General features: G+C 32.8%; 1 long non-coding RNA gene across 1 annotated transcript; it reads right to left on the bottom strand.

The window, feature by feature from the left end:
- Positions 1-18657: 18657 nt before the first annotated feature.
- LOC119613905 lies at positions 18658-40211 on the bottom strand. Its single transcript, XR_005232283.1, has 3 exons — positions 40052-40211; positions 39806-39979; positions 18658-18806 (listed from the first exon to the last, which is right to left on the bottom strand). It is a non-coding gene; the product is annotated as an uncharacterized LOC119613905 (long non-coding RNA).
- Between the last annotated feature and the right edge of the window lie 14331 nt (positions 40212-54542).

Raw genomic sequence — 54542 nt, 5'->3', positions numbered from 1 at the left:
ACTAACTAACTAACTAACTAACTAACTAACTAACTAACTAACTAACTAACTAACTACTAACTACTAACTAACTAACTAACTAACTAACTAACTAACTAACTAACTAACTAACTAACTAACTAACTAACTAACTAACTAACTAACTAACTAACTAACTAACTAACTAACTAACTAACTAACTAACTAACTAACTAACTAACTAACTAACTAACTAACTAACTAACTAACTAACTAACTAACTAACTAACTAACTAACTAACTAACTAACTAACTAACTAACTAACTAACTAACTAACTAACTAACTAACTAACTAACTAACTAACTACTAACTAACTAACTAACTAACTAACTAACTAACTAACTAACTAACTAACTAACTAACTAACTAACTAACTAACTAACTACTAACTAACTAACTACTAACTAACTAACTAACTAACTAACTAACTAACTAACTAACTAACTAACTAACTAACTAACTAACTAACTAACTAACTAACTAACTAACTAACTAACTAACTAACTAACTAACTACTAACTAACTAACTAACTACTAACTAACTAACTAACTAACTAACTAACTAACTAACTAACTAACTAACTAACTAACTAACTAACTAACTAACTAACTAACTAACTAACTAACTAACTAACTAACTAACTAACTAACTAACTAACTAACTAACTAACTAACTAACTAACTAACTAACTAACTAACTAACTAACTAACTAACTAACTAACTAACTAACTAACTAACTAACTTCAGTGTTGTATTCTTATCAATAATTACTCTTGTCATAATTTAAAATATCATTACAATTTGGAAAATAACTGATCCCCAAGTGGGACTCGAACTCGAGCCTGAAGAATATTCAATTATTAATATAAATCAAATAAAAATTTCCAATAAACTTAATCACACAAGATGAAAAACATGCAAACCCATACCTTGATATGTATATAAAAATACTTTAATTTCTTGAGAAAACTCAAGTTTTATAAGTATAAATTTACCAGAAAGAACATTTTATACAAAAATACCACCAATACCTATGATATACAAAATTTAATTTGTAAAACACAAACATAAAATATTGATATTTTTTAAATTAACTGTCATTTCATAAGCTTTAGGTTATTTTTGCAAGTAATACTTTATTTATAAAATAATTTTTGACATTTAAATTTTTCTATAGAAAAACAAAACAAAATGTTTTATACTAAATAAAATTTTTTAGATAATTTAAAATCAAAATGGCAAATAAATAAATATCTTTAAGAACAATGCATAAAGTTAAGTAAACATATTTTTACATACAATGATTACACAATATTACTTGATGTTGAATTTCTTACAAATAAAACTTGTTATATTAACTGTCCATTTCATTTGAGTGATAGGTTATTTTAAACGAAAAACATTCTTCTTAATATAACATCTCGTAGTTTGCCTTTTGTCTAGTCTAGAGCAGCAATGCAAATAATCATTTTTAAGTACAATTATTAAGTAATAAGTAAGTTACTTTTTACATAACAATGCAAAGATGCGATATAAAGGATGCTTAGACAGTTCGTACCAATTTTTTTCTAGGTCTTCCACCTTGAAAACAGAAATTAAACATTAAAAATTTGTGGAAATTTAAACATTTCTGAACCACGATTCTATGACCAGACGATATTAGTGATCGACTAGGTTTAATAACGTGATCCTTGATCGGAATCTGTAATAAATAGAAATACTACATAGAGGAAGGATATTGGCTTTATAAAAGCATAATTAGACCTTTTCTATTCATATAAGATACGAACCTGCACTAATAGCCTAGCTAATCGTATTTTTAGGTGCATTGATCAAAACTAGTGACTTATTGGACGGTTATGCACAATCACTAAAAGTGTATATTAGATTTTGAGTAAGAGGGAATCCCCTGTATCTATTGTTACATAGATGGTTCTAAACTGCGACCCAAAACGTATTGGAGATCTTTTTATATTGAAACTTCCGAAACGTATATTTGTCCATTTCACAGTCAGTTTAGTAGAGTTGTAATGTAGTATGCCGAATTTTTATACTCACCATTTTTGTCATTACGTTTGTAACGGATTGAAATATTCATCTACATAAGACCCACAAAAGTATATATGTATGTACATTGTGGGTCTTTATCAGATTCTAATACAATCTAACCATGTCCGTCCATCTGTCTGTCTGTATGTAAAATACACGATAGTGTTTAAACGGAAGTAGCTAGCGATATGAAATCTGTTTAGTTGATGAAATTTATTTGGTATTGGAAATATGCAATATCGGTTCACAATTTCGCCTAGCCCCCATATAAAGTCGGTCCCCTTCATAAAATGACTTTAACGCTCACAATTTGACATGGTTTACATAACACTCTTACCTTTCAACTTCCTTGCGCAAAAGGATATTCACACTCCCCTGATGACCCTATCAGAATTGATAGATGAATGGGCTTTGAGTGAGACGGAACTCAGGTGATCAAATATCACTAGTTGTAGAATATCGAGACTGCTATGGCCCACTCTGACAATAGATAGGATTAGGACTTTCTTGTCTCTTAGTAGGAACTCGATTAGGCTTCTAACTGGTGTAATTTCTGAACACGGTATGATTGGTTATATGTCGGAACGTATGGGTTACCCAAGTTATAGCTACTGTGGAAGCTGCTTGGAAGAAGAAAAAGAATAAGTGGAATCGGTACAATACCTTCTATGTAACTGACCAGCCTTACAAGAACACAGACTACTCTATCTTGGTTTTGCCATGATCTGGACGGTCTCAGAGATGCGTCACTAGTAAACATGATGGGTTTTAGTAGAAGCACCGGCTGGTTTTCACGGAGACCGAACGCAGGAGAGAAATTATCCTCTCAATAGTAGGGAATGGCAACTCTAAGGGCCACAATCAATGGGCCATAAGGCCTCCGAGTGAATTCTCTTATTAGCAAGCAACTCACGTAACCTCACCTAACCTAACCTAGCCTTCACCTTCATGAGAAGGGTATATATAAGTTTGTCATTCCGTTTGAAATTTCCACAATAAAATCTTTCGACCCCATAAAGTATATAAATTCTGGATCCTTATGGATAGCCATATGCACATGTCTGTCTATCTTTCTGTCTGTCTGTCTGTCTGTCTGTCTGTCTGTCTGTCTGTCTATCTGTCTGTCTGTCTGTCCGTCTGTCAATGTTGAAATCAATTTTCTGAAAACCCCAGATATCCTCCTGATGCAAATCTTTAATAATTCTGTTGGACATGCTTTCGAGAAGATTCGGATAACGGAGACAAGCTTTTAAAATTTCATCAAAAAATACATTTTTGTCATGCTTTGATAAAAAAGCAACAACATTGCTTATTGGAAATAAACGTATATTTGGATGTGTGTTGGTTTCATTGCTTTGTGTATTTTGTTTTAGATTTTTTAATGTTCTGTTTCGTTTAGCGTTCTTCTTGTTATGGGAAGGGTATATAAGATACGGCTATGCCGTATCTCTTACATGTTATTATTATTATTATTATTATTATTATTATTATTATTATTATTATTATTATTATTATTATTATTATTATTATTATTATTATTATTATTATTATTATTATTATTATTATTATTATTATTATTATTATTATTATTATTATTATTATTATTATTATTATTATTATTATTATTATTATTATTATTAGTTGTGTTTTGTTGCTATCAATGAGTGTTAACGCTTAAAGTTAGCAACAAAACGAACATTACCTGACTTGGCATCACTCCACAGAAGAAATCTGCTAAATCTTGAAATTATTTTCATTTTCTTAAAAAAGGTTTTTTTATTTGATATTTTTTTTGATTTAAATTTTATTTTAAAATATTTTTTTATTGTTTGACATAAACACATTAATATTTGTATTTTTATTTTTGAATTGGTAGCACTTTTATCGACGTTAAAATTAACTTGTATAATTTTACACGTTAACTCCTAACGTTTATAAATTTTAAATTTATATGAAATTGCCTTTGAACGTTAGCAACAAAACACAACTATTATAGTTTTTATTTCATACTGATTTTACATCACTATAGAAAGTACTCATAGAAATGTCTAATCACCCATTATTATTAAATTTTTTAGTGAATAATTCAAATTTTCCTCAGACATTTTTTGCTTTTTATTTAAGTCGTTGTTCACATTTTTTTTCCAAATACTATTTAGAACTCAGTTTTACTAATGACGTTCATTTTGCCAGTGCCAAATGGCTACAAAACAATTGTTCTATTTTAATTTCTTATTATTGCTATCAAAATCATATTTTTTTTTTTCTTTAGAATCTTTGTTGCTTAAGATTATTTGTACTACGCATTAAAAGCACAATAAAGAGATAGTAGTACAGTGGAGCTGTTAGTTTAATTTTTACATTACATTTACACTACCTATAGTAAAACATATCAGAGCATCTGGAAGGAATCGAACGCGCAATACCAAGTCTGATAGACTAACACTTTACGAACTAGTTCATCAGGACACTCAAGAAAGAAGACAAAAATCACTGCATCTACTCAAGTGAGATACCACTAAATGTCGCTTTATCGATCGAAAACAAATGTGAAATTTTCTTGTAAATTTGTCAAAATCTTGGGTTTTGTTATATAATTTAATGTTATTTTTTAATCACTGTGCAATGACGACATAATATAGTACGACTTGTTATAATAGAGTCTGACTGACTTGTCTATTATCATCCCTGCAATTGTAGAAAGTTAATAACTGAACTGAAAAAATTATTTAACAAATTTAAGGAAAGGGTAACAAGAACAATATAAATTTATGAATACTGAATAGACAGGAAAAGAAATCTTCTTAATGAATTTGTATGTTTAAATTGGCATTGAAAGTGGAAAAATTATTTTTTTTGCAATGAAGATTTTTATTTCTCTTTCTAATTAGAAAAAAAAAATAAAAAAGAATCGAATGTTTAAGTAGCCAATAATGGAAATAGTAACTAATACTTAAGTAAAAGAATCATTTAAACTTTTAAGGAAGTGGAACTTTTAGAAACACTTCAAGTAAAAGCCCAATTCTGAAAACACTTAAATATATGTATATTCTTTGTCTAGTTGAACCACCTGTCTAACTTCGAGGTCAACCTGGCCTCTATATGATGCCCCTAAATCTAGCTTATTGTTAAGCTTTAGCAGGGAGCAAATCAGAACTCTGCTATCGGTAATAGAATGCAATGACTACTGCAGAAGTTGTCACAATGAGGAGGAGGATACTATATCTCATTCCCTCTGTTACTGTCCGTCATTTAATGGGAGCAGGGAATTCTATTTTGGATCTGCTGTTCCCTCCCGTATGGAGGATATATCCAGGATAAATCTAAAGAATATCCAAAATTTCGTGAATCGAACCGGTTGGATTAACTTGGGCATCACAACGGGACCGAAATAAGACGGACCCATGTGAACCACTTAAATTTGTTTAAATCGCTACACTTCTTACCTAAACTTAACCTAAATATATACTTATTCTACAAATTTTATAAAATTTACTATATTTCAAGCTTTATCTAAATGCTTATTAAATCCTACGTCCATATTGTCTTTAAAACCAATTATTTATTAATAATGTTTCTACTACAACGTTTATGAATACATGATAAAGTTGCATTTATGTTTATTTAAATATCCTTTTTACAGTTGGTAACCCAAACAACGGATGTCATAAATCTCAATAAAGGACTTTGAGTTAAAATATTAACAAATATTACAGTTGTGTTTATGAATTTGGATGTGTGTGTGTGTGTGAGTCTATGTTCAGCAAAAAGGAAACGGAAATAAACATACCAATGCACAAATGTTACTTAAGTGATAATGAGCCAGAATTACTTTATCTGTCTGTCTGTCTGTCTCTATCCCACTCTACTCTGGTCACTTTCTTTATATCTGTTCATAAATTTCAATTTGTAAATAATTTTTGAAGCAGTTTCATACTCAAAAGTATTTTTGTTTATTTTTATGTAAAATATTTATTATCGAATTTTAAGTCCTGAAGATATGAGTAATCTTATACTTCATTTTATAGCTTTTGATATTTATTTTACTTTGAAATTACTAGACCTTTAGTTTACAAATCCTTTACTATACGTAATTCTTAGTTATTTTCACAAGAGCTTTATAATTGTCAAAAATCTCGGTACATGCTTTGTAGATTAAAGAGCAAAATTATTTGTTTCTTCCAAATGTTCTACTTTATTTTTAATCCCTTACAATTATAAAGACTTTAAAACTAAAACCAAATTTATTTTAGCAAAATAGTTTGCTAAATTCCTTTGCCATCTTAACACTTTAATGCTGTTTTCTTAAATTCTTTAAAAACAAAATCTTGTCACTATTAGTATGGCAATTTTTGCACAAATTTTCAACTTTAAAAACTTAAGCTTTCTTTTGCCAAGACCAATAACAAACTTGACCAATTATGTTGTTGTTGGGTGGCTTTATTTTATTTTTCCATAAAAAAAATCTAGAAAAAAATGCTCTCTTAAAGTTAAAATATATAAGTTTCTGTCTACCGAGTTTCAAAGAAATGTTTGAAACAAGAAATTGCAAAAACAGCAAAATCTCCACGTAAATTATAAAGGCGGTATAATATTTACTAATAGACTAGACTATAGTGTAGTCTATAGTCTAGTCTATAGTCTAGTCTATAGTCTAGTCTATAGTCTAGTCTATAGTCTAGTCTATAGTCTAGTCTATAGTCTAGTCTATAGTCTAGTCTATAGTCTAGTCTATAGTCTAGTCTATAGTCTAGTCTATAGTCTAGTCTATAGTCTAGTCTATAGTCTAGTCTATAGTCTAGTCTATAGTCTAGTCTATAGTCTAGTCTACAGTCTAGTCTAGTCTAGTCTATAGTCTAGTCTATAGTCTAGTCTGTAGTCTAGTCTATAGTCTAATCTATAGTCTGGTCTATAGTCTAGTCTATAGTCTAGTCTATAGTCTAGTCTATAGTCTAGTCTATAGTCTAGTCTATAGTCTAGTCTATAGTCTAGTCTAAAGTCTAGTCTATAGACTAGTCTATAGTCTAGTCTATAGTCTAGTCTATAGCCTAGTCTATATATAGACCAGATTATAGACTAGACTATAGACTAGACTATAGACTAGACTATAGACTAGACTAAAGACTAGACTATAGACTAGACCATAGACTAGACTATAGACTAGACTATAGACTAGTCTATAGTCTAGTCTATAGTCTAGTCTATAGTCTAGTCTATAGTCTAGTCTATAGTCTAGTCTATAGTCTAGTCTATAGTCTAGTCTATAGTCTAGTCTATAGTCTAGTCTATGGTCTAGTCTATAGTCTAGTCTTTAGTCTAGTCTATAGTCTAGTCTATAGTCTAGTCTATAGTCTAGTCTATAATCTGGTCTATAGCCTAGTCTATAATCTAGTCTATAGTCTAGTCTATAATCTAGTCTATAGTCTAGTCTATAGTCTAGTCTATAATCTAGTCTATAGTCTAGTCTATAATCTGGTCTATAGTCTGGTCTATTGTCTGGTCTATAGTCTAGTCTATAGTCTAATCTATGGTCTAGTGTAGATATAGTCTTTTCACTCTGCTGTGCAACTACAACAAAATATATGTATAGATGTTTGTATGTTCTCTGTATAAAATCAACAACAACAAATAATAACAAGGCAACAACAAAATAAAACCAAACAAACTAAATGAAAAAACAAAACAATGTTGTCAACAGAAAGTTTTTTCTCCCACTTCTATCATTCCTTAATTTTTTCATCCATTCAACAAAAAACTAGCCCTTATTGTGAGGTATGAAATGACTGCAAACAAAAATATACAAAATCTTATGAAACACAACAAAAACAACACAGAAAAAGATATTTATTTTTTAATGAACCCTTATAAAGTTAAAAACTTTTTTCTTAACAAAATAAAATAAAACCTTTGGCTTTAGCATTTTCTTGTTTAGAAAAAAAAAAACTTTTTGACCAAAACAATAACAATTGGAAAGGGAATCTGCAAATTGAGGGCGAAAAATAGAAGTTCATAAAATATTTACTTATAAAAGAAAAATTTCTAAACTAAGATTTTACTTATTTAATAGCAAAACAACACTATGTTAGTCACATGCAATATTGTTGTTTTGGGAAAAACTACAGGTTAAATGTTTTCTAATGCACGACACTTATTGCATCAAATATGCAACACAATTTTCGATAATCACTAGTTTTGATATAAACGCTAGACACGTTTCTCTAGCTGAACTTTAGTAAAGTTCAAGTTCTTTATAGTTTAGTTTTATTTTATAAGAATTAGCTATTTAAGATAATTTCAAAATAATTGCGAAAGTTTATTTACTACTATGTGGTATAGGGAAGGGGAAATATAAACAAATTATATGTGGCGTTGGCGTTTATAATGCTTTTAGTTTGTTAAAAAAAAATAGGCGACTTTGTATGTCAATATTTCAAATATTTCATATTAATTTAATTTTGTTATTCAATTCGTTTATATACTTTTTAGTGGAAAATTCTCCATAGTTAATGTACAGACAATCCATATAATAATCAACAAAATTGTCAAAAGATTTGTTCATAGTATATAACATAGAATGGTCCATAGACTACTTGAAATAATACTCCATAGAATAGTTAACAGACTAGTCTATAACTAGTTTAAAGTATAGTTCACAGACCTACAAATTCATTCAATATTCCAAAGCATAGAACACAAACTGGTCTACATATAAGCTCACCTAATTACTACTTACTAATGTAGTTCAAAACAAATAGTCCAAAAATAAGTCCAGATTAATATTTATAGACTAGAACAGTCCGCAAACTAATTCATAAACATTTTCACAGACTGTTATATAGACTTAAACCAGACCATAGACCAGACCATAGACCAGACTATAGACCAGACCATAGACCAGACCATAGACCAGACCATAGACCAGACCATAGACCAGACCATAGACCAGACCATAGACCAGACTATAGACCATACCATAGACCAGACCATAGACCAGACCATAGACCAGACCATAGACCAGACCATAGACCAGACCATAGACCAGAACATAGACCAGACCATAGACCAGACCATAGACCAGACCATAGACCAGACCATAGACCAGACCATAGACCAGACCATAGACCAGACCATAGACCAGACCATAGACCAGACCATAGACCAGACCATAGACCAGACCATAGACCAGACCATAGACCAGACCATAGAACAAACCATAGACCAGACCATAGACCAGACCATAGACCAGACCATAGACCAGACCATAGACCAGACCATAGACCAGACCATAGACCAGACTATAGACCAGACCATAGACCAGACCATAGACCAGATCATAGACCAGACCATAGACCAGATCATAGAACAAACCATAGACCAGACCATAGAACAAACCATAGACCAGACCATAGACCAGACCATAGACCAGACCATAGACCAGACCATAGACCAGACCATAGACCAGACTATAGACCAGACCATAGACCAGACCATAGACCAGATCATAGACCAGACCATAGACCAGACCATAGACCAGACCATAGACCAGACCATAGAACAAACCATAGACCAGACCATAGACCAGACCATAGACCAGACCATAGACCAGACCATAGACCAGACCATAGACCAGACTATAGACCAGACCATAGACCAGACCATAGACCAGACCATAGACCAGACCATAGACCAGACCATAGAACAAACCATAGACCAGACCATAGACCAGACCATAGACCAGACCATAGACCAGACCATAGACCAGACCATAGACCAGACTATAGACCAGACCATAGACCAGACTATAGACCAGACCATAGACCAGACCATAGACCAGACCATAGACCAGACCATAGACCAGACCAGACCATAGACCAGACTATAGACCAGACCATAGACCAGACCATAGACCAGACCATAGACCAGACCATAGACCAGACCATAGACCAGACCATAGACCAGACCATAGACCAGACCATAGACCAGACTATAGACCAGACCATAGACCAGACCATAGATCAGACCATAGACCAGATCATAGACCAGACCATAGACCATAGACCAGACCATAGACCAGACCATAGACCAGATCATAGACCAGATCATAGACCAGACCATAGACCAGACCATAGACCAGACCATGGACCATACCATAGACCAGACCATAGACCAGGCCACTCTTGAGTGTATTTATTAGACTATTTAAATGCGTTAACCTCGTTCATTTTCTAACTGACAAATACGAAGTTCCTTGATAACCCAAGTAAGGTATTTAAGCAACTTTAAACAATGAACAAAAAGTAATTTTCCCATTTTTAAACCACTTCATGTCTTTAAAGTTTTAAACGTACTTTATTATTTGTAAGTTATCAAAGTACTATTTTGTTGTTGTTGTTGTTTTTATAATTTCTACTTCTTTTTTTAGAGTATTTTAAGTATTTATTATTATTTTTTTCCCTTTCTTATAAAAAGAAAACAATAAACAAAATAATTATTGCATACCTTTAAGTTTAATAACTTATAGAGTTTTATTCCTTTGAAGGTTCTACACTGCCTTTACTATGAAGTTTCCCTTTTTTATCGTTTTTATGTTGGTTGCTTTGTTTTTATAAGGAAATTTCATTATTTATTCATTAGTAGCTAAGAAATTATAGTCTAAAAGTATTTAAGTACCTTTTATAAAGCTAAAATGAAAAACTTTAGCGACACTTTGTTTACGCAACTTTTAAGCGTGTTTTAGTTTTTTGCTTGCTTCGGCTCTAATGGTGACGCTGGCACTGCTACTCAAACATTAATGACCGTAAAAGTTGTTCCTTTTAGTTTTTCATTGGGTGGTAAAAATTGTATGGATATAGCAGCAGAAGTGTTTTACTATATGGTCCTTACAAAGAATGCTATGTGTCCTTTAAAGCTTGCAACCCTCAAAATTCTGCAGTTGTATCTTTTTCATACCCTACAGCTGTATAGTAAGGAAAGTAAAAGGCGTTTGTACTGATGGGGACAAAGGTTCAAGAGTCAGCTTAAGATGTAGCAATAGAATAAGAATTACATTTCTGACTATATCTATCTAATCTAAATTTCTATATACAAATTTTTGAGAATCGATTCCATAGACCTCTTATAAGGTTTAAGGTCCTACCAAGTTCCTTAAAGAATCTACCGATATTCAGAGCAGTCCATCCATTATGTGAACAAAACCCTTTTATATTTTCCAAATCTAGTTAAGTATATTTTATAGTCCATCTTGACCGACTAAACTATCTAACTTGTTTTTTTGTTTTTTATTATTTTTATCCCTTATGTTTTTCCACCCATTTTATTTTAAGCCAGTAAACAATTTATTGTTTAAAAATATATAAATTGTTGTTAACAAAAAAGCAAACAAAAAATAAAACATAAACCTTTAATAGCGGTGTTAATAAAACTTTTACTTTGCCGGTGCACTTAATTTCATTGTAACGATTTCAGCTTATTTTCTTGTTCTTTCACCTTCTCTTACCACCAAATGGTAAATAGCAACAACTGCAAACTATAGTACATATATATAGCGAAAAACGACATTACAAAATTTATACATATTTACAAGGTTTTAATCGCTTTTAAAACAAACCAAAACTCGAAAACTCCTTCTCAACTAAAACGTGTTTATGTGAAATTTCAAGTATAAATGATGTACTAGAGTTGTTGTTTTGTATAATTTCCCAGCAAAAAAAGTTGGATTTAAAAATATTAGGGGTATATTAACATTTCACGGTTATTCTAAATTATAAAATCTGCTTAAATTTTTGCTGGGACATTAGAAATTTTAACAACTTTGCATTATTAGTTGGTTTTATTTTTGGCATCTATTGTTGAGTTAATACCTTGTTTTAGCGATTAGCTGGATTTGTGGAAGACACTTGTGCAATGAGTTCACAAGATAGTTGGGAAACACTCATAAAACTTAATCAGTCACAAATAGTCTAAAGTTAGTTGAACTGGTAAAACAAATAAGATTACTAAATCTACGACCATCCTTAAATCAAGAAATTTTAATTTCTTAAGTGTCTCCTTTGACGGTGGCATATGGTTCCCAAAATTAAAACCAACTCGGACTCAACTCTAGAATCAGATTATTATCAAGGATATGCTATTGGGAAATGTCAAAGAACTAATAGCTGCCTATCATGTCATTTTATCAATTCATTACCACCATGAGTTTAAGTCAGGAATATAATTTAAGAACAAATGTAAATTTCTGACAGACATACGTATACTGAGGATTACGGTCACAGCTATGCAAAATTGTTCGTACGAATTCAGACGAATCTAGAGCACGTAGAGAAGACAGTGAAACTCTGGTGCAATTTCTTTGCCACTATCTTTCCCAAAACATATCAGAATTTTCCTGCTATCAGACTGCTCTATAGTATTGTTTATAGACCAGTCTATAGTTTTGACTATAGACCAGTCTATAGTTTTGCCTATAGACCAGTCTATAGTTTTGCCTATAGACCAGTCTATAGTTTTGTCTATAGACCAGTCTATAGTTTTGTCTATAGACCAGTCTATAGTTTTGTCTATAGACCAGTCTATAGTCTTGCCTATGGACCAGTCTATAGTCTTGTCTATGGACCAGTTTATTGTCTTGTCTCTAGACTGGCCTATATTTTTGTCTATAGATCAGTCTACAGTTTTGTCTATAGACCAGTCCATAGTTTTGTCTATAGACCAGTTTATAGTCTTGTCTATAGACCAGTCTTTAGTCTTGTCTATATTCTTGTCTATAGATCAGTCTACAGTTTTTTCTATAGACCAGTCTATAGTTTTGTCTATAAACCAGTTTATAGTCTTGTCTATAGACCAGTCTTTAGTCTTGTCTATAGACCAGTCTATAGTCTTGTCCATAGACCAGTCTATAGTCTTGTCAATAGACCAGTCTATAGTCTCGTCAATAGACCAGTCTTTAGTCTTGTCTATATTCTTGTCTATAGATCAGTCTACAGTTTTGTCTATAGACCAGTCTTTAGTCTTGTCTATATTCTTGTCTATAGATCAGTCTACAGTTTTGTCTATAGACCAGTCTATTGTTTTGTCTATAGACCAGTTTATAGTCTTGTCTATAGACCAGTCTTTAGTCTTGTCTATAGACCAGTCTTTAGTCTTGTCTATAGACCAGTCTATAGTCTTGTCCATAGACCAGTCTATAGTCTTGTCAATAGACCAGTCTATAGTCTCGTCAATAGACCAGTCTATAGTCTTGTCAATAGACCAGTCTATAGTCTTGTCTATAGACCAGTCTATAGTCATGTCAATAGACCAGTCTATAGTCTTGTCAATAGACCAGTCTGTAGTCTTGTCATTAGACCAGTCTATAGTCTTGTCTATTGACCAGTCTATAGTCTTGTCTATAGACCAGTCTATAGTCTTGTCTATAGTCTTGTCTATAGACCAGTCTATAGTCTTGTCTATAGACCAGTCTATAGTCATGTCAATAGACCAGTCTATAGTCTTGTCAATAGACCAGTCTGTAGTCTTGTCAATAGACCAGTCTATTGTCTTGTCTATTGACCAGTCTATAGTCTTGTCTATAGTCTTGTCTATAGACCAGTCTATAGTCTTGTCTATAGACCAGTCTATAGTCTTGCCTATAGATCAGTCTATAGTCTTGTCTATAGATCAGTCTATAGTCTTGTCTATAGATCAGTCTATAGTTTTGTCTATAGATCTGTATATAGTCTTGTCTATAGATCAGTATATAGTCTTGCCTATAGACCAGTCTATAGTCTTGTCTATAGACCAGTCTATAGTCTTGTCAATAGACCAGTCTATAGTCTTGTCTGTAGACCAGTCTATAGTCTTGTCTATAGACCAGTCAATAGTCTTGTCTATAGACCAGTCTATAGTCTTGTCTATAGACCAGTCTATAGTCTTGTCTATAGGCCAGTCTATAGTCTTGTCTATAGACCAGTCTATAGTCTTGTCTATAGGCCAGTCTATAGTCTTGTCTATAGACCAGTCTATAGTCTTGTCTATAGACCAGTCTATAGTCTTGTCAATTGAGCAGTCTATTGTCTTGTCTATAGACCAGTCTATAGTCTTGTCCATAAACCACTCTTGTCTATAGAGCAGTCTATAGTCTTGTCTATAGACTAGTCTATATTCTTGCCTATAGACTAGTATTGTCTATAGACCAGACTATAGCCTTGCCTGTAGACTATTCTATAGTCTTTTCTATAGACCAGTCTTGTCTTTAGACCAGTCTACGCCATAAAGTTTTAAGGGCCTAAACTAAGATCCTATTTGTTAATTAACATATAATCTGTCATGTTCGACTTTAGTTTAATTTGTTATTAACTATAATAAAAATGTACATTACATAAAAATTTTTTTGAGTGTCGACCTTTGTTAGATTAGAATAAAAAAAAACAAATTGTTGACATGATGCATTTACGTTAATTGTTATTTTATGAGTAATTTTATTTAATATGTGGAGTTGTTGTTTATTTATATTTTTTGTTTTGTTATATTTTGTTAGCGCTTCTCATGCATATGAAAAGAGAGTTTTCCATCAACATTATACATTCACATTTACAATATACATTTTTAAGCTTTTAATCCTTTTTGTGAAATATTTAAAACTTTCCATATAAAAAGAGGGAAAAACTTTATTTTAACGGTTTATTACCATAGAGTAAAGTAAAATTCAATTATGTATGAAGTGATATATTATTTTTTTTTAACGAAATACAAAACTTTTATAGAAAACTTCACGTGTAGTTAGAGTTGGATATGAGTAGGAGAAAGTTGTTATATGTATAGGGAATCTATTTACATTATGTTAGATTAAATATGCAAATGTTAGTGAAATTTATATTAATTTTGTATTATATTTTCTCTTTTTTAGGTAAGCTGCCGTTTTATTGTTTATTTATAAATAAATGTATGAAATTCTAGAGAATTGGTAAGTTTAGTACCTAAGATAAGTTTAACAAATACATTTTTGTAATCTTTGTTATATTTTTATGTTTTCATTCAAAAAGGTTTAGTTTGCATCTAAACTATACTTTTTGTTTAACTTACATACATATTTTTACTAATAATACACTTTTGAAAGTATGTACCTCCAAAAAGTATACCCCATAATTATGCAATTAGTCATACCCTAAAGTATGCTTTACATATTTAAACAAACATTCCACTTTCTTCTTAATACCTAAACACTTAAAGTAAAAAACAAAATTTTAAACAATATGGACTCTAAAAAACACGAAAACTAAGAAGACGCTTGTTAAACGTTTAACTTGCAAACGACAGAGATTAATGTCGTCGTATGTGACACTTAACGCTTGAATATCAACTCGAGACGTCTGCCCATAGACTCACTTTTCATACATGATGCATTTACTGGCACAAAACCAAAATATATTTATGCCTCAAAAAAAGTAACTTATTAGGGAGGTATATAAAACGTTAAACAATTACAACTTGATCATATTTTGACAGCAATCTTACAAGGATCCATTTTTGTTACAAGCCCCCTAAATCTTCCGAAAATCACTTGCTCAGAGTATTCTTCTTGATATTATAGAAAACTAAAACGAAACCAACCTAATGCACATATTCATATGTAAAGTACTTGAACCTCCATATCAGTCTTATTCTAACTTCATATACTTGAACTATTTCCTAGTAGAACTTGTCACAGTTAACTGTCAAAACAGAGTTCCTCACAAACAACAAATGTTATTTCAACAACATTGGTCAAGAACTTTTTATTGTTTGTGCAAACCTCAAACGGCTAGACATAGCTCTATAATACGAGTAAATCCCAGCAAAAGCATTTTCATTAGTCAAGTACGAACTCTTTAAAGACCACTACTTACCGTCTAGATTACTTAAAAGGAGTCTAGTAATGACTTACAAATAACTTTTTGGTCTTGACATTTTGTTTTCGATTTTTATTTTTTCTATGTGACTGTTTTTTAGACTTAACTACTTATTTGACTTCTTATTAGCAGACGATCGCGGTAAGTACTTATTTAACCCCCTATTTATAAGCAATCGTGGTAAGTTCTTGCTTCCAATATCAACGCCGTTTTAAAATAATGACTTAAAATGCTTTAGTGTAAGTCAATTTAAGCATTTTAACCCGTTATTTGTTGAAGAAACTTTTTGTTGGTTTATTGTTCTATGAAAATATTTTACCATAACTTTCCTGCCATAGCCTTTTAATTCCGCAAAGGCCAGTAATAATTATTTTGTTGATTTTTTCTTCCTTCTATTTTTGTTGTGTTTAAAGTTCATACACCTGTTATTTGAACTTAAGGATTTATTTTTTGTGTGACACTAAATGCATAAATGCACTAGACGTTATAAAAATTAACAACTGCATTTGCAGAAAACCAACAGAGTTTTTTGTAAAGCAAACATTTAGTAGATTTGGTTATAGGAAGTTTTAAGAAAATATGAATGGAATCACTAGACAAGAAAGTTGTAAAGTATTGTTTAATAGTTTTTTGTTTGTTTTATTTTTAACAATGTTGCTTGAAGCAGATTAGAACTGAAAATAACAATTGCATATATTCGGTTAACTGAATTTTATAAAACTTACTATCTAATTATGTAGCTACTAGGTAGCTGCAACATCAGATGAATTTTTAGAAAATCACCTTCAGTAGCGGCATACATCAAATTTGGAACAAATTCTTGGGATACTTAAGCCATTTATTGTTGAATGAAATTGTGGACATTTAAGTCAGATTTTGAAGGGGGCTTCGAATAGGGGTTATGGTCAAATGGGACCATATAATTATAAAATTCATGAGGTTTATCAAGGCAGGTATAGAACTTGGTTTTGTAGCTTTTTGTCGAGATGCGAGTATATTAAACATAATTATGAACTCAAAAGCCCTATTCGTCGTGTTCAGTTGTATGGGGGCTAGGTGAGATAATGGACCAATGTTAACCATTTTCAATAGGCTTTGTCTCCGGTAAAATATATGATCATGTGCCAAATTTCATTGAATTATCTTCAAAATTGCGACCTCTAGTTTGATTACAAGGTTTACATGTCCTATTCGGGGGTTCAGTTGTATGGGGGCTAGATGAAATAATGGACCGGTCTTAACCATTCAATAGGCTTCGTCCCTGGAGCAATAGAAGATCATGTGCCAAATTTTATTGAAGTATCTTCAAAATTGCGACCTGTAGTTTGATTAGAAGGTTTACATGGATGGACGGACGCACATACGGACGGACATAGCTAAATCGACTTAGACAATGATTCTAAGCCGATTGGTATACTTTAAGTTGGGTATAGGACCAATATTATTGTGCGTTTCAAACCTAATATACCCTCCCCACTAAAGGGGTGTAGGCTATAAAAAGACTCGTTTCTGCCAGTTTAGCCCAAAGTGATGCACTTCTTTCATGAGCCTCAGTCTCATTTTTGCAAAGTAGTGATCATTTTCTCAACCTCATATCTTGCAAACTGTTCGGAATTTTCATTTGCTCTCTGAGGTAAAGTTCTAGCTCTTATCATAAAGTATATATAAAATCAAAAAAACGTCATCTTCATTTTGTCATTTCAAGTGAAAAGTTTTACATTACGAAATTTCACCTCTTTTATTAAAGACACCTGTACGTATACGTGCTAATTGATTCTTAGATATTACAAATATTAAGTATACGTCTAATTTGGTGAGGCCCTTGATATATTTTTTAATCACGTCTTTTGTGATTTTGATCTTAACGATGAAGTTTTGTTGATTTTGTATGTTCACAACTTCGCCTCAGAGAGTAAATCAAAATTCCGAACGGTTTACAGATATGAGCGTGAAAAAATTTAAATTTTTTTGTAAAGCTGACACCAAGCCACCAAATCTTTGGGAGCCGATACAAAAAGTACATAACTATTGGCGGTAAGATCAAATTAGAGAAGATGGAAGACAGTTTTCTCTTTATCCTTGTCATTGCAGCTGCAACAAAATTCATTAAAGGAGAGGCCGAGCTACTTGCTTATGTGCCTAAAGCTTTTTCCATTCAAAAGAAGGCCAAATTAACTTGTACCTGATTGTGTCCTTTGAAGAAAGAACCTGAGGACACTGAGTAGTATTGATAAGTCCTGAGTAGTGTGGATAAATACCTGATTGTGTAGGTCATTCCATTCACTTTCAGCCTTTTGAAGAAAGAACCTGAGGACACTGAGTAGTGTTGATAAATCCTAAGGGAGTTGCTACTGAATCGCAAGTGGAGATTTTCAAGCAAACCTCGTTCTGAATTTCCATAGCAGTCCCTATAGGCAGACAGGCGACCAAGTTCTGATCCTTCCTAAGCTCTGATCCTTCATGCATTGTCTGACTAATAGGGAAGTGCGTAGTGTAAGAGAGTAATGAAAGTAGTGCAGCATGACTATCAACGATTGTCGATTCCTATATTGCCACAAATATTTAGCTCATATATCGCCAATATTTTAGACTGAAAACACTACACATGCTGGAAAGACTACGATAGATACTTATCACAACATCCTTGCAGAAGACACCAGATCCAACACCACAGTTCATTGTAGAACTATCTATATAAATCTAAGGTTATACCTGTTTGGAATGTTAGCCATAAAAGTTGGCTATAAAAGTCCGTGTGTAGGGGAGTATAGTAGGAAGAAATCCTTGCATGTCCATAGGTTCTTGATCTCCAACATCCGTATGAGTTAAGCTTCGCTAAAATCCAAAAAGATATCGGCTTTATATGAAGACCTGTAAGTAGAATGAGCAATATACTGGTCAAAGTTTTCAGAGGATTAATTCTTAGTTGTTAATTTCATTAGTTCTTAGCAGATTTATTCCATTGGCAGATTCTAACTTCAACTGAAGTATAAAACCCACTTATCAAATTCAATTCGCATTAACTTATAAAATTCCTACTGTGGTGTAATCACCATAATCATAAATAATTTGTAAAATTATTTATGGAAAACAGTTTAATGAAGCAACTTTAAACTGAGTTTTAATTCAATAGTTTTTGTATAAACTAGTAGGTGTATGCTGATTATTATATATGTAGTAAGAACAGAGACAAATACATACATATATTGCCATATTACCTACGGCCAAAGTAAAAAAAAATCTTAAATGTACATACACACATATATCTATACATAGTATGTTAATGAACAAATATTGAACAGACTCAAACAAAAAAGAGGAAAAAACCAAACCGCACCATAAAATTCTCACATACACATGGGTAAACATTGGCGAGAAATGAGACAGAAATGAATGAGCAACCAAACGAAAAAAAAATAGCAAATAATTTCAGCATGAAAGTGGTAAATTAAGTTGTCATTAAAAGCTTAATTAAATTCTTTTGTTGATAGTTGACATGTTTGCCAACAACGATGCATAAAAAATTTCTATATCTTTTTGTTCATCTCTTTAAAAAAAAAAACAAACAAAACAAAAAAGTTGGTTAAGGGATAATATTTTGGTGCTTTTTTTGCTTAAATTTTTAAGTTGAATAATGAAAAATAGTGTTTTCTTGCTTTTATTGTTTTAAATTTAGTATTCAGCAAATATTTAACTAAAATTAAGGTCGAAATGAGAGGGTAAAATAAACATAAACTCAATGTTAATGTCATAGTTGAAGCATACGTGCAGGCGAAAGTTACATTCATCTCGCATACAAAGGCTTAACAGAAAACAACTCGTATTCTGCTATGATTATGGCTGTGTATGTGTGTGTCTGTGTAGTCATTTGTATGAAAAGTAATTTGCATAGCATACATACAGGCTGCTAATGATAAATATTTAACTAATGTGCGTGTTAAGAATTTTGAAAAAAAAAAGGAAAAGTTTTTTATACACAAACTCATGGTAGTTATACGTACATATGAAAGTTGCTATACTTACCCATATGGGTATTGGTACATATGTATGTACAAAAGTATGAAAGTTTTCACCAGTGATATTGTTCATCTCTCCTGAGATACTAGCAAAAAATACACCGACTATATCTATATTAAAAGGGGACAAGAACAGAAATGTCCAACATATGGCCATGAACATGTGGACATGAAAAATTTATTGAAAGCTTATACCAGAAAAATCTTAACGAAGAAAATCTGTGATCACTTAAACTTCCTACCAAAACTTGATTTTTGAGTGAAAACATAAAATTCCATTTTCTGGCTAAACTAGAAGAGCTAGGGCCAAAAGAAAGAAAATCTGTGATCACTTGGATTTCCTACCAATACTCAATTTTTGGGTGAAAACAAAAATTTCCATTTTCTGGCTAAACTAGAAGAGATAGGGCCAAAAGGAAGAAAATCTGTGATCACTTTTATTTCCTACCAAAACTCAATTTTTGGGTGAAAACATAAAAGTTCATTTTCTGGCTAAACTAGAAGAGATAGGGCCAAAAGGAAGAAAATTTGTGATCACTGACATATCCTACCAAAACTCGATTTTTGAGTGAAAACATAAAGGTCCATTTTCTGGCTAAACTATAAGAGCTAGGGCCAAAAGGAAGAAAATCTGTGATCACTTGCATTTCCTACCAAAACTCTATTTTTGAGAGAAAACATAGAAGTCCACTTTCTGGCTAAACTATAAGAGCTAAGGCCAAACGGATAAAAATCTGTGATCACTTGCATTTGCTACCAAAACTCAATTTTTTGTGAAAACATAAAAGTCCATTTTCTGGCTAAACTAGAAGAGCTAGGGCCAAAACGAAGAAAATCTGTGATCACTGACATTTCCTACCAAAACTCGATTTTTGAGTGAAAACATAAAAGTCCATTTTCTGGCTAAACTATAAGAGCTAGGGCCAACAGAAAGAAAATCTCTGATCACTTGCATTTTTTACCAAAACTCGATCTTTGAGTGAAAATATAAAAGTCCATTTTCTGGCTAAACTATAAGAGCTAGGGCCAAAAGGAAGAAAATCTGTGATCACTTGCATTTCCTACCAAAATTCGGTTTTTGAGTGAAAACATAAAAGTCCATTTTCTGGCTAAACCAGAAGAGCTAGGGCCAAAACGAAGAAAATCTGTGATCACTTTTATTTCCTACCAATACTCAATTTTTGGCTGAAAACAAAAAAATCCATTTTCTGGCTAAACTAGAAGAGATAGGGCCAAAAGGAAGAAAATCTGTGATCACTTTTATTTCCTACCAAAACTCAATTTTTGGGTGAAAACATAAAAGTCCATTTTCTGGATAAACTAGAAGAGATAGGGCCAAAAGGAAGAAAATCTGTGATCACATACATTTGCTACTAAAACTCGATTTTTGAGTGAAAACATAAAAGTCCATTTTCTGACTAAACTAGAAGAGGTAGGGCCAAAAGGAAGAAAATCTGTGATCACTTTTATTTCCTACCAAAACTCAATTTTTGGGTGAAAACATAAAAGTCCATTTTCTGGATAAACTAGAAGAGATAGGGCCAAAAGGAAGAAAATCTGTGATCACATACATTTGCCACCAAAACTCGATTTTTGAGTGAAAACATAAAAGTCCATTTTCTGACTAAATTAGAAGAGCTAGGGCCAAAAGGAAGAAAATCTGTGATCACTTTTATTTCCTAACAAAACTCAATTTTTGGGTGAAAACATAAAAGTCCATTCTGGATAAACTAGAAGAGATAGGGCCAAAAGGAAGAAAATCTGTGATCACTTACATTTGCTACCAAAACTAGAAGAGATAGGGCCAAAAGGAAGAAAATCTGTGATCACTTACATTTGCTACCAAAACTCGATTTTTGAGTGAAAACATAAAAGTCCATTTTCTGGCTAAACTATAAGAGCTAGGGCCAAAAGGAAGAAAATCTGTGATCACTTGCATTTCCTACCAAAACTCAATTTTTAGGTGAAAACATAAAAGTCCATTTTATGGCTAAACTATAAGAGCTAGGGCCAAAAGGAAAAAATTTTTGAGTGAAAACATAAAAGTCCATTTTCTGGCTAAACTATAAGAGCTAGGGCCAAAAGGAAGAAAATCTGTGATCACTTGCATTTCCTACCAAAACTCAATTTTTAGGTGAAAACATAAAAGTCCATTTTATGGCTAAACTATAAGAGCTAGGGCCAAAAGGAAAAAAATCTGTGATCACTTGCATTTCCTTCCAAAACTCGATTTTTGAGAGAAAACATAAAAGTTCATTTTCTGACTAAACTAGAAGAGCTAGGGTCAAAAGGAAGAAAATCTGTGATCACTTGCATTTCCTACCAAAACTCAATTTTTTAATGAAAACATAAAAGTCCATTTTCTTGCTAAACTGTAAGAGCTAGGGCAAAAGGATAAAAATCTGTGATCACTTTTATTTCCTACCAAAACACGATTTTTGAGTGAAAACATAAAAGTCCATTTTCTGGCTAACCTATAAGAGCTAGGGCCAAAAGGAAGAAAATCTGTGATCACTTGCATTTCCTACCAAAACTCAATTTTTGAGTGAAAACATAAAAGTCCATTTTCTGACTAAACTAGAAGAGCTAGGGCCAAAACGAAGAAAATCTGTGATCGCTTGCATTTCCTACCAAAACTCAATTTTTGAGTGAAAACATAAAAGTCCATTTTCTGGATAAACTAGAAGAGATAGGGCCAAAAGTAAGAAAATCTGTGATCACTTACATTTGCTACCAAAACTCGATTTTTGAGTGAAAACATAAGAGCTAGGGCCAAAAGGAAGAAAATCTGTGAAATTTCCTACCAAAACTCAATTTTTAGGTGAAAACATAAAAGTCCATTTTCTGGCTAAACTATAAGAGCTAGGGCCAAAAGGAAAAAAATCTGTGATCACTTGCATTTCCTTCCAAAACTCGATTTTTGAGAGAAAACATAAAAGTCCATTTTCTGACTAAACTAGAAGAGCTAGGGTCAAAAGGAAGAAAATCTGTGATCACTTGCATTTCCTACCAAAACTCAATTTTTTAATGAAAACATAAAAGTCCATTTTCTTGCTAAACTGTAAGAGCTAGGGCAAAAGGATAAAAATCTGTGATCACTTTTATTTCCTACCAAAACTCGATTTTTGAGTGAAAACATAAAAGTCCATTTTCTGGCTAAACTATAAGAGCTAGGACCAAAAGGAAGAAAATCTGTGATCACGTGCATTTCCTAACAAAATTCGATTTTTGAGTGAAAACATAAAAGTCCATTTTCTGGCTAAACCAGAAGAGCTAGGGCCAAAAGAAAGAAAATCTGTGATCACTTGCATTTCTTACCAAAATTCGATTTTTGAGTGAAAACATAAAAGTCCATTTCCTGGCTAAACTATAAGAGCTAGGGCCAAAAGGAAGAAAATCTGTGATCACTTGCATTTCCTACCAAAACTCAATTTTTGGGTGAAAACATAAAAGTCCATTTTCTGGCTAAACTATAAGACCTAGGGCCAAAAGGAAGAAAATCTGTGATCACTTGCATTTCCTACCAAACTTGATTTTTGATGAAAAACATAAATGTCCATTTTCTGGCTAAACTAGAAGAGCTAGGGCAAAAGGATAAAAATCTGTGATCACTTTTATTTCCTACCAAAACTCGATTTTTGAGCGAAAACATAAAAGTCCATTTTCTTGCTAAACTAGAAGAGCTAGGGCCAAAAGGAAGAAAATCTGTGATCACTTGCATTTCCTACCAAAACTCGATTTTGAGAGAAAACATAAAAGTCCATTTTCTGGCTAAACTATAAGAGCTAGGGCCAAAAGGAAGAAAATCTGTGATCACTTTTATTTCCTACCAAAACTCAATTTTTGGGTGAAAATATAAAAGTCCATTTTCTGGCTAAACTAGAAGAGCTAGGGCCAAAAGGAAGAAAATCTGTGATCACTGACATTTCCTACCAAAACTCGATTTTTGAGTGAAAACATAAAAGTCCATTTTCTGGCTAAACTATAAGAGCTAGGGCCAAAAGGAAGAAAATCTGTGATCACTTGCATTTCCTACCAAAACTCAATTTTTTAATGAAAACATAAAAGTCCATTTTCTGGCTAAACTATAAGAGCTAGGGCCAAAAGAAAGAAAATCTGTGATCACTTTTATTTCCTACCAAAACTCGATTTTTGAGTGAAAACATAAAAGTCCATTTTCTGGCTAAACTATAAGAGCTAGGGCCAAAAGAAAGAAAATCTGTGATCACTTGCATTTCCTACCAAAACTCGATTTTTGAGTGAAAATATAAAAGTCCATTTTCTGGCTAAACTATAAGAGCTAGGGCCAAAAGGAAGAAAATCTGTGATCACTTGCACTTCCTACCAAAACTCGAATTTTGAGTGAAAATATAAAAGTCCATTTTCTGGCTAAACTATAAGAGCTAGGGCCAAAAGGAAGAAAATCTGTGATCACTTTTATTTCCTACCAAAACTCGATTTTTGAGTTAAAACATTAAAGTCCATTTTCTGGCTAAACTGTAAGAGCTAGGGCAAAAGGATAAAAATCTGTGATCACTTTTATTTCCTACCAAAACTCGATTTTTAGGTGAAAACATAAAAGTCCATTTTCTGGCTAAACTATAAGAGCTAGGGCCAAAAGAAAGAAAATCTGTGATCACTTTTATTTCCTACCAAAACTCGATTTTTGAGTGAAAACATAAAAGTCCATTTTCTGGCTAAACTATAAGAGCTAGGGCCAAAAGGAAGAAAATCTGTGATCACTTGCACTTCCTACCAAAACTCGATTTTTGAGAGAAAACATAAAAGTCCATTTTCTGACTAATGGACTTTAAGAGCCAGGGCCAAAAGGAAGAAAATCTGTGATCACTTGCATTTCCTACCAAAACTCAATTTTTGGGTGAAAACATAAAAGTCCATTTTCTGGCTAAACTATAAGAGCTAGGGCCAAAAGAAAGAAAATCTGTGATCACTTGCATTTCCTACCAAAACTCGATTTTTAGGTGAAAACATAAAAGTCCATTTTCTGGCTAAACTATAAGAGCTAGGGCCAAAAGGAAGAAAATCTGTGATCACTTGCATTTCCTACCAAAAGTCGATTTTTGAGTGAAAACATAAAAGTCCATTTGCTGGCTAAACTAGAAGAGCTAGGGCCAAAAGGAAGAAAATCTGTGATCACTTTTATTTCCTACCAAAACTCGATTTTTGAGTGAAAACATAAAAGTCCATTTTCTGGCTAAACTAGAAGAGCTAAGGCCAAAAGAAAGAAAATCTGTGATCACTTTTATTTCCTACCAAAACTCGATTTTTGAGTGAAAACATAAAAGTCCATTTTCTGGCTAAACTATAAGAGGTAGGGCCAAAAGGAAGAAAATCTGTGATCACTTGCATTTTCTACCAAAACTCAATTTTTGGGTGAAAACATAAAAGTCCATTTTCTGGCTAAACTATAAGAGCTAGGGCCAAAAGGAAGAAAATCTGTGATCACGTGCATTTCCTACCAAAACTCGATTTTTTAATGAAAACAAAAAATTCCATTTTCTGGCTAAACTAGAAGAGATAGGGCCAAAAGGAAGAAAATCTGTGATCACTTTTATTTCCTACCAAAACTCGATTTTTGAGAGAAAACATAGAAGTCCACTTTCTGGCTAAACTATAAGAGCTAAGGCCAAACGGATAAAAATCTGTGATCACTTGCATTTCCTACCAAAACTCAATTTTTGAGTGAAAACATAAAAATCCATTTTCTGGCTAAACTATAAGAGCTAGGGCCAAAAGGATAAAAATCTGTGATCATTGGCATTTCCTACCAAAACTCGATTTTTGAGTAGAAACAAAAAATTCCATTTTCTGGCTAAACTAGAAGATATAGGGCCAAAAGGAAGACAATCTGTGATCACTTTTATTTCCTACCAAAACTCAATTTTTTGGGTGAAAACATAAAAGTCCATTTTCTGGCTAAACTAGAAGAGATAGGGCCAAAAGGAAGAAAATCTGTGATCACTTTTATTTTCTACCAAAACTAGATTTTTGAGTGAAAACATAAAATTCCATTTTCTGGCTAAACTATAAGAGATAGGGCCAAAAGGAAGAAAATCTGTGATCACTTGCACTTCCTACCAAAACTCGATTTTTGAGAGAAAACATAAAAGTCCATTTTCTGACTAAACTATAAGAGCCAGGGCCAAAAGGAAGAAAATCTGTGATCACTTGCATTTCCTACCAAAACTCAATTTTTGGGTGAAAACATAAAAGTCCATTTTCTGGCTAAACTATAAGAGCTAGGGCCAAAAGAAAGAAAATCTGTGATCACTTGCATTTCCTACCAAAACTCGATTTTTAGGTGAAAACATAAAAGTCCATTTTCTGGCTAAACTATAAGAGCTAGGGCCAAAAGGAAGAAAATCTGTGATCACTTGCATTTCCTACCAAAAGTCGATTTTTGGGTGAAAACATAAAAGTCCATTTTCTGGCTAAACTATAAGAGCTAGGGCCAAAAGAAAGAAAATCTGTGATCACTTTTATTTCCTACCAAAACTCGATTTTTGAGAAAAAACATAGAAGTCCACTTTCTGGCTAAACTATAAGAGCTAAGGCCAAACGGATAAAAATCTGTGATCACTTGCATTTCCTACCAAAACTCAATTTTTGAGTGAAAACATAAAAATCCATTTTCTGGCTAAACTATAAGAGCTAGGGCCAAAAGGATAAAAATCTGTGATCACTTCCATTTCCTACCAAAACTCGATTTTTGAGTAAAAACAAAAAATTCCATTTTCTGGCTAAACTGAAGATATAGGGCCAAAAGGAAGAAAATCTGTGATCACTTTTATTTCCTACCAAAACTCAATTTTTTGGGTGAAAACATAAAAGTCCATTTTCTGGCTAAACTAGAAGAGATAGGGCCAAAAGGAAGAAAATCTGTGATCACTTGCATTTCCTACCAATAAGTGAAAACATAAAAATCCATTTTTTAGCTAAACTAGAAGAGCTAGGGAAAAACTTCCTTAATTCAATTCACAGAATGTCAATTTCATTACGTACACGTTGTGTGCCACATATCTCCCATTAGGATCTTCTAAATATTACAGACTATAATGTCAATACATTAGATGAAAAGTGCACAAAAAGACGAATGCAAAATACTTAACCCAAAGTAATGACACGTTACCAAAACAACAAGTATGAGAACTAGTAGCATCATCAGCAGCAGTAGCAACAGAAGCCTGATTATACAAAATATTCTCTAAGCACTTTCGCTAGCAATTATAAGCATCAGCGTTTACTTACCTCAAACTCAATATCGTGCACAAAAATGACAACGACAATGGTAAAAAAAAAGAAAGAAAAGAAAAACTACATAAAACCTTTTTCAGTTTTATTAATAACACAATGACATACAGCTAAAGGGACGGCAGGGAGCTGCAGCAGCATCTACAATTATGCAAGAGAACTTTTTGAGCTCCAAAACATTTCTTACTTACAACAGCTGTGCTGGTAGATGAAAGTATGCATGTGTGTGTGTGTGTGTCTGTATATGACATTCTGAAAACATCAGTGGAATTTTAATTATGCCAGGAGTATGATCAAATTCACTGTAATGGAAGTAACACTGAAACAACACGAACGAACGAGCGAACGAACGAAAAAAACAAATTCAAATTACCCCGTTTCCTAGAAATTTTTTGGTGCACAGCCAAACATGTAAGAGATAAAAATCTATGTTGTTCTTTTATAGGATTTTTTTTTTTTGGTATTTTCTTTGTCGTACAAGTGCAAAAAATAATATTGAAATTAATTTTTCTTAGACTTTGTTCAAAAGAAATTTGGAAAAAAATTTCATTATTAAAAGTTGTCATTATCTTGGCCTGCAGTAATAAAATTATTAGTTGTCTTATAGTTGAAATTATTATGAAATAAAGATTTTTGTAGTAATTGAAATATGTACATGAAAGTCTTTGTGACAACACGGATTTCTAAAACGTAATTAGAGAGTTTTCTTTGCTGGAGGTTAAATGCAAGATTATTTTTGTGTGCAATTAATAATTAAATTTTATGTTAAAGTAAATGTGCATATAAAGTACTAATTTATTATTGGGTATATAACTTGAAAATACGGGATATTTTGTTTAATGTTTCTTTTTAGGACCAGCACTAAGGGAATGGCTCCTACTCATGGTATTAGGAATATAGGTTATGGGAGAGAGGATAGAGGGAGTAATTTATTATTGGGTATATAACTTAAAAATATGGGATATTTCGTTTAATGTTTCTTTTTAGGTCCAGCACTAAGGGAATGGCTCCTACTCATGGTATTAGGAATATAGGTTATGGGAGAGAGGATAGAGGGAGTTGTGTTTGGGGACATTCGATTTAAACTTACATTGCAGGTGACAGAAATGACTTGTGGGGGAACAACGACTAAAGAACGAATTCTCTCTGTAATGCATTATGCGATCCATTGGCAAATCGTCTACATAGGAGTGTGTTCTTGATGAAACACGGGTGTTACGAAAAAATACGCTGGTTTCAGGAACGGGTTCCATAATTTAGTGAAACATACCCCACATTGTAACATAGTTGGATACCCTACTGTCTCCGATAAGTATCATCGTCCTCTCTTGTAGAAGGTGTAGTAGCCCTAAACAAGACTTTGAAGCATACATGAAAATTGTATTCCATTTCAGGTCGGATATACATAAGTGGTGTAGATAGTATGAAGATCAGATAGAGTGAAGTATGTATGTCCTGGTAGTTAACTGCACGCGAACTGTCAAGTAGAGTCGAAGAGACTCCGTTTTGACCGGACCAGCCTGTAGCTGTGAGAAATCTGAGGATATCATTAAGCCTAGAGCCAGATATCTCACTAAGGTTAGATATGAAGTAATTACCAAGGAAGCGGTTTCTCTTTATGGCCAGAGCTGGGCATTCACAGACGAGATGGCAAACCGTTTCTTCCTTTTCCCTGTCTTTGCAAATGCTATAGTGTTCGTTGAAAGAGAGCTCAAGCCGACTTGCATGTCTGCCTATTACCCTGAGTCCTCTTATTACTGCTCTCAGCCTCGATATGTCCCGCTTACTTCGGTTTATAAGGTGTCTTGTGCGTTTCGCATTGAAGGAGGGCCACAATAACTTGGCCCCTTTACATGTGTCTAGGTTATTCCACCTATTTTCAGCCTTTTGAAGAAAGAATCCGAGGTTATTACTCTTAATAAAACTTAACGGAGTTGCTACTGAAACGGCGTTGGAAGTGTCAAGAGCAGATCCCTTTCTGACAAGCTCATCTGCCTGTTCATTACCATAGTAGTTCATTACCATGCGCAGGGACCCAAACAAGGGTAATGTTAGACAAGCGAGTCAGCCTTAACAGATCCTTCTTGTATTGTCTAACTAATAGGAAAGTGGTAGTATAAGAGTTTAGTGAGAGAAATGTATGTCCTACGTCGTTTTAAAAAAACGGAAACACTTGAATGCTTCTTTCGACATTTGAATTATGTGTGTAGTCCAGTGAGTCCAGTTTTACTCTATTAGCACAACCCCATTCAGAGATTGCTACTAGATATTGATTAAGCGATTCTTTAATGTTTTACTTCATTGCACCAATCTCCAAAAGGATTGGTCTATAATTGAATGAAAATTAATGGCACATATCGCTGACATCTACTAAAGAGTAGATAGGATTGAAAGAAAAAGAATAGAGTAGAAAAAAGAACTTAGCTTTGCGATACTCCTGAATTTTAACTCGAGATCCCATCTATAACAACTCGATCTAAAACAACCGATCTCTGATAAAGGAAGAATTATGTGAAGGATAAGTGAAAAATATGTGCTATTCAAAATGACAATAAGTAATTTACTATAGACAGAAATCGCATTCAAGAGATACAGACAGTCTCTTACGTGCTTTAAACGGACAGACGGACAAGGTGTACATATTTATTTAAAACCTTAAAATATGAAAAGAACACATATTCTGAATCTACGGCCTTTATTTAAATCTGTAATCAGCTTATTAAAATCAAAAATTTGTTTGATATTAAATTATCTATTTACCACCTTGTTTTATACAAATTTTAATTTTCTTTATTCATTTTCATTTCACTTTAACAAAAATTTAATAAATATTAAACAAAATCAACAACAATAGTTCATATAAAATACATTTACAAACCACACAATCAGTGTTGTGGTATTAAGCTTAAAAACATCCGCTAGATTTCTCAACAAAAACTAGAAAAAAAAGTCGGCAACAACCGAAAAAAATTCAATGGAAGCAACATTAAAAATGCATAAATTTAGCTTATTCAACTCACATATAGAAAAAAAATTCAATACATGTGTACTCACAAACACACTAACACATTAATAACTCTAACAACAAAAGCTTTGAACTTCCGTTTTCATATGACCACAAAACTCAGTGAATTCAGTAGGAAACTGTAATGAAAATGAAAACTACTTAACCCTGTAAGTATTAGCAATTGACCTAGCAGATCATTATATTCGAAAGGCTTGATGGTTCATTTTTCAGATCTGAATACAATTTTTAACATATTCGTTAGTTTTTAGTTCAAATCGGGGTTTAATGTTCTCAAATGCTTTTAAAGTTCTCAATGTAAGTGAAACGACAGTGGAGCAAAGAATTTTTTGATATAACCTTAAAGATGATGGATAAATAGAAACTAAACAAGTAAGAAATTATTGTCGGGCGTGGCCGACCATATGATACCCTACACCAATTGCGAATATTAAATGTGATTCATTTCAATAATGAAGCATTTCTGTTGAATCTTATATAGGTTCCAAATAATGTCTGTTCATGTACGGTTGTATTCTGACTAGGAGAAATAAAAGACCGATTTCAATTATTTTCAACAGCCTTCGTCATTGGATCCAGAGAATACTATGTGACCCATTTTAACAAAAATATTCAAAATTGCGATCTGTTGCGTGTGCACAAGGTTTACACGGTCACAAAGACGGACATAGCTTAATCGAAGCAGAAAGTGATTCTGAACCGACTGGTATACTTAAGGACAAATATTTTTGAGTGTAACAAACATCAGCACATTGTGCCGACTTTTGGATAGATAGTAGTATATCAGACGTAGTTGAAAGATAAACGGCCGAAATCGGAAGGTCCGGATGTATGGGGCTAGGGCAGAAATTGAGCCGATCCTTATAAAATGTATTATTGGGAATTATCTATGTGTGTTTGTTTGTATGTTTACATGTTTGTATGTTTGTGCGTCTATATGTTTGAACGTTATAGACTACTAAACGGCTAAACCGTTTTTCTTCAAATTTTCACATAAGCTACTTTTTATTTCCGATTTATGACGAAAATTAACAGTGTTATTTATAATTATATCAAACTTAGTTGTGCCAATTTATGTGAAGATAGTAGTATATTTGTCGTAGTTATGAGCTAAAAGGCTCAAATCGGTAGGTCCGCTTGTATGGGGGCTAGGGCAAAAATTGGTCCGATCCTTATAAAATTTAATGTCGACATTTATGTTTATATAAAATCTATTTGTGCCAAATTTCATCGTGATAATAGTGTTTATAAGTGAATTGTGGACATTGAAGTCATTTTCAGAAGGGGATTTTGTATGGGGGATAGGGTCAAATAATACCCGACCATTATAAAAATCGACAGTGTTATTTATAATTATATCAAACTTAGTTGTGCCGATTTTGGGAGAGATAGTAGTACATTTGACAAAGTTATGAGCTAAAAGGCCCTAATCGGAAGGTGCGGTTATATGGGAGCTAGGGCAAAACTTGGGCCGATCCCTATAAAATTTATTGTTGGGAATTATGTTTATATAAAACTCATTTTTGCCAAGTTTCATCGTGATAATAGTGTTAATAAGTGAATTGTGTATATTTTCTGAGGGGGACTTTGTATGGGGGCTAGGGTCAAATAATACCCGATTTTTACGAAAAATCCGGTTATTATTAAGATATATATAAAACTAAATTTTGCCAATTTTTGTAGAGATAGTAGATCATTTAACATAACATAGGACCAATATTTTTCGGTGTTACAAACATCAGCACAAACGCATAATACCCTCCCCACTATAGTGGTGTAGGGTATAAAAATTAATCAATTATAAGAAAATAAATCCTCTATTCCACTTTAAAAAAACTTCGAACTGATGTGACAGGATTATACATTGACGGGTTTAGGTCATGAGGTGTCATACTGAAAGCTCTTTCTTGAATTTCAATTATGTAAAAAAAACTTCCAAACCTACATAGTACGTTCGATTGTGTATGTGAGACGGACATTTACGATTATGCTTATTATGTTCTACACCACTATAGTGGGGAAGGTCTTATACTTTTAGCTGATGTTTGTAACGCTCAAAGATACTGGTACTACAGTCGACAGAATTGATTTAACAATATCAATCTATTCGCTCTTGCATCAAAAGTAGGTCTCGTTATATAGACCATATTTAACAGTAGCCGCCATGCAAAGCCTCTTTATAATAGAATTATAATAATATTAGATGTAAATGCTGTAAGAGTTGCTTGATCAAGTTCTCTGCAAAGCTCCGCAACTCCCCTAATATATTCAAGCTTTATACTCGTAACAAGCCATATACTCGCTACTAGTGTTGGGTCGGTTATGCTCGACTATACTTGTTTTTAAATACACACGTATACAGCGCCATCTGCAACTGCTTGTAAATATCTGCTGTATCGCAACAAAATGCATTCAAATTGAAAAATACCATTAAAAACAACAACAACAATGAAAAAATTGCAACATCAAAAAATTGCGAGAAAAACCTAAACGGTAGATTGAACAATAATAATAACGAAATACATATCCAATAGGTTGGCTCCTCACATCAAAAGTAAGTGTTTTCGAGTCAAAATTTTGAATTTGGACTTTATGGACCAAGCTGGGGCAAAGTCAGAGTTCCGCTAAGTAGGACACCTCAGGTGTATACAATTTTTAAAATTATCCTATTTCATCGTTTCTGTTTCGATCTCAAAAAAAAAATCACACTTATTCGCATGTTAATCACTTACATCATCACTACATCACTTTAGAGGGGAGGGTATATTGGGTTTCTGCCTTAAAGTATACCAATCGGCTAAGAATAATTATCTGAGTCGATTTAGCTATGTCCGTCCGTCTGACCGTAATCAAACTACAGGTCGCAATTTTGAAAGTTAATTCAATGATATTTGGTACATGATCTTATATTTTCCCAGGGACGAAGCCTATTGGAAATGGTTAAGATCGCTCAATTATTTCACCTAGCTAGCCCCCATACAATTGAACCTTCGAATAGGGCTTGTAAACCTTGTAATAAAACTACAGGTCGCAAGATTGAAGATTTTAAATATTTCAATGAAATTTGGCAAATGATCTTCTATTGTATCAGAGACATATCCTATTGAAAATGGTTAACATCGGCCCCCATACAACTGAACCCCCCGGATAGGGCTTTTAAGTTCATAATTACGTTTAATATACTCGTATCTCTACAAAAAGCTGCAAAACCTAGTTCTATACTAGCTTTGATGATATTAGGAATTTTATAATGATGGGGCCTCGTTTGACCCTAGCCCCTATACAAAGTCCCCTTCGAAATATGACTTAAATGCCCACAATTTTATTCAAAAATAAATGTCTTAATTATGTCTGAGGCAAGGAACAGACTGTCGAGAGTTTTAACGTGAGCACCTGCCGTGTCGGCCTTATCTCACGATGGTCTTTTTCATCCACAGGGTAGACTTGAGAACGGTCTACCATCGCCCCTTTTTCTTCAATGAAGAACTCAGGTGGCAATTTTTGCACATTGGCCAGTCCATGCGCAAGTACTTTGCTGGAGTACTCGAGCTATCTAATCTCTTGCCAAAGTATTCACGTTGGGGAAAGACAGGTGTCATGAGCAAGCTCAATCTACCCCGACATAATGTCGCCCAACCACACTACTATGGCTCTGTTGATTCGGCAACAGCACCTAGAGACGTAACCGGTGGACCGAAGCACGATCCATCAATAAGCCGTAGACATTGTTCTTACTCACAGTGACACGCTGTGGTAATTCTGATATGAACAGAGTATACTCTGAACATATCTGGACAAGGAAGGAAAATTAATCGGTATCACTTGTATATGATACCTTTCATCCATCATCATTCAACCCAGCACACTTCTCATTTATCCGACACATTCATAAGAGAAAAACATACGACACACTCATTTAGATATACGGGTGGACGAGGCCCGCATACCTCTACATTCATTCCGTATCATATACAATTGACTCCAACCCATTTCCAACGCTTAGTCCCACAGTCACTCCTCTGTGGGGTATCTGTTGTTTTCGGCAACAGCACCGAACTTATCCCGAAATATTGACTATTATCATGCATCAGTCTTTTAACCGCAACTTACTCTTCCCGCGAATTTGGGTTTAAACCACAGCCACTACGTGGATCCCGAAGGAACCTCAAACAACTGACCAGCCAGGACATAGTCCTGCGGGCAACTGGCCACCCGTAGTACCAGATTATGCGCTGCTCTGGTCTGACCTTTAGCAATCTATGCAAGGACTAAGCCAGGCAGTAGACTGTAACCAATTTTTCAGTCCCGGTCAGACTGGAGGTATTGGTCACCTCTTTATACCCCGGGATTGCAATAACACCAAGGCGGAGGTCTCGCCAAGGTAACATGCCCCCGGGGGATAAGGCAAGGAACAATTCAACTTAAATGCTTTATTATGAAAACTAAATCACATTTTTATATCCTACACCACTTTAGTGGGGAGGGTATATTGGGTTTGTGCTGATGGTTGTAACGCACAATAATATTGGTCCTATACCCACCTTAAAGTATACCAATCGGCTCAGAATCATTTTCTGATTTGGTAAATTGATCTTCTATTGTCCTAGGGACGAAGCCTATTGAAAATGGTTAACATCGGTCCATTATTTCACCTAGCCCCCATACAACTGAACCCCTCGAATAGGGCTTTTAAAATTTGTAATCAAACTACAGGTCGCAATTTTGGAGATAATTCAATGAAATTCGGCACATGATCTTTTATGGTACCGTAGATGAAGCCTGTTGAAAATGGTTTACATCGGTCCATTATTTCACCTAGCCCCCATACAACTGAACCCCCCAATAGGGCTTTTAAAACTTGTAATCAAACTACAGGTCGCAATTTTGGAGATAATTCAATGAAATTTGGCACATGATCTTTTATGGTACCGTAGATGAAGCCTGTTGAAAATGGTTTACATCGGTCCATTATTTCACCTAGCCCCCATACAACTGAACCCGCCGAATAGGGCCTTTAAGTTCATAATTATGTTTAATATACTCATATCTCGACAAAAAGCTGCAATAACCAAGTTGTATACAAGACTTGATGACCCCCACGAATTCCATAATAATAGGTTCTCATATGACCCTAGCCCCTATGAAAAGCCCCCATCAAAATTTCAGTTAAAGGTCCACAATTTTATTCAACAATAAACGGCTTAAGTATGTATATCTAAGGCAAGGTACAATTCAACTTAAATGCTTTATTATGGCAACTAAATCACATTATATTTTTGTCAAAGGTGTAGGGTATTATATGGTCGGCCTCGCCCGACTATAATTTCTTACTTGTTTTTTTTTTTTTTTTTGGTGTAGGGTATTTTGTGGTCGGCCCCGCCCGACTTTAATAATTGAGAAAATTGAGAATTATTTGGATAAGAAAACTGGAGTAGGGTGGTACTAAGCTATAAGAAATAATTGATAGCATGAGTGGACCCATGAATTCCGAATTCAGAACTTAAGCTCGACAAAAAATTTTAACAAAACTCAGTTTTTTTTCTGTTTCGAAATTAAATCTATATACATTTTTTTATTTGATCAAACCCAATATTCCTCAAAACACATTTCATCAAGAAGGTTTTTGAAAAAAATATTTTAAATATTATTAATTTATGTTGCACCTATACCTATTACTAGTGACACCACCCTACTATTAAATACTTACTTCATATACATAAAATACAGATCCTAAAATTCAAAAGCTTTTCATTGCAGTTGAATTTGATTTTTGCATATTTTTGTTGAACATTCCACACAGACACCTAAATACGGAAACAATTATTTTCAAATATAACCACATACCTAGTGGGAAAATTTGGAAAACTATTAAGAAAAATAAAGCAATTACAAGATTTATAACCAGATATATAGATTCTTATAGATCTTTCATCTAACAACAATTTTATTAGAAAAAGGTTCTAACCTCAAGACATTCAACTCCAAAAGCATGAGTACCCTATCTGAAATTGTACATAACAATAGTTTAAAGAGATACAACCTTTCTACCTTTAACCAACGATATGTTCTGTCACAACCAACAACCTAGTCCATAAACTATTTTGTATGCGTTAGACAAAGTGTTTTAATGGTTGTTGTTGTTGTCTTTTTTTTTTTTTTGTATCATCGTCATCACGTGAGTAGCATGAGTTAAAATATTTATTTGTAATTTGTAAGACTGACGACCTAACGACCGCCTTCCTTTTCTACCGATGCGCTTGTCCATACACATACTAAAACACAGGCAAACGAAATATAACAAAATATTTGAGTTCGTTTTTAAATTGTAGAAAAACTCCCTGTCTGGGAATTATGCGATCAAGTACAATTGTCGCACATTTATTGCGAACTTGGCTTTTATTGCGGCCAAATGCACCAAATGTGGCCAGTAAAACAAACACCACCAATAACAAAAGCTGAGGTTTAGTTCTAGTAACAAAAAAAGTGTGTTTTTTTTTTTGTGGAAAGGACAATTGTTTAAATGTTCTACGAAGCTAGGTATATGCATGTGTAAGAGTAAAATGTGAGGAAATTAAAATACAGATGCGGGTCAAAATAGAAAAGAATAATTTTCCAAATTCTCATTTTTTCTCAGATAAAGTATTAGTAAGACTAACTACTTTACATTATACCTCAGGCTATAATCCAGATTATATAGTTCTGACTATAGAGAAGACTACAACCGAGGCTATAGCTACATATTGCCAACACTATAGTCTATACTGCAGCTAAGCGTAAAATCCACACTATAGCCAAGCTTACAGTTCAGACTAAAGAAATAGTCCAAACTGTAAAAAAGGCTTGACTACAGACAAGATTATAGTCTGGCCTGGCAAGAAAATAGTCTGGAATACAGAAAAGACTACAATCTACAAGAATATAGTCGGGACTATATATAGCCAATATTATGTAGTCTAGACTATAGACAAAACTATAGTATGGAATATAGAAAAGACTATAGTCTGGACTATAGACAAGACTATAGTCCGGACTATAGACAAGACTATAGTCCGGACTATAGACAAGACTATAGTCCGGACTATAGACAAGACTATAGTCCGGACTATAGACAAGACTATAGTCCGGACTATAGACAAGACAATAGTCTGGACTATAGACAAGACTATAGTCTGGACTATAGACAAGACTATAGTCTGGACTATAGACAAGACTATAGTCTGGACTATAGACAAGACTATAGTCTGGACTATAGACAAGACTATAGTCTGGACTATAGACAAGACTATAGTCTGGACTATAGACAAGACTATAGTCTGGACTATAGACAAGACTATAGTCTGGACTATAGACAAGACTATAGTCTGGACTATAGACAAGACTATAGTCTGGACTATAGGCAAGACTATAGTCTGGACTATAGACAAGACTATAGTCTGGACTATAGGCAAGACTATAGTCTGGACTATAGACAAGACTATAGTCTGGACTATAGACAAGACTATAGACAAGACTATAGACAAGACTATAGACAAGACTATAGACAAGACTATAGTCTGGACTATAGACAAGACTATAGTCTGGACTATAGATAAGACTATAGTCTGGACTATAGACAAGACTATAGTCTGGACTATAGACAAGACTATAGTCTGGACTATAGACAAGACTATAGTCTGGACTATAGACAAGACTATAGTCTGGACTATAGATAAGACTATAGTCTGGATATAGACAAGACTATAGTCTGGATATAGACAAGACTATAGTCTGGACTATAGACAAGACTATAGACTGGACTATAGACAAGACTATAGACTGGACTATAGACAAGACTATAGTCTGGACTATAGACAAGACTATAGTATGGACTATAGACAAGAGTATAGTCTGGACTATGGACAAGAGTATAGTCTGGACAAGACTATAGACAAGTCTACAGTCTGGACCATAGACAAGACTATAGTCTGGACAATTGACAAGACTCTGGACTATAGAAAAGACTATAGTCTGGACTATAGACAAGACTGTAGTCTGGACTATAAACAAGACTATAGTCTGGACTAAAGACAAAACTATAGTCTGGACTACAGAAAAACCTATAGTCTGGACTATAGACAAGACTATAATATAGACTATTGACAAGATTATATTCTGCACTATAGACAAGACTACAATCTGGACTATAGACAAGACTATAGCCAAGAATATAGTCTGGATATTAAACTAGACTATAGACAAATGTAAAGACCGGACTATAGACAAGAATAAAGTCTGGACTATACCGAAGACTATAGTCTGGACTATAAACAACACTATAGTCTGGACTACAGGGAAAACTATAGTCTGATTTATAGACAAAGCTATAGTCTGGGCTATAGACAAGACTACAGTCTGGACTATAGACAAGACTGTAGTCTGGACTATAGTCTGGACCAAATACAAGACTATAGTCTGGACCAAATAAAAGACTATAGTCTGGACCATAGACAAAACTTTAGTCTGGACTATAGACAAGACTTTAGTCTGGACTATAGACAAGACTATAGTCTGGACTATAAACAAGATTATAGTCTGAGCTATAGTCTGGACTATAGACAAGACAATAGTCTATAGTCTAGTCCAGGACTATAATCTGGACTATAGACAAGTCTAAAATCTGGACTATAGACAAATCTAAAATCTGGATTATGGTCTAGGTCTGCCCTAATAATTACAAACGCCTCTGCTCTTGTAATAAAACATTAATAGCAAGCAATGTTAAGGTCATTGCTATAAAACTACTAAATTTACATACAAGAGCGGGCGATAGAGCAAGAGATGCCTGGTGTATATAAGTTACATTACCCAGTCGGTACCCAGGCAACTACATGCAAACATAGTTAGACAGCAAAAGTTTTCAACAAAACTGACACAACAAAAATGTTTATTAAAAAATTTTCCTTTTTCCAAACAGAACAATTTATTACAAAACTATTTGGAAATTCTATTAAAATTCAGATTGAGAAAAAAAGTGAAGAGAAAACAACAATAACCAAACAACATACCTTTAACTTTTGATCTAAAACCATTTTATTGTGTTTGTTGTATGGAGAATGTTCTAAAATGGTAACAAATATGAATAAATATCAATTTTCACATGTGTCATGGCTTAAAAGTAACAGGATAAAAAAAGACCGAAAAAATTCCCAACCTGAACACTTTATGAAAATTTAATGTCTGCAAATTTAGAATATTCTACATACAAAACACAGACACACACACAAACTGTCACACTTCTAAATATTTACACTTACATACATACAATGAAAATGAATTTCTATGGAAAATTGTTTTATTTTTACGAAAAAGGACATCACATATGAATGTGTGAGTATGTGGGTTTTTAACAATTATGTGTGAGTGTGATGTGGTTATTGCTGTTGTTGGTTTTATTATTCAAAAATGATTTCCTCTAAGTCCAGTCTCACGATTGTTTCGTATATTTCTGTTAGTATTATTACGTTAATATGCGGTTTGTGTTCAACGACATGACGCGTTTACATAAAATTCATTCTTACCATTTTGGTTTGCCTGGTTGCTTAGTGGGTTGTTGGTTAGCTAAAATGGGCTTCCTGGTTGTTTGAATGTCTGCTGACAAAACATTTGCACAATTTTCTGCATTGTAAGGCAGAGTCAGGATATACTGAATGGTGGTATTTCGCCATAAAAAGATATACATTTATTTCGACAAACTGTATGTAAAACGTGCGTATATTAGTAATTGGGTCTAAAACTTTATAATCCTTGCGCTTATCTAAACTTACACAGTTCCAGTAACGATGCAAGTGCCCCAACTAATTTGTCAAAAGAACAGATTTTAGATTTAGTATAAATTATCCATGTTAGTTGGTATTTTAAGTATTTTAATTATCCATTTACAATTTGAATTTTGCCACACAAAGAAATTCCTTTTGCAGAAGAAAGATTTATGTTTTTTTTTTTTTTTTGTGAAATTAGTTTTTTGATTTATGATTTTTTGTCTTCCAAAAATTTTGTTTAATTAAAATTATACAACAAAGTCTATATATTGTTTGCTTGCTACAAATAATGACTAATATTAAAAAGTTCGATACACCCTGTATTAGTGTATATTTTAACTTGATCTCTAGCAAAGTCACAAACCTGAAGAACTGAGCACAGTAATCAAATAACAGTATTGCCAGAATGAACATAAATTGGCAGTTGCCATATGTTATTGATCATAAAAAGATGATTCTGTAGGAAAAATTTTTAAATAAATAAAAGCAAGAAAGTTTTAACTTGTTTTGACAAATCTTGTTCTATTGATATTGCAATGCATTTTCGATATTTTTTACGCAACAGACCTCTTGCATCAAGAACACACCCATTTGTGGTCGATTAGCTAATGGACCGCATAACACATTACAGAGAAAATTCATTCTTCAGCCGCACTGTTCCCATATGGAATAAACTTCCTGCAGAAGTATTCCCCGCCACTTTCGATTCGTTCGATACAATTTAAATCAAATGTCCACTAAGACTATCCTCCCTCTAACCACATACATATTTTCCTAGTTCCAACATAATGCAATGCATATGTAGGGTCGTCCCCCGAGTACATAATATTTACGTGTTTTACGAATTCTATTTTGATCACTTAGTTATACAAAAATTACCATTAACATACGAAGTGGGCGTGGCCATGATATTACCGCCCTCTTTTTTTGTAGGGTAGTTCCTTTCATCCTTTGTTAAGAATCTTGGACAAAAATAGATTTAACAAGTAAAATTCTTATATTCGGCTATGCCGAATCTTATATCAAATCTTATGCCGTATATTTGTAAAAGGACTTAAGTCAATTATGGACGAGCTCTTTCGAATTAACAAAATATTAATTTTTTTCCAATTTTTAAACCATGAACATATGTATATGGGTCAATTATGAACCGATTGTTCTAAAATTTGTTAGATAGATTTTGGGTCGTATAACACTTTTTCGATTCGAATTCCATGGTAATTATCTGAAGGGGACCTTATATGGATATCTATGAATCGATACTCATAAAATTGTGTTCATAGATTTTGTTCTGTTGGCTAGGGCCAGTTATAGACCAATTCTCATAAAATTCTGAATAAAGAATTAGAAGACATTGTATGAAACTTATTTGAGTCGAATTTCATCGCAGTAATAGTATTTCTAAGCCAGTAATGGGCGTTAAGGTCGTTTTCTGAAGAGAACATTATTACGTACAGATATTCATTAAATTTAGTAGAGACATTTTTGCTCGTATGAAAATTATTTGTGTCGAACTTCATTACTGTACTCGTATTTTTAAGACAATAATGAGCGTAAAGTTCTTAAGAGAACCTTATATGGGGGGTAGGGTCAATTATGGACCGATTCCCATAAAATTTGGTAAAAAAGATTTTGGCTCATATGAAACTTGTTTATGTCGAATTTCATTGCTATACTCGTATTTTTGAAACAGTTATGACTGTCAAAGCTGTTGACTATGTGAAATAGTCCATTGCAATACCAAACAAACCTTGCCTGTAAGGAATATTTATGAAAAATTTTAGCTCTCTATCTCTTTCCGATCGAACCCCATGGTGCTTTCAACAGACAGACGGACGGACATGGCTAGATCGTTTTAGAATTTAAAAAGGACGCAGAATATATATGCTTTTGTGGGTTAACAACCAATATTTCTATGTGCTACAAACGGAATGACAAAATCAATATACCCCCTCATCTTTTTTTAGGGTGGGTATAAAAAGTGACACTCAGTCAATAGGTATAATTTTAGGTGGTAAAAGTATGTTATTTTAAAATGATATTTTAAAAACCAGATTCGGATTCAACGCAACCCAATCCTTTAAAAAAGTATATTTTAGTCTCCGGGATTCGACTTTTTAGAAATTTTGTAGGCCTGTGTAGTCAACAATAGTCAATATAAACTAAACTATAGAATATATTATAGACTAGACTATAGACTAGACTATAGACTAGACTATAGACTAGACTATAGACTAGACTATAGACTAGACTATAGACTAGACTATAGACTAGACTATAGACTAGACTATAGACTAGACTATAGACTAGACTATAGACTAGACTATAGACTAAACTATAGACTAAACTATAGACTAGACCATCGACTAGAACATCGACTAGACCATCGACTAGACCATCGACTAGACTATAGACTAGACTATAGAATAGACTATAGACTAGACTATAGACTAGATAGACTAGACTATAGACTAGACTATAGACTAGACTATAGACTAGACTATAGACTAGACTATAGACTAGACTATAGACTAGACTATAGACTAGAACGATAGACTAGACTATAGACTAGACTATAGACTAGACTATAGACTAGACTATAGACTAGACTATAGACTAGACGATAGACTAGACTATAGACTAGACTATAGACTAGACTATAGACTAGAACTATATACTAGACTATAGACTAGACTATAGACTTAGACTATAGACTAGACATAGACTAGACTATAGACTAGACTATAGACTTAGACTATAGACTAGACTATAGACTAGACTATAGACTAGACTATAGACTAGACTATAGACTAGACTATAGACTAGACTATAGACTAGACTAATAGACTAGACTATAACTAGACTATAGACTAGACTATAGACTAGACTATAGACTAGACTATAGACTAGACTATAGACTAGACCTATAGACTAGACTAGACTATAGACTAGACTATAGACTAGACTATAGACTAGACTATAGACTAGACTATAGACTAGACTATAGACTAGACTATAGACTAGACTAGACTAGACTATAGACTAGACTATAGACTAGACTATAGACTAGACTATAGACTAGACTATAGACTAGACTATAGACTAGACTATAGACTAGACTATAGACTAGACTATAGACTAGACTATAGACTAGACTATAGACTAGACTATAGACTAGACTATAGACTAGACTATAGACTAGACTATAGACTAGACTATAGACTAGACTATAGACTAGACTATAGATAGACTAGACTAGACTAGACTATAGACTAGACTATAGACTAGACTATAGACTAGACTATAGACTAGACTATAGACTAGACTATAGACTAGACTATAGACTAGACTATAGACTAGACTATAGACTAGACTATAGACTAGACTATAGACTAGACTATAGACTAGACTATAGACTAGACTATAGACTAGACTATAGACTAGACTATAGACTAGACTATAGACTAGACTATAGACTAGACTATAGACTAGACTATAGACTAGACTATAGACTAGACTATAGACTAGACTATAGACTAGACTATAGACTAGACTATAGACTAGACTATAGACTAGACTCTAGACTAGACTATAGACTAGACTATACTAGACTATAGACTAGACTATAGACTAGAACTATAGACTAGACTATAGACTAGACTATAGACTAGACTATAGACTAGACTATAGACTAGACGATAGACTAGACTATAGACTAGACTATAGACTAGACGATAGACCAGACTATAGACTAGACTATAGACCAGACTATAGACTAACTATAGACTAGACTATTGTATTATTAAAAATTTGTAGGCCTGTGTAGTCAACAATAGTCAATATAAATATCTATTAAAATTAATAAAGGCTGTAAATATTACAACAAGATATAATTCTACATAAATAACCTTTATAAGAAATAAATCACTGTATAATTATTTTATGACCCCATAGATTGACCTCTCTCAAAGATTCGGCATAGCGCAGACACCAACCTTTACTTAAAATTATTTATCGATAATTACAATGTACATTGAAATTCTGGCAACACTATTATGTATTAGATATCTCTTGAAAATAGTTGTTCTCTTTGGTGATCATTGAAATGTTTAGTTTGTCTCTCATTTTTCAATTCCTCTTTATTTTATCCTACACTTATTTTGAGTGTACGAGTTTTAAGTAAAACATGTTTTTTAATCTACAGTAAAACATCGATTGATTGTAAATCGATTTATATATCATTAAATTTTATCCAGTGATCAGGAAAGTCATTATATGAATGATAGATAAAAACTTAATTTTGATAACTATGTACATATGTATAACCTCATGTCCGACCGAATTCGGACTTGCTGGTGCTTGCACTTTATGCAGCGATACAGAAGACCCGAATTAATTGACTGAATTCTTAATGGAGATCTCAGAAAACTATTGTGTTTATACCAAACCTTACGAGATCATACTGTTAATGTTCCCCTGATACTTTGTTTCTTCAATTTATTATTGTTTTGTTGTTTATTTTTCTCATTCCCATTACCCATCGTCTTCTATACAAATCATCATTGGAACAAAAATAGCCTGGGTCAGCATATTTTCTGCCGTTGTTGAAGTAAATTGTTGTGGTTTGTTTTCTTTTTGGAAAAAAAAGAAGAAATAACTACACATTTGCGTCTTGTTTGTTCTTCATCTTTTGTGCTGAACTCTAGATCTGTCTGTCTGTCCGCATGTTTGTCGAATAATGCCGCAAACGGAAATATTGATATGATTTCTTTTTGTTTTTCTTCTTTTTTACTCGTAATTCTTATTTAGTTTAAAAGATCACTGGCTAAATTTGTACTTTTGTATACAAATTATTCACTCTATTTCTCTCACAAACTCTCTCTCTCTCTCTCACTCTGCTGGGCCAATGTAAATTGTGTATACAATTTTATTTATTTTTTTTTACAGTTCAGTGATCTACGCGATGTTGTCTTAAAAGCAACATTTATCCATTTAACAGAATTATTTAATTCGTTTTATAATTAATTTTATGTTGTCTTTTTTTTTATAACTTTTATTTATATTTTTTAACATTTTAATTGTATTCGTGTTTTTTTTTTTGTGTATTTTTTTTAATTATGGTTTAAAGGTGAAACAAGTTTTAGTTAAAGAAATAAGGAAAGAAAAAAATAACTAAAAGTTGAAAAAGAGTTAAATTATAAAAAATTACAAGGCAAAAACCAAAAAAATACTTAATTATACAAAATTATTTCTTATAATTAAGCAAAATATATTCGATTATGTGCATAACAAATTGAACAGATAAAAGTTTATTTCAATTTGGATAAATTTTTAAATAAATTTTCTTCCTTTTATTGTTCTGTGAACTACCTATCTTATTTTCCATTTTAAAGTGTCTACCTAAAATAAGACAAATGTTATAGGGTTGCCATATTTAAAAAAAACGCTTTCAGTGGAAAAATGCTGCGAATTTTAAAAGTTTGAGTCGATACTAAAATAGATGAAACAGACTATTATATGCTATATACTACCTAGACTATAGACTAGACTACAGACTAGACTATAGACTAGACTATAGACTACACTGTAGACTAGACTATAGAGTATACTATAGACTAGACTATAGAATAGACTATAGACTATACTATAGACTAGATTATAGACAGGACTATAGACTAGATTATAGACAGGACTATAGACTAGATTATAGACAGGACTATCGACTAGACTATAGATTAGACTGTAGACTAGACGATAGACTAGATGATAAAATAGACGATAGACTAGAAGATAGCCTATATGATAGACTAGACTATAGACTAGACTATAGACTAGACTATAGACTAGACTATAGACTAGGCTATAGACTAGACTATAAACTAGGCGATAGACTAGACTAGACTAGACTATAGACTAGACTATAGACTAGACTAGACTAGACTATAGACTAGACTATAGACTAGACTATAGACTAGACTATAGACTAGACTATAGACTAGACTATAGACTAGACTATAGACTAGACTATAGACTAAACTATAGACTAGACTATAGACTAGACTATAGACTAGACTATAGACTAGACTAGAGACTAGACTATAGACTAGATTATAGACTAGACTATAGACTAGACTATAGATTAGACTATAGACTAGTCTATAGATTAGACTAGAGTATAGACTAGACTATAGACTAGACTATAGACTAGACTATAGACTAGACTATAGACTAGACTATAGACTAGACTATTGACTAGACTATAGACTAGACTATAGACTAGGCTACAGACTAGACTATAGACTAGACTATAGACTAGACTATAGACTAGGCTACAGACTAGACTATAGACTAGGCTACAGACTAGACCAGAGACTAGGCTACAGACTAGATTATAGTCTAGACTATAGACTAGACTACAGACTAGACTACAGACTAGGCTATAGACTAGACTATAGACTAGACTATAGACTAGACTATAGACTAGACTATAGACTAGACTATAGACTAGACTATAGACTAGACTATAGACTAGACTATAGACTAGACTATAGACTAGACTATAGACTAGACTAGACTAGACTAGACTAGACTAGACTAGACTAGACTAGACTAGACTAGACTAGACTAGACTAGACTATAGACTAGACTATAGACTAGACTATAGACTAGACTATAGACTAGACTATAGACTAGACTATAGACTAGACTAGAGACTAGACTATAGACTAGATTATAGACTAGACTATAGACTAGACTATAGACTAGACTATAGACTAGACTATAGACTAGACTATAGACTAGACTATAGACTAGACTAGAGACTAGACTATAGACTAGATTATAGACTAGACTATAGACTAGACTATAGATTAGACTATAGACTAGTCTATAGATTAGACTAGAGTATAGACTAGACTATAGACTAGACTATAGACTAGACTATAGACTAGACTATAGACTAGACTATTGACTAGACTATAGACTAGACTATAGACTAGGCTACAGACTAGACTATAGACTAGACTATAGACTAGACTATAGACTAGGCTACAGACTAGACTATAGACTAGGCTACAGACTAGACTAGAGACTAGGCTACAGACTAGATTATAGTCTAGACTATAGACTAGACTACAGACTAGACTACAGACTAGGCTATAGACTAGACTATAGACTAGACTATAGACTAGACTATAGACTAGACTATAGACTAGACTATAGACTAGACTATAGACTAGACTATAGACTAGACTATAGACTAGACTATAGACTAGACTATAGACTAGACTATAGACTAGACTATAGACTAGACTATAGACTAGACTATAGACTAGACTAGACTATAGACTAGACTAGACTAGACTAGACTAGACTAGACTAGACTAGACTAGACTAGACTAGACTAGACTAGACTAGACTAGACTAGACTAGACTATAGACTAGACTAGACTATAGACTAGACTAAAGACTAGACTATAAACAAGACTATAGACTAGACTATAAACTAGACTATAGACTAGACTATAGACTAGACTATAGACTAGACTATAGACTAGACTATAGACTAGACTATAGACTAGACTATAGACTAGACTATAGACTAGACTATAGACTAGACTATAGACTAGACTATTGACTAGACTATAGACTAGACTATAGACTAGACTATAGACTAGACTATAGACTAGACTATAGACTAGACTATAGACTAGACTATAGACTAGACTATAGACTAGACTATAGACTAGACTATAGACTAGACTATAGACTAGACTATAGACTAGACTATAGACTAGACTATAGACTAGACTATAGACTAGACTATAGACTAGACTATAGACTAGACTATAGACTAGACTATAGACTAGACTATAGACTAGACTATAGACTAGACTATAGACTAGACTATAGACTAGACTATAGACTAGACTATAGACTAGTCTATAGATTAGATTATAAACTAGACTATGGACTAGACTATAGACTGGACTATAGACTGGACTTTAGACTGGACTTTAGACTGGACTATAGACTGGACTGTAGACTGGACTATAGACTGGACTATAGACTGGACTATAGACTCGACTATAGACTGGACTATAGACTGGACTATAGACTGGACTATAGACTGGACTATAGACTGGACTATAGACTGGACTATAGACTGGACTATATACTGGACTATAGACTGGACTATAGACTGGACTATAGAATGGACTATAGACTGGACTATAGACTGGACTATTGTCTGGACTATAGACTGGACTATAGACTGGACTAAAGACTGGACTATAGACTGGACTATAGACTGGACTATAGACTGGACTATAGACTGGACTATAGACTGGACTATAGACTGGACTATAGACTGGACTATAGACTGGACAATAGACTGGACTATAGACTAAACTATAGACTGGACTATAGACTGGACTATAGACTGGACTATAGACTGGACTATAGACTGGACTGTAGACTGGAATATAGACTGGACTATAGACTGGACTATAGACTAGACTATGGACTAGACTATAGACTAGACTACAGACTAGTCTAGACTGGACTATAGACTAGTCTATAGATTAGATTATAGACTGGACTATAGACTGGACTATAGACTGGACTGTAGACTGGACTATAGACTGGACTATAGACTGGACTACAGACTGGACTATAGACTGGACTATAGACTGGACTATAGACTGGACTATAGACTGGACTATAGACTGGACTATAGACTGTACTATAGACTACATTATAGACTGCACTAAAGACTAGACTATAGACTAAACTATAGAGTAGACCATAGACTAGACTATAGACTGGACTAAAGACTAAAATATAAACTTGATTATAGGTTAGTGCTAAAATCAAAGTTACGCATTCTTGGTAAGTTTCAAAAGTTTGACACCAATGTTCCCCATCTTCGGAAATTCGATCATTTATATTTGGCAACCCTGCGACACCCTCACTGAGAGGATTTCTTCTTTGTATTTATTTCCAATAACAAACAACAAACATAAATATTTTAAATAAAAACCAGTTTTTCTTTTCGCTCATTGTTACTTTGTATAGAGGTGATATTTCTGTAACAAAAACAACAAACAAAAATAAATATTGTTTATTTAAAAAAAATAATTCCTTTTAAACAATTAAAATAAATAAATTTAATTTAAAAAATATTAACAACACAAAGTGAAAATAAATAATTAAAATTTTATAAAATAAAGAAAACTGCTGGGAAAACTATACAATTTTCCACTAATTCATTATACATATGGAAAATTTATAAATGAAATTTATTAAATATTTTTCTTCTTTAATAATTTGCAGTGATTACAATTCAATGAAATTAATAAGCATTGTTTAAAAACATTTGCAAAATATTAATATTATGAAAAAAATTTTTATATATTAAAAAATAATTATAAAACAATAATCAATTAATAATAAAACAAAATATAAATAACAACAATACAAAAAGAGAAAAAATAGTGAAAAAACACGTACAAACATAATTTAAAAAAATAATCACATTTTAATAAAAGTAAAAAAAAAACAAAAATACAAAACACATTAAAACAACAAAATTTTATATCCACTTATCAACAAACCTCAATAATCCAATTGAGGTTGTGGTTCATCATCCCATCTACATTTGTAGTTCCCTTTAAAAAATGGACACTACTCTTAGCTGCCCCAACTCTATGACATTGTCTAGTACGTGTAGCACAACAAACCAACGAATTATTGTTGTTGGCAACAAAAAATCCACGATCTATTGTTTTAAAATGCTTCCAATTCTACTACTGTCCCTGGTGTTATTTTGCGTAAAAAACGCATCCTGTGATTATGAAAATACATGGAATTTTTACTATGAACAACCATGCTGTGGCAATGAGGTTACTAACTATGTCAAACATAAAAGAGGTAAAGAAATAAATTTTATTATTTTAAAAACAAATAAATATATGTACCTATTAATGGCGTCAATTGTTTGGGTTGGAAAAAGGATTTGTCTATGACGAAAATTTCTCGAATCTTTTACTCTTCACTTTCATATACATAAGCTAGCGTTTTATTAGCACGTCGAATATTTATAAAAATTAATATTGTATAAGTTTTGAAAGCTTGATGTACCGATCTGGCTAAAGTATAGCATAATGATTTGTATATATGTATACAAAACCTATTCGTGTAGAACTTTATCCCGATATTATAGAAGGGTTGTATATAAAAAAAAACACTTTCGAGCATAATTCTATCCCGATATTATTAACTGAGTTATTAAAGATTATGTGATTTTCGTAAGTGAACTTTATGTGGGCCGATCCGGAAAAAAAATTCGTTGAATAATTTGAATGTGTATAAAATTAATATATACACAACATAATCCTGTTATATGTTATCCCCCTATGGTTATTTAATCGGGAATTGTGCTCGTTTAATTGATTTTCGTAAACCTTACATTGGAGCCATGATCTGTTGATATTAGATTCATTAGTGCAAAATTTTGTGGTAATACCCAAAAAATAATATTTTCATGGGTTGTTTAGAAGTTTTGCAGATATCTGGATCATATATAAATATGGAACGGTTGTGCTAATTTGATATAGGTAATTTCTCGAAAGAATGTCTGATAGAATTATAGATTTGGATTTTGGGGTTTTCAGAAAACAGATTTCAATATACATAAAGACACACAGACGTACGAACATAGGTAAATCGACACCGCTATCTATAAGGACTGGGAGTGACTAAAAAGACTAGACAATATACACGGAATATGTTGTGAATCCCAGATAGAATGTCATGGTCAAGTGGAACATTAGAGCAAATAACCGCAGAAATCCTTTCCCAGGCCTGGGGTTCTTAATTGAAGACCGATAAACCGAAATATATAGACAATTATCTAGCCTATAGACTAGTCTATCATCTAGTCAATTGACTAGACTATTATCTAGTCAATAGACTAGACTATTATCTAGTCAATAGACTAGACTATTATCTAGTCAATAGACTAGACTATTATCTAGTCAATAGACGAGACTATTACCTAGTCTATAGACTAAACTATTATCTAGTCTAAAGACTAGACTATTATCTAGTATACAGAATAGACTATTATTTAATCTATAGATAGATCTGTAGACTAGACTATTACCTAGTCTATAGACTAGACTATTACCTAGTCTAAAGACTAGACTATTATCTAGTCTACAGAATAGACTATTATCTAATCTATAGATAGATCTATAGATTAGACTATTATCTAATCTATAGATATATCTATAGACTAGACTATTACCTAGTCTATAGACTAGACTATTACCTAGTCTATAGACTAGACTATTACATAGTCTAACGACTAGACTATTATCTAGTCTATATACTAGACTATTATTTATACTAGATAGTAGTCTAGTCTATAGACTAGAATATTATCTAGTCCATAGACTAGACTATTATCTAGTCTATAGAATATAATATTAGCTAGTCTATAGACTAGACTAGTATCTAGTCTATATACTAGACTAATATCTCATCTATAGACTAGACTATTATCTAGTCTATAGAATAGACTATTAGCTAGTCTATAGAATAGAATATTAGCTAGTCAATAGATTAGACTAGTATCTATAGACTAGACTAGTATCTAGTCTATAGACTAGACTATTATTAGACTATTACCTAGTCTATAGACTAGACTATTACCTAGTCTATAGACTGGACTATTATCTAGTCTATATACTAGACTATTATTTAGTCTATAGACTAGACTACTATCTAGTCTATAGACTAGAATATTATCTAGTCCATAGACTAGACTATTATCTAGTCTATAGAATATAATATTAAATAGTCTATAGACTAGACTAGTATCTAGTCTATGGACTAGACTAGTATCTAGTCTATATACTAGACTATTATCTCATCTATAGACTAGACTATTATCTAGTCTATAGAATAGACTATTAGCTAGTCTATAGAATATAATATTAGCTAGTCAATAGATTAGACTAGTATCTAGTCAATAGATTAGACTAGTATCTAGTCTATAGACTAGACTAGTATCTAGTCTATAGACTAGACTAGTATCTAGTCTATAGACTAGACTATTATCTAGTCTAGAGACTAGGCTATTACCTAGTCTATAGACTAGGATATTATCTAGTCTATATACTAGGCTATTATCTAGTCTATAGAGTATATTATGATCTAGCATATAGACTAGGCTATTGTCTAGTCCGAAGACTAGAATATTATCTTGTCTGTAGACTAGACTATTAACTACTCTGTAGGCTTTCATTTCATAAGAATCTGTCCATATAGACTATTATCCAGTTAATAGAGTAGACAATACTCTAGTCTATAGACAATACTATTAACTAGTCTATAGAATAGACTATTATTTACTCTAAGGACTAGACTATTAGCTGCTCTAAAGACTGGACTATTATTTAGTCTATAGACTGGACTATTATCTAGTCTACAGACTAGAATATTATCTAGTCTATAGACTAGACCGTTATCTAGTATATAGACTAGACTATTATCTAGTCTGTAGACCAGACTATTATCTGGTCTGTAGACTAGATTATTGTATAGTCTGTAGACTAGATTATTGTGTAGTGAGTAGACTTGACTATTCTCTAGTCTGTAGACTAGACTATTATCTAGTCCATAGACTATAGTATTATCTAGTCCATAGACTAGACTATAATCTAGTCTATAGTCTATTATCTAGTTTATATACTAGACTATTGTCTAGTATGTAGGTTAGACTACTGTCTAGTCTGTAGACCATAATCTAGTCTATAGGATAGACTATTATCTAGTCTGTAGAATTTACTGTTTTCTCTAGTCTTTATGGACTAGACTATTTTCTTTAGTTTATAGACTTGAATTTTCTGTTCCATAGACTAGACTATTTTCTACTCTATAAGTAGTTAGTTTTGAGAGTGCTCGATTAGGTCTTGTTTACGTGTAGTGAGAATTTTCGACCGAAGTAAATAGTTTTCTTTTCGAAGTACACAAGTAAATACTTTTAAATTTAAAATATATCTATCATTTGTTTAGAACACTTTATTTGTGTTGACACCTAGAAGAAGTTATGGATATTTAAAACGTTATTCCTCTCATATTTTTTTGTTTGGATTTTAACCGGAAATAAATTTTTTCCACTTGCATATGTTGTTTTGGTGCAACATTGATTTTTTCACCATTCAATATTGACACTGTCTCTGGGCCATAACAAAATTAAATATAAAATTTATCACATAAAGAATATAATTTATGTGGGATAAAAAATTGTTTATGCCAGTTTTTTTTTTTGTTTGCAGGTATTAATTTTAATTTCATTAATTTATGCATGGTTAAAGGTTTAACAATTATTTCTTTAATAAAATTTATGGTTATGAGTGGAATAAAAAAAGAAAGAACTGCACTACCTACTATGGTCAGTTATGAAGCGATATTTTTAAAATGAACTATGGAAACGATTTACACCAATCCACCATCGGCTGTTGATTGTAAAATTATTGTTATTATTTTAAAATTATATTTTAAAATAAACTACAAAGTTTGCTCAAAATATTCATCTTCTCTTTAATCCTTTGCACTTTTTTCACTAATTTCATTTTAATATCAGTCTTTGTTTTCGACAAACAAAAACCTAACATTTTTGTTTTCTCTATATAAAAGTTAAGCGTTTTTTATCTAATCGTATCACGTTTCAGCAAGTGCTTTGCTAAAGATGAAGACAACACTTTATATTGCTGCTGCTCCTGTTAAACTTGTTGGTTATTTTTACCAATACGAAATTTTATACCCTAGAATTTGTTGCGTAAGTCCTTTTGAGTTGTTCTCATATAAGGAAGTAGATTCGCCAAAATACTTGTACATAGTTTCTTAGAAACACTACCATCTAAAACAATGTATTAAAGAGTTTCACTAAAAAACAGAAACTAACATGCTGATACTACATTTTCTATATAAAAACATGTACTAAATGATAGACATGCAGACAGACATGTGTATGATACTTAAGAAACCTATTTGGATATGCCTGGCACAACATTTAAGTTAGTAGCTCTAAACTAAAATAAAACAAATTTCTTTAGAACATGAGCCAACTAGTGTTGAATAGTTTATACTAAATAAAGGAATATACATATATTTTCTAGGATGGCAAATGAAACTTTAACATTTTCTCGCAATATTCTAGTTAAAAGCATCCTTGAACGTGAACTCAACGTAAAATTTAGTAAAAATGGACATAGACACGATTTAACTAAAAAATTTATTCCCAATATATTTATTTAATATGTTTTTTCTCTACTTAAATATACAAAACTAATGACCAGAACTATCTTAAATTCTCGAAAATATTGCAATGTATCCCTAGTTACTATTTTTACAAAATATGCATTATATGTCAAAGCTTTAAGATCATGTTCAGAAAGTGTTAGTTGAGAATAACCAAAAATGTGTCTAC

This window comes from Lucilia sericata, unplaced genomic scaffold, assembly GCF_015586225.1.
Source record: "Lucilia sericata isolate MDLA Ls3-8-SP2 unplaced genomic scaffold, ASM1558622v1 Contig002416F_arrow, whole genome shotgun sequence".
Classification (NCBI taxonomy): domain Eukaryota; kingdom Metazoa; phylum Arthropoda; class Insecta; order Diptera; family Calliphoridae; genus Lucilia; species Lucilia sericata.
The sequence above is the reverse complement of the archived record's forward strand: the minus strand, read 5'-3'. Positions and strand labels throughout refer to the sequence as shown.